At 39.7% G+C, this 72,089-nt stretch overlaps 1 protein-coding gene across 1 annotated transcript; it reads left to right on the top strand.

The window, feature by feature from the left end:
- The first annotated feature begins 43,265 nt into the window (after positions 1 to 43,265).
- TBX19 (T-box transcription factor 19) lies at positions 43,266 to 69,980 on the top strand. The gene is made up of 8 exons (XM_040229926.1): positions 43,266 to 43,462; positions 51,969 to 52,233; positions 54,036 to 54,170; positions 57,195 to 57,256; positions 58,613 to 58,674; positions 63,985 to 64,176; positions 66,425 to 66,560; positions 69,695 to 69,980. The coding sequence occupies exons 1-8, from the start codon at positions 43,266 to 43,268 to the stop codon at positions 69,978 to 69,980; spliced, it is 1,335 nt and encodes a 444-aa protein (XP_040085860.1).
- Positions 69,981 to 72,089: the final 2,109 nt, after the last annotated feature.

Raw genomic sequence — 72,089 nt, 5'->3', positions numbered from 1 at the left:
TCTGCTATGAGTATAGCCATTCCTGCTTTCTTATTACCATTTGCATGAAATATCATTTTTCATCTTTTTACTTTTGACTTGTTTGTGACTTTGGCTTTCAGGTGAGTCTCTTGTAGACAGCATGTAGTTGAATCATGCTTTTTTTTTTAATCCATTTTACCAAATTTTGTCTTTTGATTGGAAAGTTTAGTAGATTTACATGTAAAGTATTCATAATTGTTTATCAGGGAAGACTTACATCTGTCATTGTACTATTTCTTATCTATATGCTCTATAGCTTTATTGTCCCTCATTTTCTGCATGTTCATCTTCTTTTGTGTCTAACTGATATTTTTTGGAGTGAAATATTAAATATCTTCTTAATTTCCTTTGGTACTTATTCTGGGCACTTTTATTTGTGGTTACCCATGGAAATTATGTTTAACATCCTAAAGGTATAAATTTGAATATATTCTAATTTGATTGTGTAGCAGTTTACCTTCAATAACAAATAAAAACTGTATTTCTTTATAGTTCTTATCCACACTTCTTTTGGTTGTCAGTGTCATAAAATTACACCTTGATTATTGTGTGCCTGAAAACATAAACTAATAATTTTTAAAAATGTATTACTGCCCTAAATTTTGTAGAAAACAAAATTTGGAGTTACAAGCCAAAGTCATACTAATATAGTCTTTTATACTTTCTTGATAATTGCTTTTCTACTTTAAATGAATTAGTCTCTAAAGTCGTGTAGAAAATAAGTACAATTACAGACTGTTATTACAATAAAACTATCTTTTATGGTTGCCTAGGTCTTTGCATTTATTGAGGTCTTTATTTTGCCATACGGCTTTGAGGTGTTGTCTGCTATCTTTTCAGGCCTCCTTGCAGGACTCCTTTGAGAACTTTTTGTAGGCAGGTCTAATAGTTATGAACTCTCTCGGGTTTTGTTTATCTGTGGGTGTTTAGATTTCTTCCTCACTTTTGAAGGACAATTTTGCTGAACATGATTCTTAGATGGCAGTTTTTTTTAGTACTTTAACTGTCTTGGCCTACTGTCTTCTGGTCTTCCAAGTTTCAGATGAGAAATCTCATTGAGGATCTTACTTATTGAGAATCCCTTGGGATGATTAGCTTCTCTCTTGCTGCTGTCAATATTTGCTCTTTGTTGGCTTTTGAAAGTTTGATTATCCTGTGTCTTGGTATGGGTTTCTTTGAATTCACTTTACTTGGAGTTTTTGGGCTTGGATGTTTCATGTATTTCATGAAATTTGGGAAGTGTTCAGCCTTTATTTTTTCAAATATTTTCTCTTTCCCTTTCTCTGTCTTTTTTCCTTCTGAGAAACCCACAATGCATATGTTGGCCCGCTTGCTGGTATCCCAAATGTTCCTTAGACTCTGGTCACTTTTCTTCAATCTTTTTTCTTCCTGTCCCAGCCTTGATAGTTTCCATTGTCCTACATTCAATTCACTGATTCTTCTGTCTGCTCAAATCCACATTTAAGTCCGTTTTACTACCCTAGCTCCCATAAGCTGTGTGCAAACTGTTTCAGGAACACTGCATGGCTGCCTTCCAGTTGGGTGGGGATGGGTGATGGGTAGGTGCTACTGTGCTTAGAGCTGAAATTGACCACAATTGATTGTCCAAGCCTTCTCCTCAAAGTTGCAAGCCTTCAGCAGACCCCAGAATTCCAAAATAGTTATATCAGACACATTCTGCCAATGTGTTTTCTAGGTGGGGAGGCAGATTCCTGGTGCTTTCTACTCTGCCAACCTTCTTAGAATTTTTATTGTCTGTTACTTTCATTGTGTCCATTAAGAAGTCAGTTTTATGATAATCAGTACATCTTTGAAGGCAATCTATTTTTTCCATCTGCTCTCTGTACTCAGTGTTTTACTATGACATTCTTAGATGTTCATTTCTTTTTATGTTTTTAGAATTTTTAGGGCTTCATGAACTGTTAGCTCAATGTCTTTCATTAGTTTTGGAAAAATATTAGCTTTTATCTCTTCCATTGTTTTTCTCCTTTCCTTCTGGGACTGTAATCAATGTGATAGTTTCACTTTATGTCTCTTACCCTGTTTTCTGTGTGCTTTTAGTTCTTTTGTTTCTTCATATTTAATTCTAGATATTATCTTATGACTTCTTCCAGTTCATTTGCTCTTCAGCTCTCTCTTCTATGTTGAACTTATCCACACTGAATTCTTAATTTCAGTTGTATTTTTAGTTTTAGAATGTCTCTTTAGTATTTAAGTAGTTTCCAGTTTTCTGCTGAAAAATCCCCATACTATCTTTTATCTCCCTGAAAATGGTCAGCATGTATCTGTTGAATCCATGCATCTATTATCTGAAGGCCCCGATAGTTCCCTTTCTAGTGTCTTGGGTTTTATGGGTTTTGTTCATGTTGTCGCATTTCCCTTATTTGCCTGACTATTGCGTGCTAGGAAAAGCTTTACAGAAAGCTCTGTGGACATAATTTGAAGCCTATATCTTCCAGAGATAATTTATATTAGCTTCTGTCGAGTAGCTGGGAATACTATCACTCAGGGTAATTTCAAGCTGATTGATAGATAAGTTACTCCTGGTTTACTCTGTTTCCCAGTGCACAGATCTTCAAGGCCAAACCCAAGAAAAGGAGAATCTCCTCCCTGTGTCCTAGTCTCCCTGCCCTGAACTAGATTCAGGAAGCATTCAGAAGTGTTTGCTAGACCCTTTTGGATTCAGCAAAACCTTCCTAGAAGAAGCACTCCAAATAGTTATATCACTTTTCCAGTCTCTGTCTTCTTTCCTATCTTGACTTTATAAATCCTTACCATTTTGTTGGCTCTCTAATGCTTTCAAGTACATAATTACATTTTGTTCAGATTTTCTGTTTGTCCTCAGGATGAAGGCTAGTTCAGATTATTTGGTTTGCTATGAATGGAAGCAAAAATCCCTTCCTATTAACTATGTGATTCTATCATAGTCACAAATGACCTTTTTATGCTTTTTTATGGTGCTTAAGCTTTTGCTAATAAAAATAATGACCTTATTTAGCCTCCTTCCCTGTGTTTTTTTGTTGTTGTTGACTTTTTTGCTCACCTTCAACGTTTATTTTTTATTTCACATCTTTTCTCCAGTTATATCAAAGCTGCATGTAACAGAGGAAAAACTTGTGTGTTGTGAATATATCTATATATGCAAGGTAGAATTTGTTTTCATTCTTCCTCATAAAAAGAGTAGTTGTTGGGCCTTAGAATTCTTTTGCTTGGGAATTTAGTATTAGAAGATACTATAATACTTAGTAACTTAGATAAGATGCTTGAGCTGTATATTTTAAAAACATCTTTTAGTTATATACATACATATAATTTTAAAATTCTCATTCAGTTCAGTTCAGTTCAGTCGCTCAGTCACGTCCGACTCTTTGCGACTCCATGAATCGCAGCACGCCAGGCCTCCCTGTCCATCACCAACTCCAGGAGTTCACTCAGAGTCGCATCCATTGAGTCAGTGATGCCATCCAGCCATCTCATCCTTGGTCGACCCCTTCTCCTCCTGCCCCCAATCCCTCCCAGCATCAAAGTCTTTTCCAATGAGTCAACTCTTCTTATGAGGTGGCCAAAGTACTGGAGTTTCAGCTTTAGCATCATTCCTTCCTAAGAAATCCCAGGGCTGATCTCCTTCAGAATGGACTGGTTAGATCTCCTTGCAGTCCAAGAGACTCTCAAGAGGCTTCTCCAACACCACAGTTCAAAAGCATCAATTCTTCGGTGCTCAGCCTTCTTCACAGTCCAACACTCACATCCATACATGACCACAGGAAAAACCATAGCCTTGACTAGGCGGACCTGAGTTGGCAAAGTAATGTCTCTGCTTTTGAATATGCTATCTAGGTTGCTCATAATTTTTCTTCTAAGGAGTAAGTGTCTTCTAATTTCATGACTGCAGTCACCATCTGCAGTGATTTGGGAGCCCCAAAAAATAAAGTCTGACACTGTTTCCACTGTTTCCCCATCTATTTCCCATGAAGTGATGGGACCGGATGCTATGATCTTCGTTTTCTGAATGTTGAGCTTTAAGCCAAAATTTTCACTCTCTTCTTTTACTTTCATTAAGAGGCTTTTTAGTTCCTCTTCACTTTCTGCCATAAGGGTGGTGTCATCTGCATATCTGAGGTTATTGATATTTCTCATTAGACGTATATATATACACATAAGTGGGTTATTAATAAAAACCTACTTTTAATTTATTTTCTTCTGAACAATTTCATGGAAGTCATACTTCTGTTTTATGGACTTACACTTATCCTAAACCTAATTTAGGAAAAAGGGAGAGAATGTTGGCCTCTAGATAGAACATCTAAGAACTTGATTTAGGGGGTAGATAAGCTAACCAACTGATGGAGGATACTTCCAAAAACCACTCATAAGTTTCTATATAGAAATGTTTTATTTTTCAAACAAGCAAGTAAAACTCTTCAGTTATAAATTATCATTGTATTTTGGGAATTAAAGTAAGAAATAAGGGAATATGCCAAATAATGAGGTCCATTGAGGATCAAAGTTAAGGTTGCTTCTATTTTAGTATTCTCTTAAATATTCCTCAAGAGTGATTACATATAAAATTAAGAAATTTTGTAGATGAGGTAAAGTTCACCTAAAAAGTAAAAGTTCTGAGCTGATGTAAAAGTGCAGGAAAATTCAACCAGATCTTAAAAATGGTCAGAAAAGTGGTAGAGGACCAAGCACAGAGTGTAAAGCAACCCAAATTGTGTTTATGATCATGGGCTTCAGCTTGCCTATTGCAACCTTGAGAGGAACTTTGGAGTCCTTATAGGTATTGGTGGGAAGGTATTATAAATGAAACAGAGAAAATCTTCCCATGGATTTTTTTTTTGTACCAAAACACTGGATACAGTTCTGTCAGCACACACGTCACAAAAGCTGTGATACAGCTGGAAATGGTTCACAAAATCCTGGGTTTCTGAATAAGGTGAGAATAAAAACACATGAGGTCCTTAGGATAGAAAAATGAAGCCAGCTAACTGGCTATAAATGGAGATTCTATAATTATAGAAAGAATGGTAGTCATTGAAAAAAACACAGGTTGGTGTCACAAATCCTTGAGTCCCAGAACTGGAGGTACTCCTTGAAAATTAAAGGAGACCATTTTAGATTCAAAACACCACTATATAGCAGGGGAGTGAGAGCTGGATGGTAAAAAAGGCTGAGCACTGAAGAAGTGATGTCTTTGAACTGTAGTGCTGGAGAAGACACTTCAGGGTCCCTTGGACAGCAAGGAGATAAAACCAGTCAATCCTAAAGGAAATCAACCCTGAATATTCATTGGAAAGACTGATGCTGAAGCTGAAGCTCCAATACTTTGGCCACCTGATGCAAAGAGCTGACTCATTGGAAAAGACTTGTTCTGGGAAAGTTTGAAGGCAGGAGGAGAAGGGGACAACAGAGGATGAGATGATTGAATGGCATCACCAACTCAATGGACATGAGTTTGAGCAAAGTCTGGGAGATGGTGAAGGACAGGGAGGCCTGGTGTGTTGCAGTCCATGGGGTCACAGTCGGAAACGACTGTGGCAGGGGAGTTAATGTGATGTTTGTGATTCTGAGAAATAATACACATAGTCCAAGTTAGTGGTAGTTTAGTTGCTAAGTTGTATCAACTCTTGTGACCAACTCGTGGACTGTAGCCTGCCAGGCTCCTCTGTCCATGGGATTCTCCAGGCAAGAATACCAGAGTGGGTTGCCATGCCCTCCTCCAGGGGATCTTCCCAACCCAGGAATTGAACCCGGGTCTCCTGCATTGCAGGCAGATTCTTTACCGACTGAGCTGTCTACTAATGAAGATTAATGAAGCTTTCTACTAATTTGTCTATTCACAGCTATTCTAGCATTCTTCTAATAGTCTCTTTACTGTAACCAGAGTGATCTTTTTTTTAAAAAAAATTTTATTGGGATATAGTTGTTTTACAATGTTATGTTAGTTTCTACTGTACAACAGAGTAAATCAGCTATACATATATTCTTTCTGATTTAGACTTCCTTCCCATTCAGGTCACCATGGTGCATTAAAGAATTTCCTGTGCTATACAGTATGTTCTTATTAGTTATCTATTTTATACATAGTTTCAATAGTGCAGAATGATCTTTCAAAAGGGCGTTTTCCAATTATTTTTAGGATTATTGAATACTTCATATTTTGACCTATAAGACTGTAGATTGTCCTGTATGGTCTGGCTTCTACCTACCATTTCATCTTCATTTTGCCTCCATTTATTTCTCTTTTCGTCATGTTCTCTCATCATGTGGTCTTTGCACATGCTGTTTCAGCGGCCTGTGTTCCTCCTGTTAGCCAACTTATTGCTTCCTTACCTTCTATATATCAGAGCAAGCTTTGCTTTCCAAGGGTGCTCTGCCCTGGCCTCCTTTACTCAGTGCCATTGTCCTTAGCAGGCTGTAACAGTTCCACAAGAGCATGGGCTGTGTTTCTTTTAGCTGCCCTTTCTGTAGCACTTAGCATACCACCTAACAGAGAATAGACACTTAAGAAACATTTGCTGAAGTAATGAAAGTATAAGTAGGCATATAAGGTCACAAGTGGGTCACTTTGGCTTACAGACATATTTTATTTATTCCCACACAATGTTTAAATGTCTTTTGATGCCTCTGGATTGACATGTACATTTCCATTTCCCTAGTCTCTGATGTGCCTGTCCTTCATTCATGTTAGAGTGTTTATGTTCCTTGGTTTGGCTGCATGAGGGCATGGCAGATGCACAGTGGGTATCTATGAGGAAGTCAAGGGTCTTTTTACTTTGTCCACATGGAGAACAGTCATATTCCTATCCCAGTGCTGTTCCTTCTCATTATTGTTAGAAACTCGATTGAGAATTTAGAATGACATTCTCATGGACACCTAAAAACTCAGGACCCAATTAATTTTTGAGTGAAGTTTTCAGTGAAAAATCATATTTAGGGTTCTGACAAATAGGTTGTTAGTGACTTTATAAAATCTAACCTTTCACACATGGAAAAGGATGAGCTGTTGTTATGGAAAGCTATCTTAAAAGGCTCTTATGATTGATTTGGAAATGACTCCAGACACTAATGAAAGAGTAATCTTCCTTAAATCACCCAAAAGCTAGTAATCCCTAGGGCTGCATGTTGGTGATTAAAAAAGAAAAGTAGGAGCAGCTGTCTTTTTGTTCAGTTTAATTATGACCCAATACCTGGGGGAGTGTTAATTTCCTGGTGGCACTGGAGGTGGGTGGAGAAAGGTGTTAGGTTTCTGCACGCTGCAGGGACTGAATGTACAGACATGGATTCTACCTGGTTTGGGCCCAGGGATGTGGACGATGTTCAGAGGAGCTCATCCTCATGTGCTCAGATTGCATGGCATTCAATTTCTGCCCTTTATGTCCGAGACATGAACTTCTGTGTGCCAGAGGACACAGGAGTGCTATCAGATGTCAGTTAGACTACACACCTTAATTAATAGCCCCTCACCTCCAGCAAGCCATCTGCTGGGCCTGTGAGATAGAACTCCATTACGTCATCAGGAAGAAGAGGAACATTTAGCCCTCTTAATTCCTTCGGCAGCATTTAAGGCTGGAAGTCACTGAACTGGGCATCTGCTTTCCCAAGTTCTGAGTTTTGAATATTCAAATTGGTGTCTGAGTGTGTATTCACAAACAGTCTGTGAACTGCTGGCTGTTCTTGAAAATTAACACCCTGCTGGTGGTGAACATGGAACACCATTCCTCCCAACTTTTCTCCTTTTGTATTTGGTATATTGAGAATGGCCCTGTCATCTGCCCAGTCATCCAGCCAGATGCTTGGTATCACATGCCTTCTAAATAGCTGTCACATCTACTGTATCCTCTCCTCCATGGCACCTACCCTGTTCTCCTTCACCGCCCCACTTGAGATTTCTGCAGCATTCTCCCTGCCTGCCTGAAATCCCATCACTTTCCTGTCCAGCTTCCACATGACTACTAAAGCACTCTTCCTGAAGTGTCAATCTCAGGTTGTGTACCTGCTTAAAGTTACAGAGTGGCTCCTAGTCACATGTAGCAGCTTTTGCTAATCTTCAATCTTCTTACCACCTTTGTAATGTTTAAGTTTTACCTTCACTATTTCTTTATTAGTATTTTAGTTTAAACCACACCATTCCTTTTAGTTTTACTTGTCCTGGGAATGGCCTGGGTTTCACATGCTAGTTAAAGTTCTTTGCTGTAACTAATATAATAATTGATGTTAGTCCATTTGCCACCTAAAATTGTTTCCTTGTGGGAAATACTTAACTTCCAAAACCCTTTATCATTTCCTCTCTAGTCTAATGTTCCACAGGCTTGACTCCTTGATATTACTTGAGTATACAACCTGCCAAGACTGAGCCAAGAAGAAACAATTTGAACAGACTGATCACTATTAGTAGAATTGAATTTGTAATAAAAACTCTAAGGAAACAAAAGTCCAGGGCTGGATGGTTTCATTGGGGAATAATACCAAACATATAAAGAACTAACGCCTATTCTCAAACTATTCCAAAAATTTGAAGAGAAGGGAACACTCCCAAATTCATTCTATGAGAACACCATTACTATAATATCAAAACCAGACAAACACCCTACAAAAACAATTATAGGTCAATATCTTTGATAAATATAGATGCAAAAATTCTCAAGATATTAGTAGGGACTTCCCTGGTGGCTCAGGGGTAGGAATCCAGCTGCCAGTGAAGGGGACAACGGGTTTGATCCCTGGTGTGGGAAGATTCCACATGCTATGGAGTGACTAAGCCCCTCTACCACAACTACTGAGCTTGTGCTCTAGAGCCTGCAAGCCACAACTGCTGAAGCCTGTGTTCCGGAATAAGAAGCCACCGCAGTGAGAAGCCCAGGTACCACAATGGAGAGTAACCCTGGCTAGTCACAGCTGATGTAAGCCGTGCAAAAGCAACGAAGACCCAGCACAACTCTCCCCTACCCCCTCCTCCCCCAAAAGATATTAACAAACCAAATTCAACAATATATAAAAACAGTCATACAACATGATCAAATAGGGTCTATTTCAGGGATACAAGGATGTTTCAACACTCACAAATCAATGTTATGCACTAATTGGGCTTTCCAGGTGGCTCAGTGATAAAGAATCTGCCTGCCAGTGCAGGAGACACAGGAGATGTGGGTTCGATCCCTGGGTTGGGAAGATGCCTTAGAGGAGGAAATGGCAACCCACTCCAGTATTCTCACCTAGAAATTTTGATGAACAGAGGAACCTGGTGGGCTATATAGTCCATGGGGCTGCAAGGAGTTGAATACAACTGAACTACTAAGCACACACACATGTACCGCATTAACAAAAGGAAGACTAAAAATCACATGATCATTTCAATAGACACAGTAAGCATTTGACAAGATTCAACATCCATGATAAAAACTCTCCAGAAAGTGAATATAAAAGGAAAATTGTTGTTGTTTAGTCACTGAGTTGTGTCTGACTTTTTGTATTCCCATGGACTGTAAGCCTCCAGGCTCATCTGTCCAGGCAGAAATATTGGAGTGGGTTGCCATATCTTAATATAGGCCATTTTTGACAAACCCCCAGCTAATCATGTTCAATGGTGAAAATTAAGGAACAAGGCAAGAATGCCTACTCTCACCAATTCTATTTAATATAGTATTGGAAGTCCTAGTTATGGTACTAAAGACAAGAAAAAGAAAGAAAAGACATCCAAATTAAAAAGGAAGAAGTAAAACTGTTGCTTTTGCAGTAGACTTGATACTTTATATAGAAAATCCCAAAATCTATACCCCAAAACTATTAGAACTAATAAACTAATTCAGCAAAATTGCAGAATACTGGATTTATATACAGAAATCTACTGCTTTTCTATACACTGATGATGAACCATCAGAGAATAGATTTTTAAATCTCATTTAAAATCACATCAGACAGACTAAAATACCCAGGAATAAACTTAACCAGGGACTTCCTTAGCTCAGATGGTAAAGAATCTGACTGCAATGCAGGAGACCTGGGTTTGATCCCTGGGTCAGGAAGATCCCCTGGAGAAGGAAATGGCAATCCACTCCAGTATTCTTGCCTGAAGAATCCCATGGACAGAGGAGCCTGGTGGGCTATAGTCCATGGGATCACAAAAAATCAAACACAACTAAGCGACTAACACACAAACTTAACCAAAGAAGTAAAAGACCTATATTCTAAAACCCATAAACAATTGATGAAAGAAAGTGAAGATGATACAAATTAATGAAAAAATACCTCATGCTCTTGCATTGGAAGAATTAATATTGTTAAGAAACCTGTGGTGGATTCATGTTGATGTATGGCAAAACCAATACAATATTGTAAAGTAATTAACCTCCAATTAAAATAAATAAATTTATGTTAAAAAAAGGATGGCCATACTTACCCAAAGCAATCAATCCCTATCAAAGTACCCCATGACATTTTTCATAGAAGTAGAACAAATAATCCTAAAATTCTGTGGAACCCTAAACTGAAAAAGATTCTAAATTGTCCAAGGAATTTTGAGAAAAAAAGAACAAAGCTGGAGGTATAAGCCTCCCAGGCTTCAGATTATACCACAAAGTTATGGTAATCTTTGGAGATTACCATACACCATGGTACTGGAGCAAAAACAGATACATATATCAATGGAACAGAATAGAGAACCCAGGAACAAACCCATGTACCTAAGGGAGCAAGAATATACAATGGAAAAAAGACAGTCTCTTCAATAAGTGGTGCTAGGTAAATTAGAGAGCAACATCTAAAACAATGAGTTTATAATGTTTCCTTATGTGCTGTGACCCCATGGACTTTGTGACCCCATGGACTGTAGCCCACCAGTCTCCTTTCTCCATGGGGATTCTCCAGGCAAGAATACTGGAGTGGGTTGCCATGCCCTCCTCCAGGGGGTCTTCCCAACCCAGGGATTGAACTGGGGTCTCCTGCATTGCAGGTGGATTCTTTACCAGCTGAGGTACCAGGGAAGCCCAGTATTTCCTTATATAATATTAAAAAAAAAACTCAAAGTGGATTAAAGATGTAAATATAAGACCTTAAACCATAAAACTCAAAGAAAAGAACAAAGAACACTCTTCAACATAAATTGTAGCAATATTTTGGGGGAGCTGTCTTCAAGGAAAAGTAAACAAATGTGACTTAATTAAACATAAAAGCTTCTGCACAGCAAAAGAAGCCATCAACAAAATAAGAAAACCTACAGAATGGGAAAAAATATTTGCAAAATATATAAACAGCTCATATAACTCCACATCAAAAAGATTACCGCCCCCCGCCTCCAAAATGGCAGAAGGCCTGAGCAGACATTTTTCTAAAGAAGACATGACCAATAGGCACATGAAAAGATCATCAACATTGTGAATCATCAGAGAAAAGCAAATCAAAACAAGATACCACCTCACACCTGTCAGAATGTCTGTTATAAAAAAGTCTATAAATAAATGTTGACAAGGATGTGGACCAAAGGGGACAATTGTATACTATTAGTGAGACTTAAACTGGTGCAGCATTATGGAAAAAAGTATGAGAGTTTCTAAAAAACTGAAAATTGAATTACCATATGATCCAGCAATTCCATACTGGTTATATATACAGAAAAAAAAGGAAACACTAATTTGAAAGGATATATGCACCTCAATATTCATAGCATCTCTGTTTACTATCACCAAGATATAGAAGCAAACCAACTGTCCATCAACAGATGAATGGATAGAGATATTAATATATAAAGATAACACACACACATATATATACATACATATGTACACATAATGGAATATTACTCATCCATAAAAAGAATGAAATCCTACCATTTGCAGTACTGTGGATGGAGCCAGAGAATATTATGTTGCTATTATTGTTTAGTCGCTAAGTTGTGTCTAACTCTTTGCAACCCCATGGGCTCTAGCCTGCCTGGCTCCTCTTCCCGTGGGATTTCCCAGACAAGAATACTGAAGTGGGTTGTCATTCCTTCTCTAGGGGATTTTCCTGACTCAGGGATCAAAGCTGTGTCTATTGCACTGCAGGTGGATTCTTTACTGCTGAGCTACCAGAGAAGCCCAGAGAATATTATACTAGTGAAATAAATCAGAGAAAGACACATATTGCAGGATATCATTTATATATGGAACCTAAAAAATAATAGAAATGAATGTATAGAAAAACAGAAATAAAACAGATATAAAAAACAAACTAGTGATGAGAACAAGATGGTGGAGGTGTAGGTGGACATGGAGTACATGTCCATGGATAATCAGGAATACACCTTCAGAAACAAAACAGTTTGCAGAATACCTGCTGAGAGCAGGCAGGAGTACCTGATCCATGGAAAAGAATATATAGAACCACACAAAACTTGGTAGGATGAAGGAAGTAGCGGGACAAAGAGGAGAGTTAGTAGGACTGGACCTGCCCTTGGCGGATAGGGGAACTGAAGCAGAGGTCTGATGCTCCCATCGGGGCAATTGTTTGGGACAGAGGAGAAACATTTGAGGCTGAGTGAAGCAGGTGAGCTGCAACAATCCTAATGGAATGAGAATCACACAGACAATCCTTGCCACCACCAGACATACCATGGACAGGGACACGGGTCTCCTAGAAGGTGCAGTGGCTGGGAGCTGGAGTGTAGGGATTGTGGAACAATCCCAGGATGAGGTCTGCTATTGACTGTGAGGGGAGGGCCCGAGGGACTATGAGAGAGAGGACTGGGGTGGGCAATGCCTGTGGAGGAAAACCAGGCAGCCACGGAAGCAAGGCGATACTGCTGAGTCATGTGTAGGGGATGGAGTCATCACTGTAGCCTCTCTCCCCCCACATGCCAGCACTGACAGCTGAACAATAGAGAGGCTGGCCCTTTCAGCACCTGACCTCCAAGCAACAGAGTAGGACCCCAGCCAGGGGCCTCTTTAAGTGCCTGATGTATTGAGCAACAGAGAAGGACCAGCCAAAGAGGGCTTCTGATCTCCAGCTGCCAGAGGCTAGAAAGATTCTGTTAGGGCTATAGCTCCTGCAGCTGAGGTGGTTGGTGTCCCTGCACATTTGGCACTGCCATGGTCCCCACGACCCAAGCAGCTGCACCACCTTCATGTTTAATCCTCACTGGGGCAGAGCTGCCACAGGCTAGAAAAAGCCCTAATAGCACCATATACCCTGTGACAATAGTCGCTGGCACCCCTGTGTAGCTGGTGTTGCCAGAGTCTGTGATCCAAGCAACCACGCCACCTCTATGCATGATCCCCAGTGGGACAGACCTGCCAGAGGCTAGAAAAAATCCTGTACTTGTGCATGCGGTGTTGCTTCGGGCATTTCTGACCCTTTGTGACCCTGTGGCCTGCCAGGCTTCTCTGTCCATGAGATTCTCCAGGCAAGAATAGTGGGGTGGGTTGCTGTACCCTTCTAGAGCACCATATTTCCTGCTGCCCTGGCCACCAGCTCCCCTGAATCCCTGTGCTGCCAGGGCTCCTGCAACCCAAGCAGCTGTGGCACCTCCACACCTGGCCCTCACTGGGGCACACCCAAGGCCTCCAGGGTATCCTCAGGAGCAAACCCCTGTGGATGACTCACAGAAGAGGAGATAAAACCACAGTTGAAACCTAGGGGCAGTGTGCTTAAGGAAGAGAACCCAAAACCTTCCCGACCAGCTGTACAAGCTACAGATTAAATCCATATGATCAATTAGGCAGACTCTGTGTCTACGGAATATATTAAAGGACAATGAGAGTTCTCACAAAAGAAAATGCACTAGTTCTGACAGTGTGGACCTTGGAGGCAAGAACACACAAGAGTAGGACCAGAGTAGAGTCTGAGCTGCCCCCACAGCAGGTCCAGAGAGCAGCCCAGTGTTGGAGGGCATCCTAGGAAAATGAGGGGGACTGCGACTCTCAGTAAGGAAAGGACACTGACAGCAGAGACTCAAGAAAGACATTTATTATTCTTATATTTTGACATGTTCTATAGTTGCCTCTGGATTTTTTCTTTTTCTTTCCCTCCTCCCTCTTTTTCCTTCCCTCCTCCCTCTTTTTCCTCTATGTTGTTGCAGTTGTTGATTTTATTAGTACTATTAAATCTATTTAAGTTTTTGAGTTTTTTAAAAAATCACACTTTCTATTTCTTTTATATACTTCTGTCTCTATGTTGGGCCTTTTGTGGTTCTGTGGGGTTTTCCTTTTTCTTTTTTAAAAAATTTTAATTTTTGCATTTAAAAATTCTATCACTTTTTCTACATTTATTTTTTGTTTGCTTTTCCTACTGCTCTTTTTCCATTGTAATTAATCTTTAATATATGTAAATCTTCTTTATATACCTCTATTTAACTTTGTGTTTCTATTCTTTTTTCTCTTTTCCTCACCATGTTTATTAGTTTGTTTATTTTCATTGCTTTATCCCCCAGGTTGCATCTTGCTTTAGTTTTGTTTTCCAATTTGTGCTCTCGTTAGTTTTGTTTTTAACTAGTGGACATAATTTTTGGTTTCCTTTGTTCACCAGGTCAATCTATTGTATGTTATTATTATTTTTTTGTCTGTTTTGGTTTGGTTTATGGGTGTATATGTATATGTGTATAGTCCATTATTCTAGTTATTATTTGCCTGATTCTGTAATTGCCATTTGTCTGGGAGTGCATCATTTGTTTCTCATATTTGTGTTTGTTTTAATCCCATAAAAAACCACCTGTGGAATCTCCATTCCCTGGCCAGAGAGCAATCCTTGAGGCTTTGGTGTGGGAGCCCTGACTCCAAGACCCTAGGCTACCAGAGAACTCCTAACCCTAGTGAGAATCAATTAGTGAGAATTCCCATAAAGACAACCACTTGTACACAAGACCTGGAATCACCCAACTGCCAGCAGCACCGTGTGCAAGACACCTCATCCAAACAACAAACAAGACAAAATAACAAACCCAATTATCAGAAGACAGGATTACCACCCCACAGAGCCCTGCCCATCAGAGGAAAAAAGAAAAAAATGAAAACCAAAAACAACCTCACCTTTTCCCATCAGATCTAAAGCACAAGTCATACCTATACAGCTTACACAATACACTGGACCAAACTTATGAGGGCAGAAGCCAAAAGGAAGAAATAATTCAACCTCAAAGTCTTAGAATGAAGTGAAAAGTGAAGTGAAATTTGCTCAGTCATGTCCGACTCTTTGTGACCCAATGGACTATACAGTCCATGGAATTCTCTAGGTCAGAATACTGGAGTTGTTAGCCATTCCCTTCTCCAGGGGATCTCCCCAACCAGACCAGGGATTCAACCTAGGTCTTTCACATTGCAGATGGATTCTTTACCAACTGAGCTATCAGGGAAGCCCTGGAATAGAAGACCTCAAACACAATAAGTTAAAAAAAGAAAATGAAAAGTCAGGGAAATACTGCAAAAGTGAAGGAACAATCTAGAAACAGACAAGTCCAAATAAATGAACATGACATAAGCAAACTACCTGAAAAAGAATTCAGAATAATGATAATAAAGGTGATCTAAAACTTCAAAACTAGAATGGAGAAAATGCAAGAGTCAATTAACAAAGACCTACAAGACATAAAGAATAAACAAACAGAGACCAGGCAATTACTGACATTAAAAATACTCTAGAAGGAATCAATAGCAGAATTTGAGGCAGAAGAATGGATAAGTGAGCTGGAAGCTAGAATGGTGGAAATAACTTCTAAAGAGCAGAATAAAAGAAAAAGAATGAAAAGAACTGAGGATAGTCTCAAGGACCTCTGGGACAGTATTAAACACAACAACATCCAAATTATAGGGATCCCAGAAGAAGAAGAGAAAAAAAAAAAGGTGTGAGAAAAATTTTGAAGAGATTACTGTTGAAAATTTCCCCTACTTGGGAAAAGAAATAGTCAATCAACCCTAAAAGCACAGAGTCCTATAAAGGATCAACCCAATGAGAAATATGCCAAGACACATGCTAAGCAAACTAACAAAGATTCAGTTCAGTTCAGTCTCTCAGTCGTGTCTGATCTTTGCGACCCCATGAACTGCAGCACCCCAGGCCTCCCTGTCCATCACCAATGCCCGGAGTTCACTCAAACTCATGTCCATCGAGTCGGTGATGCCATCCAGCCATCTCATCCTCTGTCGTCCCCTTCTCCTGCTCCCAATCCCTCCCAGCATCAGAGTCTTTTCCAATGAGTCAACTCTTTGCATGAGGTGGCCAAAGTACTGGAGTTTCAGCTTTAGCATCATTCCTTCCAAAGAACACCCAGGACTGATCTCCTTTAGAATGGACTGGTTGGATCTCCTTGCAGTCCAAGGGACTCTCAAGAGTCTTCTCCAACACCACACTTCAAAAGCATCAATTCTTCAGTTCGGCGCTCAGCTTTCTTCACAGTCCAACTCTCTCATCCATACATGACCACTGGAAAAACCATAGCCTTAACTAGACAGACCTTTGTTGGCAAAGTAATGTCTCTGCTATTGAATATTCCATCTAGGTTGGTCATAACTTTCCCTCCAAGGAGTAAGCTTACTTTAATTTCATGGCTGCAATCACCATCTACAGTGATTTTGGAGCCCCCCCAAATAAAATCTGACACTGTTTCTACCATTTCCCCATCTATTTCCCATGAAGATGGGACCAGATGCCATGATCTTCGTTTTCTGAATGTTGAGCTTTAAGCCAACTTTTTCACTCTCCTCTTTCACTTTCATCAAGAGGCTCTTTAGTTCTTCTTCACTTCCTGCCATAAGGGTGGTGTCATCTGCATATCTGTGGTTATTGATATTTCTCCCAGCAATCTTGATTCCAGCTTGGGCTTCTTCCAGCCCAGCATTTCTCATGATGTACTCTGCATAGAAGTTAAATAAGTAGGGTGACAATATACAGCCTTGACATACTCCTTTTCCTATTTGGAACCAGTCTGTTGTTCCATGTCCAGTTCTAACTATTGCCTCCTGACCTGCATATACATTTCTCAAGAGGCAGGTCAGGTGGTCTGGTATTCCCGTCTCTTTCAGAATTTTCCACATTTTATTGTGATCCACACAGTCAAAGGCTTTGGCATAGTCAATAAAACAGAAATAGATGTTTTTCTGGAACTCTCTTGCTTTTTCCATGATCCAGCAGATGTTGGCAATGTGATCTCTGGTTCCTGTGCCTTTTCTAAAACCAGCTTGAACAAAGATTAAACACAAGGAAGGAATATTAAAAGCAGGAAGGGAAAAGCAACAAGTTACATACAAGGAAAACCCCATATGTTTAACAGCTGATCTTTCAGCAGAAACTCTGCAGGCCAGAAGCAAATGACAGGATATGTTTAAAGTACTGAAAGGGAACAATCTACAACCAAGATTACTATACCCAGCAAAGATCTCATTCAAAATTGATGGAGAAATCAAAAGCTTTACAGAGAAGCAAAAGTTAAGAGAATTTAGTACCACCAAACCAGCTTTACAACAAATGTTAAAGAGACTTATATAGTTAGGAAATGCAAGAGGAGAAAAAGCCTACAGAAACAAACCCCAAACAATTAAGAAAATGGCAATAGGAACATTTATATCAATCATTACATTAAATGTAAATAGATTAAATGCTCCAATAGACTGGCTAAATGGATTAAAAAAAAAAAGACCCATATATATGCTGTCTATATACTGAAGAAACCCACTTCGGGGGAAGGGAAGATGGCAGAGAATTAGCACATGGAGACCACTTTCTCCCCCACAAATTCATTGAAAGAACATTTGAATGCTGAGCAAACTCCACCAAACAACTTCTGAACGCTGGCAGAGGACATCAGGCACCGAGAAAAGCAGCCCTTTGTCTTCGAAAGGAGGTCACCTCTATCTCCTCCCTCCCCCTTCTCTTCTCAACCCAACTCTGTGAATCTCTGTGGGTGTTCTGGGCTGCAGAGAGCACTTGGGAAACAGAGCACTGCCTAGATCTATCTCTCCCCTTTTGATTCCCCCTCTTCTCCTCCTGGTCACCTCTATCTCCGTCCTCCCTCTTCTCTTCTCCATGTAGAACATTTTCTCTGTGAACCTCTCAGGGTGTCCCTCACTGTGGAGAATCTTTTCACCATTAACCTAGAAGTTTTATTATCGGTGTTGTATGGACGGAGAAACCTTGAGGCTACTGTAAGAATGAGACTGAAAAACAGAGGCAGGAGGCTTAAGCCCAAAACCTGAGAACACCAGAGAACTCCTGACTCCAGGGAACATTAATTGATAAGAGATCATCCAAAAGCCTCCATACCTACAATGAAACCAAGCACCACCCAAGAGCCAATAAGTTCCAGAACAAGACATACCACTCAAATTCTCCAGCAACGCAGGTACATAGCCCTGAGCTTCAATATACAGGCTGCCCTTCAATATACAGGCTGTCTATATATAGACATCTCAAAATTCACTACTGGACACTTCATTGCACTCCAGAGAGAAGAAATCCAGCTCCACCCACCAGAACACCAACACAATCTTCCCTAACCAGGAAACCTTGACAAGCCACTCATCCCACCCCACCCACGGGGAGGAACCTCCACAATAAAGAGGAAGCACAAACTGCCAGAATACAGAAAGGCCACCCCAAACACAGCAATCTAAACAAGATGAAAAGGGAGAGAAATACTCAGCAGGTAAAGGAACAAGATAAATGCCCACCAAATCAAACAAAAGAGGAGGAGATAGGGAATCTATCTGAAAATTAATTTAGAATAATGATAATAAAAATGATCCAAAATCTTGAAAACAAATGGAGTTACAGACAAATAGCCTGGAGACAAGGATTGAAAAGATGCAAGAAATGCTTAACAAGGACCTAGAAGAAATGAAAAAGAGTCAATATATAATGAATAATGCAATAAATGAGATAAAAAACACTCTGGAGGGAACCAACAGTAGAATAACAGAGGCAGAAGATAGGTTAAGTGAGGTAGAAGATAGAATGGTAGAATTAAATGAAGCAGACAGCAAAAAAAGAAAAAAGAATTAAAAGAAATGAGGACAACCTCAGGAACCTCTGGGACAATGTGAAATGCCCCAACGTTCAAATCATAGGAGTCTCAGAAGAAGAAGACAAAAAGAAAGGCCATGAGAAAATACTCGATGAGATAATGGTTGAAAACGTCCCTAAAATGGGGAAGGAAATAATCACACAAGTCCAAGAAACCCAGAATCCCAAACAGGATAAACCCAAGGTGAAACACCCCAAGACACATCTTAATCAAATTAACAAAGATCAAACACAAAAGAACAAATATTAAAAGCAGCAAGGGAAAAACAACAAATAACCCACAAGGTGATCCTCATAAGGATAACAGGTGATCTTTCAATAGAAACTCTTCATGCCAGAAGGGAATGGCAGGACGTGCTTAAAGTGATGAAAGAGAAAAACCTACAACCCAGATTACTGTACCAAGCAAGGATCTCATTCAGATATGAAGGAGAAATCAAAAGCTTTACAGACAAGTAAAAGCTGAGAGAATTCAGCACCACTAAACCAGCTCTTCAAAAAATACTGAAGGATCTTCTCTAGACAGGAAACACAGAAAGGGTGTATAAACTCGAACTCAAAACAACAAAGTGGATGGCGACGGGACCATACTTATCAACAATTACTTTAAATGTAAATAGGTTAAATGCCCCAACCAAAAGACAAAGACTGGCTGAAGGGATACAAAAACAAGACCCCTATATATGCTGCCTACAAGAGACTCACCTCAAATCAAGGGATACATACAGACTGAAAGTGAAGGGCTGGAAAAAGGTATTTCATGCAAATGGAGACCAGAAAAAAAAAAGCAGGAGTAGCAGTACTCATATCAGATAAAATAAACTTTAAAATAAAGTCTGTGAAAAGAGACAAAGAAGGATTCTACATAATGATCAAAGGATCAATCCAAGAAGAAGATATAACAATTATAAATATATATGCACCCAACATAGGAGCACCACAATATGTAAGGCAAATGCTAACAAGTATGAAAGGGGAAATTAACAATAACACAACAATAGTGGTAAAAAATAAATAAATAAATAAATAAATAAATAAAAATAAAAGTTGCAAAAAAAAAATAATAAAATAGAAAAAAAAAAAAACAACAATAGTGGGAGACTTTAATACTCCACTCACACCTATGGGTAGATCAACTAAACAGAAAATTAACAAAGAAACACAAACTTTAAATGACACAATGGACCAGCTAGACCTAAGTGATACCTATAGGACATTTCACCCCCAAACAATGAATTTCACCTTTTTCTCAAGCACACACAGAACCTTCTCCAGGATAAATCACATCCTGGGCCATAAATTTAGCCTTGGTAAACTAAAAAATATTGAAATTATTCCAATAATCTTTTCTGACCACAATACAGTAAGATTACATCTCAGTTACAGGAAAAAAAATTATTTAAAATTCCAACATATACAGGCTAAACAACATGCTTCTGAATAACCAACAAATCACAGAAGAAATCAAAAAAGAAATCAAAATATGCATAGAAATGAATGAAAATGAAAACAAAACAACCCAAAACCCATGGGACACTGTAAAAGCAGTGCTAAGGGGAAGGTTCATAGCAATACAGGCTTACCCCAAGAAACAAGAAAAAAGTCAAATAAATAACCTAACTCTACACCTAAAGCAACTGGAAAAGGAAGAAATGAAGAACCCCAGGGTTAGTAGAAGGAAAGAAATCTTAAAAATTAGGGCAGAAATAAATACAAAGGAAACAAAAGAGACCATAGAAAAATCAACAAAGCCAAAAGCTGGTTCTTTGAGAAGATAAATAAAATTGAAAAACCATTGGCCAGACTCATCAAAAAACAAAAGGAAAAGAATCAAATCAACAAAATTAGAAATGAAAATGGAGAAATCACAACAGATAACACAGAAATACAAAGGATCATAAGAGACTACTATCAGCAACTATATGCCAATAAAATGGACAACTTGGAAGAAACAGACAAATTCTTAGAACAGTATAACTTTCCAAAACTGAACCAGGAAGAAACAGAAAATCTTAACAGACCCATCACAAGCACAAAAATTGAAACTGTAATCAGAAATCTTCCAGCAAACAAAAGTCAAGGACCAGATGGCTTACAGCCGAATTCTACCAAAAATTTCGAGAAGAGCTAACACCTATCCTACTCAAACTCTTCCAGAAAATTGCAGAGGAAGGTAAACTTCCAAACTCATTCTATGAGGCCACCATCACCCTCATACCAAAACCAGACAAAGATGCCATAAAAAAAGAAAACTACAGGCCAATATCACTGATGAACAGAGATGCAAAGATCCTTAACAAAATTCTAGCAAACAGAATCAAACAACATATTAAAAAGATCATACATCATGACCAAGTGGGCTTTATCCCAGGGATGCAAGGATCTTCAATATCCACAAATCAATCAATATAATACACCATATTAACAAATTGAAAGATAAAAAACATATGATTATCTCAATAGATGCAGAGAAAGCCTGACAAAATTCAACATCCATTTATGATAAAAACCCTCCAGAAAGCAGGAATAGAAGGAACATACCTCAACATAATAAAAGCTATATATGACAAACCCACAGCAAACATTATCCTCAATGGTGAAAAACTGAAAGCATTTCCCCCAAAGTCAGGAACAAGACAAGGGTGCCCACTCTCACCACTACTATTCAACATAGTTTTGGAAGTTTGGCCACAGCAATCAGAGCAAAAGAAGAAATAAAAGTAATCCAGATTGGAAGAGAAGAAGTAAAACTCTCACTCTGCAGATATGATCTTCTACATAGAAAACCCTAAAGACTCCACCAGAAAATTACTAGAGCTAATCAATGAATATAGTAAAGTTGCAGGACATAAAATTAACACACAAAATCCCTTGCATTCCTATACACTAACAATGAGAAAACAGAAAGAGAAATTAAGGAAACAATTCCATTCATCATTGCAACAAAAAGAAGAAAATACTTAGGAATATATCTACCTAAAGAAACAAAAGACCTATATATAGAAAACTATAAAACACCGATGAAAGAAATTGAAGAGGACACAAATAGATGGAGAAATATACCATGATCATGGATTGGAAGAATCAATATAGTGAAAATGAGTATACTACTCAAAGCAATCTATAGACTCAATGTAGTCCCTATCAAGTTACCAATGGTATTTTTCACAGAGCTAGAACAAATAATTTCACAATTTGTATGGAAATACAAAAAACCTCGAATAGCCAAAGCAATCTTGAGAAAGAAGAATGGAACTGGAGAAATCAACCTGCCTGACTTCAGGCTCTACTACAAAGCCACAGTCATCAAGTATGGTACTGGCACAATGGAACAAAATAGAATGCCCAGATATAAATCCACACACCTATGGACACCTTATCTTTGACAATGAGGCAAGAATATACAATGGAGAAAAGACAATCTCTTTAACAAGTGATGCTGGGAAAACTGGTCAGTTCAGTTCAGTTCAGTCACTCAGTCGTGTCTGACTCTTTGTGACCCCATGAATCACAGAGCACCAGGCCTCCCTGTCCATCACCAACTCCTGGAGTTCGCTCAAACTCATGTCCATCGAATCGGTGATGCCATCCAGCCATCTCATCCTCTGTTGTCCCCTTCTCCTCCTGCCCCCAATCCCTCCAAGCATCAGGGTCTTTTTCAATGAGTCAACTCTTTGCATGAGGTGGCCAAAGTATTGGGAGTTTCAGCTTCAGCATCAGTCCTTCCAATGAACACCCAGGACTAATCTCCTTTAGGACGGACTGGTTGGATCTCCTTGCAGTCCAAGGGATTCTCAAGAGTCTTCTCCAACACCACACTTCAAAAGCATCAATTCTTCGGCACTCAGCTTTCTTCACAGTTCAATTCTCCCATTCATACATGACCACTGGAAAAACCATAGCCTTGACTAGATGGACCTTAGTCAGCAAAGTAATGTCTCTGCTTTTCAATATGCTATCTAGGTTGCTCATAACTTTTCTTCCAAGGAGTGAGCATCTTTTATTTCATGGCTGCAATCACCATCTGCAGTGATTTTGGAGCCCCCCAAATAAAATCTGACACTGTTTCCACTATTTCCCCATCGATTTGCCATGAAGTGATGGGACCAGATGCCATGATCTTCGTTTTCTGAATGTTGAGCTTTAAGCCAACTTTTTCACTCTCCTCTTTCACTTTCATCAAGAAGATTTTTAGTTCCTCTTCACTTTCTGCCATAAAAGTGGTGTCATCTGCATATCTGAGGTTATTGATATTTCTCCTGGCAATCTTGATTCCCACTTGTGCTTCTTCCAGCCCAGTGTTTCTCATGATGTACTCTGCATAGAAGTTAAATAAGCAGGGTGACAATATACAGCCTTGACGTACTCCTTTTCTTATTTGGAACCAGTCTGTTGTTCCATGTCCAGTTCTAGCTGTTGCCTCCTGACCTGCACATAGGTTTCTCAAGAGGCAGATCAGGTGGTCTGATATTCCTATCTCTTTCAGAATTTTCCACATTTTATTGTGATCCACACAGTCAAAGGCTTTGGCATAGTCAAGAAAGCAGAAATAGATGTTTTTCTGGAACTCTCTTGCTTTTTCCATGATCCAGCAGATGTTGGCAATTTGATCTCTGTTTCCTCTACCTTTTCTAAAACCAGCTTGAACATCTGGAAGTTCATGGTTCACATACTGCTGAAGACTGGCTTGGAGAATTTTGAGCATTACTTTACTAGCATGTGAGGGTGGCTGCTGAGAGGAGTTACCCCATGTCCAAGGAGAGGCGCTGTGTGGGCGCAGAAGGGCCGAGAGGAACTACTCCACCTTCAAGGTCAGGAGGGGCGGCTGTGAGGAGATACCCATCATATTGTGGCTATGCTTTGCTGGAGCAGCCATGAGGAGATACCCCACGTTCAAGGTAAGAGAAACCCAAGTAAGATGGTAGGTGTTGCAAGAGGTCATCGGGGGCAGACACATGGAAACCATAATCACAGGAAACTAACCAATCTGATCACAAGACCACAGCCTTGTTTAACTCAGTGAAACTAAGCCATGCCATGTGGGGCCACTCAAGATGGCAGGGTCATGGTGGAGAGGTCTGACAGAATGTGGTCCACTGGAGAAGGGAATGGCCAACCACTTCAGTATTCTTGCCTTGAGAACCCCATGAACAGTATGAAAAGGCAAAATGATAGGATACTGAAAGGGGAACTCCCCAGGTCAGTAGGTGCCCAATATGCTACTGGAGATCAGTGGAGAAATTACTCCAGAAAGAATGAAGGGATGGAGCCAAAGCAAAAACAATACCCAGTTGTGGATGTGATGGGTGATAGAAGCAAGGTTCGATGCTGTAAAGAGCAATATTGCATAGGAACCTGGAATGTCAGGTCCATGAATCAAGGGAAATTGGAAGTGGTCAAACAGGAGATGGCAAGAGTGAACATCAGCATTCTAGGAATCAGTGAACTAAAATGGACTGGAATGGGTGAATTTAACTCAGATGACCATTATATCTACTACTGTGGGCAGGAATCCCTTAGAAGAAATGGAGTAGCCATCATGATCAACAACAGAGTCCGAAATGCAGTACTTGGGAAAACTGGTCAACCACTTGTAAAAGAATGAAACTAGAACACTTTCTAACACCATACACAAAAATAAACTCAAAATGGATTAAAGATCTAAACCTAAGACCAGAAACTATAAAACTCCTAGAGGAAAACATAGGCAAAACACTCTCCAACATAAATCAAAGCAGGATCCTCTATGACCCACCTCCCAGTGTATTGGAAACAAAAGCAAAAATAAACAAATGGGACCTAAAGTTAAAAGCTTTTGCACAACAAGGGAAACTATAAGCAAGGTGAAAAGACAGCCTTTAGAAATGGAGAAAATAATAGCAAATGAAGCAATGGACAAAGAATTAATCTCAAAAATATACAAGCAACTCCTGCAGCTCAATTCCAGAAAAACAAATGACCCAATCAAAAAATGGGCCAAAGAACTAAACAGACAGTTCTCCAAAGAAGACATACAGATGGCTAAAAACATGAAAAATTGCTCAACATCACTCATTATCAGAGAAATGCAAATCAAAACCACAATGAGGTTCCATCTCACACAGTAAAAATGGCTGCTATCCAAATATCTACAAAAAATAAATGCTAGAGAGGGTGTGGAGAAAAGAGAACTCTCTTATACTGTTGGTGGCAATGCAAACTAGTACAGCCACTATGGAGAACAATGTGGAGATTCCTTAAAAAACTGGAAATAGAACTGCCATCAGTTCAGTTCAGTTCAGTTCAGTTCAGTTCAGTTCAGTTCAGTCGCTCAGTCGTGTCCGACTCTTTGCAACCCCACAAATCGCAGCACGCCAGGCTTCCCTGTCCATCACCAACTCCCGGAGTTCACTCAGACTCATGTCCATCGAGTCAGTGATGCCATCCAGCCATCTCATCCTCGGTCATCCCCTTCTCCTCCTGCCCCCAATCCCTTCCAGCATCAGTCTTTTCCAATGAGTCAACTCTTCGCATGAGGTGGCCAAAGTACTGGAGTTTCATATGACCCAGCAATCCCACTGCTGGGCATGCACACCAAGGAAACCAGAATTGAAAGAGGCACATGTACCCCGATGTTCATCACAGAACTGTTTATAATAGCCAGGAAATGGAGGCAACCTAGATGTCCATTGGCAGATGAATGGATAAGAAAGCTATGGTACATATACACAATGGGATATTACTCAGTCATTAAAAAGAACACATTTGAATCAGTTCTAATAAGGTGGATGAAATGAGCCTATTATACAGAGTGAAGTAAGCCAGAAAGAAAAATACCAATACCATATACTAATGGATATATGTGGAAAGATGGTAATGACAACCCTATATGCGAGACAGCAAAAGTGACACAGATGTATAGAACAGTCTTTTGGACTCTGTGGGAGAAGGTGAGGGTGGGATGATCTGAGAGAATAGCATTGAATCATGTATATTATCATATATGAAATAGATCACCAGTCCATGTTTGATCATGGGACAGGGTGCTCAGGGCTGGTGCATTGGGTTGACCCAGAGGGATGAGATGGGGAGGGAGGTGGGAGCAGTTTCAGGATGGAGACACATGTACACCCATGGCTGATTCATGTCAATGTATGGCAAAACCACTACAATATTGTAAAGTAATTAGCCTCCAACAAAAATTAAAAAAAAAAAAAAAAGGAATCCACTTCAGACCTAAAGACATGTATAAGCTGAAAGTGAGAGGATGGAAATATATATTCCATGCAAATTGAAAACAAAAGAAAGCTGGATTATCAATTTTCAAATCAGACAAAATAGGCCTTAAAGAATATTACAAGAGATAATGAAGGACACTACATAATGATCAAGGGGATCAATCCAAGGGGAAGACATAGCAATTGTAAATATTTATGCATCCAACATAGAAGCACCTGAGCACATAAGACAAGCACTAACAGACATTAAAAGGAGAAACTGACAACACAATAATAGTAGAGGACTTTTAACACCCCACTTACACCAATGGACAGATCATTAAAACAGAAAATTAATAAGGAAACACAAGCTTTAAATGACACAGACCAGATGAATCTCATTGATATTTTCAGGACACTCCACCCAAGTGCAGAAGAATACACGTTTTTCTCAAGTGCATATGGAACATTCTCCAGGATAGAGCACATCTTGGGTCACAAATCAAATTTCAGTAAATTTAAGAAAATTGAAATTGTATCAAGCATCTTTTCTGACTGAAACACTAAAAGACTAGATACCAATTACAAGGAAAAAAAACTGTAAAAACACAAACACATGGATATTAAACAATCCATTTCTAAATAATGAACAGATTACTGAAGAAATCAAAAGGGAAAAAAAAAATCCTAGAAACGAATGACCATGAAAACATGATAACTCAAAATCTATGGAATGCAGCAAAAGCTGTTCTAAGAGGGAATTATATAGCAATACAATCCTACCTCAAGAAACAAGAAAAACATTGAATAAATAGTCTAAGTTTACACCTACTATGACTGGAAAAAGAAGAACAAAAACCCCCCAAAGTTAGCAGAAGGAAAGAATCATAAAAATAAGAGCAGAAATAAATGAAAAAGAAACGAAAGAAACAATAATAAAGGTTAATAAAATGAAAAGCAAGTTCTTTGAAAAGATAAAATTGGCAAACTTTTAGCCAGACTCATCTAGAAAAAAAGAGAGAAGAGTCAAATTATCAAAAATTAGAAATGAAAAAAGGAGAGGCTACAACAGACAATGCAGAAATACAAGGGATTGTGTACGTGTGTGTGTGTGCGTGCTTAATTGCTCAGTCGTGTGTGACTCTTGTGACCCCATAGACTGTAGCCTGCCAGGCTTCTCTGTCCATGAGATTCTCCAGGCAAGAATACTGGAGTGGGTTGCCATTTCCTTCTCTAGGGGATCTTCCCAAACCCAAGAGTCAAACCGAGGTCTCCTGCATTGCAGACAGATTCTTTACTGAGTGAGCTATGAGGGAAGCCGCAAGGGTTATAAGAGACTATTTTGAGCAACTATATGGGAATAATCTGGACAACCTGGAAGAAATTAACAGATTCTTAGAAAAGTTCAACCTCCCAAGACTGAACCGTGAAGAAATAGAAATTATGAACAACCCAATTAAAAGCAATGAAATTGAAGCTGTGATAAAAAAAAAAAAATCTCCTCTAAAAACAAAAGCCCAGTTCACAGAGGAATTCTATTAAAGTTAGTGAAGAGCTAATGCCTATCCTTCTAAAACTCTTTCAAAAAATTGCAGAAGAAGGAATGCTTCCAAACTCATTCTATGAGGCCACCATCATCCTGATACTAAAACCAGGCAAAGACAACATACACAAAAAGGAAAATTACAGACCAATATCACTGATGAAGGCAGTTGCAAAAATCCTCAACAAAATTCTAACAAACAGAATTCAACAACACATTAAAAAAAGCTCATACACCATGATTAAGTTGGGTTTATCCCAGAGAAGCAAGGATTCTTCAATATATGCAAATCAATCAGCGTGATACACCATATTAACAAATTGAAAACTAAAAACCATATGGTAATCTTTACACATGCAGAAAAAGCCTTTGACAAAATTCAGCATCCATTTATGACAAAAACTCTTCAAAAAATGGACATAGAAGGAACCTACCTTAACATAGTAAAGGCCATGTAAGATAAACCCACAGCAAACCTTAGTCTCAATGGTGGAAAACTGAAAGCATTACCTCCTAGATCAGGAACAAGACAAGAGTGCCTACTCTTATCACTGTTACTCAGCACAGTTTTGGAAGCCCTAGCTATAGTAGTCAGAGAAGAAAAAGAAATAAAAGGAATCCAGTTTGGAAAAGAAGTAAAGCTCTCACTGTTTGCAGATGACATGATACTATATATCAGTTCAGTTCAGTTCAGTCGCTCAGTCGTGTCTGACTCTTTGCAACCCCATGAATCGCAGCACACCAGGCCTCCCTGTCCATCACCAATGCCTGGAGTTCACTCAGACTCACGTCCATTGAGTCAGTGATGCCATCCAGCCATCTCATCCTCTGTCGTCCCCTTCTCCTCCTGCCCCCAATCTCTCCCAGCATCAGAGTCTTTTCCAATGAGTCAACTCTTCGTATGAGGCGGCCAAAGTACTGGAGTTTCAGCTTTAGCATTATTCCTTCCAAAGAAATCCCAGGGCTGATCTCCTTTAGAATGGACTGTTTGGATCTCCTTGCAGTCCAAGGGACTCTCAAGAGTCTTCTCCAACACCACAGTTCAAAAGCATCAATTCTTTGATGCTCAGCTTTCTTCACAGTCCAACTCTCACATCCATACATGACTACTGGAAAAACCATAGCCTTGACTAGATGGACCTTTGTCGGCAAAGTGATGTCTCTGCTTTTCAATATGCTATCTAGGTTGCTCATAACTTTTCTTCCAAGGAGTAAGCCTCTTCCAATTTCATGGCTGCTGTCACCATCCACAGCGATTTTGGAGCCCCCCCCCAAAAAAAAAACCAAAGTCTGACACTTTCCACTGTTTCCCCATCCACTTCCCATGAAGTGATGGGACCAGATGCCATGATCTTCGTTTTCTGAATGTTGAGCTTTAAGCCAACTTTTTCACTCTCTACTTTCTCCAGCCATGAAGAGATACCCCACGTCCAAGGTAAGAGAAACCCAAGAAAGACGGTAGGTGTTGCAAGAGGGCATCAGAGGGCAGACACACTGAAACCATAATCACAGAAAACTAGTCAATCTAATCACACTAGGACCACAGCCTTGTCTAACTCAATGAAACTAAGCCATGCCCGTGGGGCCACCCAAGATGGGTGGGTCATGTTGGAGAGGTCTGACAGAATGTGGTCCATTGGAGAAGGGAATGGCAAACCACTTCAGTATTCTTGCCTTGAGAACCCCATGAACAGTATGAAAAGGCAAAATGATAGGATACTGAAAGGGGAACTCCCCAGGTCAGTAGGTGCCCAATATGCTACTGGAGATCAGTGGAGAGATAACTCCAGAAAGAATGAAGGGATGGAGCCAAAGCAAAAACAATACCCAGTTGTGGATGCTATACATAGAAAACCCTAAAGATACTATCAGAAAATTACTAGAGCTAATCATTGAATTTAGCTAAGTTGCATAATACAAAATCAATACACAGACGTCACTTGCATTCCTATATACTAACAATGAAACATGAGAAAGAGAAATTAAGGAATCAATCCCATTCACCATTGCAACAAAAAGAATAAAATATCTAGGAATAAACCTATCTAAGGAGACAAAAGAACTGTATGCAGAAAATTATGACACTGATGAAAGAAATTAAAGATGACACAAACAGATGGAGAAATATTCTATGTTCCTGGGTTGGAAGAATCAATACTGTGAAAATGACTATACTACCAAATGCAATCTACAGGTTCAATGTGATCCCTATCAAACTACCAGTGGCATTTTTCAACAGGACTATAATGAAAATTTCACAATTCATATGGAAACACAAAAGACCCCAAGTAACCAAAGGAATCTTGAGAAAAAAAGAATGAAGCTGGAAGAATCAATCTTTTTGACTTCAAACTATACTACAGAGCTACAGTCATCAAGACAGCATGGAACTGGCACAAAAACAGAAATATAGGCCATTAGAACAAGATAGCCCAGAGATAAACCCACACAGCTATAGGTAACTTATTTTTTACAAAGGAGGCAAGAATACACATTGGGGTAAAAATAGCCTCTTCAATGTAAGTGGTGCTAGGAAAACTGGACAGCTACATGTAAAAGAATGAAATTGGAACACTTTCTAAAACCACACACAATGATAAACTCAAAATTGATTAAAGACCTAAATGTAAGACCCGGAACTATAAAACTTTAGAGGCAAACATAAGCAGAACACTTGACGGGATAAATTAAATCAAGATCCTCTATGACCCACCTCCTAGGGTTATGGAAATAAAAACAAAAATATACAAGTGGGACCTAATTAAACTTAAAAGTTTTTACACATCAAAGGAAACTATAAACAAGGTGAAAAGACAACCCTCATAATAGCAAATGAAACAACTGACAAAGGATTAATTTCCAAAATATTCAAGCAGCTCATGCAAATCAAACCAGAAAAACAAACAATCCAATAAAAAAATGGGGAAAAGACCTATACAGCCATTTTTCCAAAGAAGACATACAGATGGCTAACAAACATATGAAAAGAAACTCAACATTGTTCATTATTAGAGAAATGCAAATCAAAACTATGAGATAACACCTCACACCAGACAGAATGGCCATCATAAAAAAGTCTACAAACAAATGCTGGAGAGGGTGTGGAGAAAAGGGAACACTCTTGCACTGTTGGTGGGAAGATAAATTCATATAGCCACTATGGAAGATGATATGGAGTTTCCTTAAAAAACTAGGAATAAAGACCCCATTTGACCCAGCAATTCCACTAGACATATACCCTGAGGAAACCAAAATTGAAAGAGACACATGTACCCCAATGTTCATTGCAGCATTATTTACAATAGCTAGAACATGGAAGAAATCTAGATGTCCATTGACAGATGAGTGGATAAAGAGGCTGTGGTACATATTTACATGAAATATTACTCAGCCATAAAAAGGAATGCATTTGAGTTAGTTCTAATGAGGTGGATGAACCTAGAGCCTGTTATATCATGTGAAGTAAGTCAGAAAGAGAAAGATAAATATCATATGCTAATACATATATATGGAACCTAGAAAGATGGTACTAATGAAATTATTTGCAGGGCATCAGTGGAGACATAGACATAGAGAACAGACTTATGGACATGGGATGGCGGGAGGAAGGAGAGGGTGAAATGCATGGAGAGAGTAACATGGAAACTTACATTACCATGTGTAAAATTGCCAACCGGTGGGAATTTGCTGTATGACTCAGGAACACAAAGTGGCTCTGTAACAACTTAGAGGGGTGGGATGGGGCAGGTGATGGGAGGGAGGTTTAAGTAGGAGGAGACATAGGTAAACACATGACTGATTCAAGTCGATGTTTTGTAGGAACCAACACAATACTGTAAAGCAATTATCTTTCAATTTAAAAATAGATAAATTAAAAAAACAAAAAGGTGGTTTTCATTGGGGTGGGAGAGGGGGAGAGGCATGTTATGGGGATGGGATTAAGAAATACAGACTGTGCTGCGTGTGCTGTGCTAAGTTGCTTCAGTAGTGTCGAGCTTTTGGTGACCCTTTGGACTGTACCCCGCCAGGCTCTTCTGCCCATGGGATTCTCTAGGCAAGGATACTGGAGTGGGTTACCATGTCCTCCTCCAGAAGACCTCCTCGATGCAGGGATCAAACCTGTATCTCTTATGTCTCTTGCATTAGCAGGCAGATTATTTACCACTAGCACCACAAAGATATATTGCATAAAATTGGGAAGTATAGCTATTATCTTGCAATAACTCTTAATGGAGTACAGTCTATAAAAATACTGAATCACTATGCTGTTCACTTGAAATTAATAAAATATTTAAAATCAACTATATTTTAATAAAATATCTATTTCTGCTTTATTGACTATGCCAAAGCTTTTGACGGTGTGGATCACAATAAACTGGAAAATTATGAAAGAAATGGGAATACCAGACCACCTGACCTGCCTCTTGAGAAACCTGTATGCAGGTCAGGAAGCAACAGTTAGAACTTGACCTGGAACAACAGACTAGTTCCAAATAGGAAAAGGAGTACTTCACCTTGCTTATATTGTCACCCTGCTTATTTAACTTCTATGCAGAGTACATCATGCAAAATGCTGGGCTGGATGAAGCACAAGCTGGAATCAAGATTGCTCGGAAAAGTAGCAATAACCTCAGATATGCAGATGACACCACTTTTATGGCAGAAAGGGAAGACAAACTAAAGAACCTCTTGATGAAAGTGAAAGAGGAGAGTGAAAAAGTTGGCTTAAAGCTCAACATTCAGAAAATGAAGATCATGGCATCCAGTCCCATCAATTCATGGCAAATAGATGGGGAAACAGTGAAAATAATGTCAGACTTTATTTTCTTGGGCTCCAGAATCACTGCAGATGGTGATTGCAGCCATGAAATTAAAAGACACTTACTCCTTGGAAGGAAAGTTATGACCAAATTAGACAGCATATTAAAAAGCAGAGACATTTCTTTGCCAACAAATGTCCGTCTAGTCAAAGCTATGGTTTTTCCAGTGGTCATGTATGGATGTGAGAGTTGGACTATAAAGAAAGCTGAGTACCAAAGAATTGATGCTTTTGAACTGTGGTATTGGAGAAGACTCTTGAGAGTCCCTTGGACTGCAAGGAGATCCAACCAGTCCCTCCTAGAGGAAGTCAGTTCTGAGTGTTCATTGGAAGGACTGATGTTGAAGCTGAAACTCCAATACTTTGGCTACCTCATGTGAAGACCTGACTCATTTGAAAAGATCCCGAGGCTGCGAAAATTTGAAGGTGGGAAGAGAAGAGGATTATAGAGGATGAGATGGCTGGATGGCATCACCGACTCAGTGGACATGGGTTTGGGTAAACTCTGGGAATTGGTGATGGACAGGGAGGCCTGGCGTGCTGCAGTCCATGGGGTCACAAAGAGTCGGACATGACTGAGTGACTGAATTGAACTGATACTTTAAGAAAAATATATTGTGATTCCCCTTAAAGTTTGTTATTAAATAAACAGAATGATTTTTCTTAATAAATATGAATTTTTACCTTATTGCATCCTGACCTTAAGCAATAAATCAAACAGTAAGTATAGAGGATCTACTATGTGCTGGCTACTAACTTTATGGATAAAGGCAGTAAGGACATGATATTGGAGGCAAAACAATTAGTAATTTAATCCTAAAATGTAGATATGAAGCTCTATTTTGAACTATCGAAGATTTGATACTGAATTACATAAGAACATAAGTAGCAGGGTGACAATATAATTTCTACAATAAGGACCTACATAAGAAATATGCATTCTGTGTACTCTGGGGAATGTTGCTGACCTCTCTGCTCTGTGTGCTCACTGCCTTTCATAACTGTTAGGCAAACAAACTTTGATTTACCCAAATGTTCTCAGTTTCTGATCTCTTCATAAAGCCTAGCCTATCACTGACATTTGTCTGTAACAGTGTCATTTGTCTATACACTTATCATTCCAGGGGCTTTCCTTTGTTTTTATCTTGTGTTGGGTCTCCTGTTTCCCAGGTCTTGTATTTTGCTTTCTTTTCTTATTTTCCTCTTCTATTTCGCTTAAGGACATTCTCTAGCAACTTCTGAGCAAAAATGCATGGTAGGTAAATTTTTAAATACCTTGTAGATCTGAAAATGTCTTTAGTCTCAAACCACATATTTATTTTGAATGGGTATAGAATTCTGAATGAATAGTAATTTTCCATCACAGTTCTGAGAGCATTGTTTAATTTTCTTGTAGCTTTCAGGTTGTTATTGAGAAGGTTGATAGCATTATAATTTATGATTTATTGTAACAAATTGCTTTTTCTTTAAAATATTTCATGATGATGTATGTGTCTTGGAGCAGATAAATATTTTTTTATGCATTATTCTGTGCCCTTCATGGAGTTTCCAATATGGAAACTTATGTTCTTCAATTCTGAGAACATCTCCTGTATTCTTTCTTGAACAATTTCTGCACTTTTATCTTCACGGTTCTTTCTTTTTGGAATTCATTGTCACTCTTTTACTTTCTTAGAAATTTCACAAACTCTGACTTCCAAGCTCTTATTGAATTTTAAATGTACATTTTGATGTCTTTAATTTCCAAGAGTGCTATTTTGTCCTCCAGTTCTTCCTTCTCTTCCCTTCTGCATCCCCTTTCTCTTCATTCCTTTGTTTCCTCCTCCCCTCCTCTCTTATTGTGCTTCCTATCTCCTTCTTTTCTTCCTTCCATTTCCTTGTCTTATTTTATGAATGCAATATTTTCTCTTATGTTTAGGTGGAAAATAGTTTTCTTTTGTTATATTTTGCTCCCTACATGGTCATTGTTTACTCAGAATTCCTTTTTAAATTTATTTTTTGCTTTGGTCTCTGACTTCCATGTCTGATGTCTGATAATCTCTTATTTTGAGGCACATACAGGCACTTAATTTTATTGTGCTTCACAGATATAGTGTTTTCTACAAATTGAAGGTTTGTGGCAAATCAGCATTGAGGAACATTATCAGTGCCATTTTTCCAACAGCATTTGCTCACTTTATGTCTCTGAATTACATTTTGATCATTCTCACAATATTTCAAGCTTCTAAAGCTTGAAATTATTATATTTTTAATGGTGACCTCTGATCAGTGATCTTTGATGCTGTAACTATCGTAATAAGATTATAACTTTCTGAAGGTCCAGATGATGATTAGCATTTTCAGTAATAAAATATCTTTCAGTTCAGTTCAGTTCAGTCACTCAGTCGTGTCTGACTCTTTGTGACCCCATGAACTGCAGCATGCCAGGGCAGGCCTCCCTGTCCATCACCAACTCCTGGAGCCCACCCAAACCCATGTCCATCTAGTCAGTGATGCCATCCAACCATCTCATCCTCTGTCGTCCCCTTCTCCTCCTGCCCTCAATCTTTCCCAGCATCAGGGTCTTTTCCAATGAGTCAGCTCTTCACATCAGGTGGCCAAAGTATTGGAGTTTCAGCTTCAACGTCAGTCCTTCCAATGAACATCCAGGACTGATCTCCTCTAGGATGGACTGGTTGGATCTCCTTGCAGTCCAAGGGATTCTCAAGAGTCTTCTCCAACACCACAGTTCAAAAGCATCAATTCTTTGGTACTCAGCTTTCTTTATAGTCCAACTCTCACATCCATACATGACCACTGGAAAAACCATAGCCTTGACTAGATGGACCTTTGTTGGCAAAGTAATGTCTCTGCTTTTGAATATGCTATCTAGGTTGGTCATAACTTTCCTTCCAAGGAGTAAGCGTCTTTTAATTTCATGGGTTCAGTCACCAGCTGCAGTGATTTTGGAGCCCAGAAAAATAAAGTCAGCCACTGTTTCCCCATTGATTTGACATGAAGTGATGAGACCAGATGCCATTATCTTTGTTTTCTGAATGTTAAGCTTTAAATCAACTTTTTCACTCTCCTCTTTCACTTTCATCAAGAGACTCTTTAGTTCTTCTTCCCTTTCTGCCATAAGGGTGGTGTCATCTGCATATCTCAAGTTATTGATATTTCTCCCGGCAATCATGATTCCAGTTTGTGCTTCCTCAGCCCAGCGTTTCTCATGATGTACTCTGCATATAAGCTAATTAAGGTATGTACATTATGTTTCTAGACACAATGCTGTTGCACACTTAGTAGGCTATACTATAGCATAATGATAATTTTCATATGCTCTGAGAAACAAAAAAACATTTACATGACTCATTTTATCACAATATTCATTCTGTTTGGGAGGTTTAGAACTGAACCACTTGAAGTATGCCTGTCAATGCTGATGCAATTCCTATGTTCATGGGCAGTTTTACAAAGTTTGGCTTTCCTGTTTGATTGAGGTTAGTGATAATTGAGGATGGGTCATTTCACTGAGGAATCACCAAGTTTATTACCTAAGGAGTGTGTCATAACACTCTGTTTTCAGAATGTTCCTCACCCCTGCCTCCACCAGCAATTGTCTCTGAGTACAAATCCTTCCAAATCCCCTCTCTTCTGAAAGTCTTTCTTTTGTTTTCTCCTGCAATGGGGAGGTACAATTGCCTGGCTGAGAAGTGAAGATCTCAAAAGTTAATGGTTTTTTTTTTTTTACCACAGATTTCACGTCAACTTACTTCTCACAGGCCCTTTGCTGCCTTTCATGTTGGTCATTTCTTCATCAAACTTGGGATTGTTGAGCAAATTGTGTACTCCAAGAACAGCTGAAAAACAATAATAATCTGTAAATAAAACTTCAGTTTGAGAAAGCCAAAAAGAAAAGTTAATGGTTTTTTTAAATAAAATTTCAAGATATTTTCCTATTTGATCCTAGCCAGAAACAAGTTGGGCCATAAACAAGGCTGAGTGCGTTGATGCTTTTGAAATGTGGTGCTGGAGAAGACTCTTGAGAGTCCCTTGGACTGCAAGGAGATTAAATCAGTCAATCCTAGAGGAAATCAACCCTGAATATTCATTGGAGGGACTGATGGTAAAGCTGAAGCTCTAATACTTTGGCCACCTGATGTGAAGAGCTGACACATTGGAAAAGATGCTGGGAAAGATTGACAGAGGATGAGTTGGTTGGATGGCATAACTGATTCAATGGACATGAGCTTGAGCAAACTCTGGGAGATAGTGAAGGACAGGTAAGCCTGGCTTGCTGTGGTCCGTGGGATCACAAAATGTTGGACATGACCAAACAACTGAACAACTTCCTTTCAGAGGTGTATGGTGCATCAAATCCCTGAGGCATTTCAGGGTTCTGTGGTACAACTGGCTTGCTTCTTATTCGTCTCTTCCCCTGAAGCTTATATTTCAACTTTCTCTGATCTGCCTCATCAGTAACTCAGCCATTTGTTTTGGCAGTTCCCAAAATCTTGGTGACATCTCTTTTCTGCTGTTGTTTGCTCTGCTGCACTCCTCAACTTTGTGGGTTTACATTTCATATTACCTTAGTGCCATTTTAGAGCTGTTTGAGGAGCATATATAAAAGAATGTGTTTAATCTGCCATGCTTAATCAAGAGCCTTTAAAAACTCTATTTTAAAAGAAGTATGCATGTATTATAAATAAAAGTGTCTTCATCAAACTTGTTAGCAGAGGTCATCACTTGGTGCTGCAATTACAGATAGTTTTTCTTTACTTAATTTTTCAAAATTATCTATAGCAAGATACTTAGTAACTAGAGAAAGATCAATCAAGTAAAATGATATCATTGGGTTGGCCAAAAAGTTCATTTGGAATTTTTCTATAAGATGGCATGGGAAAACCCAAACAAACTTTTTGGACAGCCCAATATATAGCTGTTTCAGTGAAAGCATTTATATTAGTTTCCAATCTAATAATTAGTTGAACTATATTAAATTGCTTTTTTTTTTCAAATAAAACAAAGGTTGAATAGCAGCACTTTCATGGGGTTCAATCTAAACTATCTAATATAACACAGACCTTAGAGGTGATAGTCTGGAAAATAAAAGTCAAGAGAGTGTACACCATTTTTGATTGCTAGTTTCACCCCATAACCACTGCATGTACTGTTTTCCAAGGATCATTCTTTACTGGGCATACTGGTGGAAGATATTTGTGTGTTAACCTAGTTTTTAGGAGCACACTGATTTGGATGTAATGGATAAGAAAAATAACACTATTTATTTCTTTTCATTTTGTGGGTACACTTCACACATCTTTGTATTGTAATTCCCAGGGCATATGACTGCAGTCATGAAATTAAACGATGTTTGCTCCTTGGAAGAAAAGCTATGACAAACATAGACAGCATATTAAAAAGCAGAGACACATTACTTTGGCAACAAAGGTCTGTAATAGTCAAAGCTATGGTTTTTCCAGTAGTCATGTATGGATGTGAAAGTTGGATCATAAAGAAGACCAAGCATCAAAGAATTGATACTTTCGAACTGTGGTGTTGGAGAAGACTCTTGAGAGTCCCTTGGATGGCAAGGAGATCCAACCAGTCCATCCTAGAGGAGATCAGTCCTGGGTGTTCATTGGAAGGACTGATGTTGAAGCTGAGACTCCAATACTTTGGCCACCTGATGTTAGAGCTGACTCATTGGAAAAGACCCTGATGCTGGAAAAGATTGAAGGCAGGAGGAGAAGGGGACGACAGAGGATGAGATGGTTGGATGGCATCACCGACTCAATGCAAGTGAGTTTGGGCAAGCTCCGGGAGATGGTGAAGGACAGGGAAGACTCTATGCTGCAGTCCATGGGGTCAAAAAGAGTTGGACACGATGGGGTGACAGAACAACACGCCTTTTTCTCTCTTTTAGATTGTTACATACTTTGATGATAGGGATCCTCATCCTACTGGTATTTATGGACCATTTGAGGAAACATTATTCAGCATATCACACAGTGTTTTCCTCTAAAGACTCATAGGAGAAGTTTCCCTTGGGCAAATGGCCTGTTTTTTATTTTAGGAACACAGTGTAAGGTATGTCAGATTGTATTTCCCTCTGCTTGTACTGGCTGCTAGGAAGATCAGAGCCACACTTGTGCCATAGTTTTAAGTAGTTTCTTCTTGAAATCTTTGCTTAGAAGTCTCGTCGTCTTTATAACAGTTACCATATACTTAATGACTTAAAGCAACACAAATTTATTATCTTACAGTTCTGGAGGTCAGGAGTCTTAAAGTAGCTTCACTAGACTAAAATCCAGGTATTGGTGAGAGTTATTTCTGGAGGCTGTTGGGGAAAATCCATTTCCTTATCTTTTTACAACTTGCTTGGCTTGTGACCCCATCCTTCATTTTCAAAGCCAGCAGCACAGTAAGATACCCTTCTCTCTGACCTCTGCTTCTGTGCCTACATCTTTTTTCTCTGACTCTGATCCTTTTGTCTCCTTTTTATGAAGACCCTTGTGATTACCTTGAACCTACCTAGATAATCCAGGATAATCTCCCCATCTCAAATTTTTAACCGAGTCATATCTGCAAAGCCTCCTCCCCCCACCAATTAGTTTTAGTTTTTAGAACAGTTTTAGGCTTATAGGAATACTGAGCACATAAAAAGTACTGAGATTTCCCATATACTTTCTAACTTTATACATGCATAGCCTCCCCAGCTGTCAACATTCTGGGCCAGAGTCACACTGATGAACCTAGGCTGACAAATCGTTATCATCCAAAGTCCATCATTTACAGTCTGGTATTGTACCCTTTTGGTGATGTACGTCCTATGGGTTTGGATAAGTTTATAACGACAGGTGTTCACTACTATGAAATCATACAGAGTGTTTTCACTGCTTTAAAATTCTTCTATGAGATGGTAACAATAACCCTGTATGCGAGACAGCAAAAGAGACACAGATGTATAGAACAGTCTTTTGGACTCTGTGGGAGAGGGCAAGGGTGGGATGATTTGGAAGAATGGAATTGAAACATGTATATTATGTGAAATGAATCACCAGTTCAGATTTGATGCATGATACAGGATGCTCGGGGCTGGTGCACTGGGATGACCCAGAGGGATGGGATGGGGAGGGAGGTGGGAGGGGGGTTCAGGATGGGGAACACATGTACACCCGTGGAGGATTCATGACAATGTATGGCAAAATCAATACGATATTGTAAAGTTAAAAAAAAAAGAACTTAAAAAAAATTTCTCTATGTTCTACCTGTTCATCCCTCTTTCTTCCAGTCTATGGCAACAACTGTTCTTTTTTTTTTTTTTTAAACTGTTCTTTTTATTGTCTCCATAGTTTTGTGTTTTTCAGAATGTCATATAGTTGGAACTACACAATATGTAGCCTTTGGGGATTGGCTTTTTTCACTTAACAATATACATTTAAATTTCCTCCATGTATTTTCATGGCTTGATAGCTCATTTGTTTTTAGCACTGAATAATCACTGTTGGGTGTACCATTTATTAACCTTTCAACTATAGAACAACTTCTTGGTTGCTTCCAAGTTTTGTCAATTATAAACAAAGCTGCTGTTAACATCTGTGTGCAGGTTTTTTTTTGTGGACATAAGTTTTCAACTTATTTGAGTAGTACCATGGCTTGTTAGATCATGTGGTAAGAGTATGTCCAGTTTTGTAAGCAACCATCAAACTGTCTTCTGAAGCGGCTGTATCATTTTGCATACCCGCTAGCAATGAATGAGAACTCCTATTGCTCAGCCACCTCATTAGACTTTGATGTTGTCAGTGTTTTGTTCATGCTAATGGGCATAAAATGGTAACTTGTTATTGGTTTAACCTGCTTTTCTGTGATGACATACAATGTTGAGCAGCAAAGTTCTTTTTCATCATATGTGAGGTACCATATTCACAGGTCCTGGGAGTTAGGGCATGGGCATATTATTCAGACTTATTCACAATTATTATTCACAATTTTGTCAATATTAATTACATGAAAATGAAAATTTTGTTTCCTCAAACTAAAGCCGTACCTCTGCAGACTCCTCTCCCTGCATCCTTCCCCATCTCAGTAAATGGCCCTCTTACCTACTAACCATTCACCACAGACACTTGATTCCTCACTCTCTCCCTCACCCACATCCTGTCCCTCTGAGGTTCTGCCATATCTACTTCTAAAACGAATCTGGAGTCCAACCACCTGCCTTTGTGGCCACTGCCACCACCCTAGGATAAGCCATCTCTTGCCTGAAACACTATAACAACCCTCTAATTTTTCTCTTTTTTTCAATTCTTGACTTTTACTACTCTATTCTCTATAATTTGTCCAGATTTTTAAAAAGCACAAAGCAAAACATGCTCTCTTCCTGCTTTAATACACACTGATAGTTTTGTATCTCATGTGGAATAAAATCCAAATTCCTTTTTAAGATTTATAAGGCCCTTCTTAAAGCACATCCCACTCTGATCTCTGTACCACCATGTTCTAGCCTCACTGGCCTCCTCATGGTTCTTTAACTGGCCCAAGCTCTACTTCTCATGTATGCCTCCTCTGCCTGAAACTCTTCCTCCAACTCCTCTCTAACTAAATCCTTGTCATCTTTTTTGTTCTCACCTGAAATATCTCCTCCTCAGAGGAGACTCCCCATACAACCCCACCTAATTAGGATCCTCCCCACCCTGCCTTACACACATTTTTCTCGACCATCTCACCCCTTTACATAGTTTTCATATACTTATCACTATTGGTAATTACTCAGTTCAGTTCAGTTCAGTTGCTCAGTCATGTCTGACTCTTTGTGACCCCACAGATTGCAGCACACCAGGCCTCCCTGTCCAATACCAACTCCCAGAGTTTACTCAAACTCATGTCCATTGAGTTGGTGATGCCATCCAACCATGTCATCCTCTGTCATCCCCTTCTCTTCCTGTCTTCAATCTTTCCCAGCCTCAGGGTCTTTTCAAATGAGTCAGTTCTTCACATGAGGTAGCCAAAGTATTGGAGTTTCAGCTTCAGCATCAGTCCTTCCAATGAACACCCAGGACTGATCTCCTTTAGGATGGACTGGTTGGATCTCCTTGCAGTCCAAGGGACTCTCAAGAGTCTTCTCCAATGCCACAGTTCAAAACCATCAATTCTTTGGAGCTCAGCTTTCTTTATAGTCCAACTCTCACATCCATACATGACTACTGGAAAAACCACAGCCTTGACTAGATGGACCTTTGTTGGCAAAGTAATATCTCTGCTTTTTAATAAGCTGTCTGGGTTGGTCATAACTTTTCTGCCAAGGAACAAATGTCTCAGTTGTTTATATTATTCATCTCTGTCAGATTTTTAATTCCATGAAGGCAGGGCCATTTCTGTTTCATTCATTGCTGGATGTAAGGCTTCATCAGTATCTGGCACTTAGTAGGCACAGCATACTGTTTGTATACCATCCTTACTCTGACTTTATCTTATGTTTTTGCTTTTATTTTTCTTTTGTTTTCATTTTCTACAACTTTCTGTTGTAGCAAGAGGAAAACTCACAAGTCCCAGGATCTACTCACAGTTGGGGAGGTGGAGCTGTCTCTGCCCTCCCCATGTATACCGTGCATATTGTGTGTCATGGGTAAAAGAAATGTTTTCTGCTAGTAGTATCTCCTCAGGGAGGGTGGGGATTCACCTCAGAATGCCAGATAGGCCACAAACCATTGAAGGGGAAAGCCAGAATGCCTTTCCGGATTTAAGATTACAATTGCATAATAAGGTAGAAAGCTTATTTTTCAATCACTGGGGACAGAGTGTTTCCTTAGATTAATATGGTGCTAGAAGGATTTTTTCTCCTTCTGGCTAGAATTGGAAATGAGAAATATTTGGGCTGTGGATACTACGGAGGAGGAGCAAGGTTCAGTGCTCTTCTGCTTGTGGGAGGCAATGAGGGATCTTGAGAGGAGCAGGAGACTACACCTTGAGAGGTCTGTAGGATCCTTCAGGAGAGAGATGGCCAGTAAGGGGTATCCTGGGAGAATGAAGTCCTTAGCTCTTTCCTCCTGATTTCTGACCCTTGATGATGGCACACAGAGCATCTTCCTTTTGTGGTACAGTTGTCATATTCCTTGGCACAATGCCCTTGGCCTTCCATATATTCTATTCTATTCAGAGCTAGTGGTTCGGTTCTCAACTGTGTCAGGAAATCCTGTATTGGCATCAAGGTTTCCGATCCTTCTTTTTCCCTATAGATACCACAAGCCATGATTTAGACACAAATGTGATTTGCCTGATTGTTACAGTCTGGGCCCACAACAATTTTAATTAACTGGAAAATGGTCCTCAATACACCGATTAGACCTCTTCAGGTACAGCAAGATAAAAGCCTGATAATTTGGATGGAGTACCCTTCTTAAATATCTACTCTATACACAGCAGCCAATGGGAAAGCCAGGCTTTCTCCCACCTGATCCAGTGAGTAATTAAGAGAGGGCTTTTTCTTCCCCACCTCTCCTTTCCACCCACCCCCAACTAAAGCTTAACAGGTTGGTGGTATAATTTGTAGACTTTCAGGGTGTCATGCTAGGAGCTTAGGCAAGAGACTAGGCATCTCTTCCCCAGCTTCCCAGGCACTGTCCAGCTGGATTTGAAAAGCAGGCAAGTGACAGGGGGAAAGAGGTGGAAGCCGGCAAAGTAACTACCATTTCTCAGCAAAGTTTGAGAGGGGCCTGTGGCCATGAGTGAGTTGGACACTCAGAAGACCTGTGATGGAACTGTTTCTCGTCTGCTCAATGTGGTGGAAAGTGAGCTTCAGGCAGGGAGGGAAAAAGGAGACCCTACAGAGAAGCAACTTCAGATCATTCTGGAGGATGCCCCTCTCTGGCAGAGGTTCAAGGAAGTCACTAACGAAATGATCGTGACCAAGAACGGCAGGTGAGATTATCTGTGGCTCTACTTGGGCTGGCGGGGCTTGGCAAGGGAGGCAAGGCCCCTCGAACATAGAAAAGGCTGCAGCTCTTCACTCAGAGGTAGCGGGGTCTGATTAAACACTCCCGAGGACAGTCTCCTACGGCTTTCCTCCAGCCAACTTAATTAATTTCTCTGAGATCGTCAGAGAAGTGGAGGATGAAGCCACCTGTTTTGCCTGCATTTTAAATGAAGAAATACTTTGAAATTACTGTAAAGGGGGGCATGTCCTGTGGGTTTGGGAAATGACCTCAAATGTCAGAAAATAATGTTAATTTTTGACTGACTGTACATCCTGGGGGCTTCCCTGGTGGCTCAGATGGTAGCAGATTACTGTTCTTTGAACCCCAATTCCATTCAGATAAGATAAAAATAAAAGGCAACTTTATCTGGAAGCTGGGTGATTTTGTCTGAAGTATAGCAAACTTGTGAGACATTACTGACAAGCTGAAGATTCAGAGGCTAAAAGGCAAATTTAATCTCATTTCCTATTACTACACTTGCTTCTTCTTGTGTGTTTGTGGTGAGTGTTCATTTGAAACTGTGTGTGTTTGTGACAGTATGAAAGCCATTGGAGTAATAGTTAATGAACCCATAATATACTGACTGAGAAAAGAGAAGATGCCTTCTGTTTTTTCATTGCAACAAATTAGGGATTAACAGAAATGGAGTCTCTGTTGGCATTTCTTGGATTATATTAAATCTATTTCTGCCAAGTGACTGTCTAAGGTAATATTAGAGGTTTCTGTTTAGTAAAGGGGATAAAAATATTTAGAAAGAAAGTATTGTTCCCAAGCTTGGCCAAACAGCTCTCAATATTAATGTGATACTGATCTTTCTGTTCACATGGTCAAAAAAGTACATTGAAAGGTATTTTCAATATGGTTAGTTTCAGCACAATCTCAAAGATTGTGACTTTTGAGAGAAATTTTGCTTTCCAATGAGAGAAAAGTCCAAGCTAGCTGAAATTCTGGCAGGCTTTTGTCCTTGTGAAAAGCACTTTCATTTCTGACTTCTCACTTTTCCATTTCTGAATAAAATGCATGGCATAGAGAATGAACCATTCTATCTGGGAAAATTATGAACTTGAGTGTTGTGTGACATTACAGTGCTTCGTAAATAAAAATTGTTCTAGAGATAATGGCCTTTCAATAAATTGTGATTACTAATAGTAGCAAGAATATCAATCTTGCTTGATGCTTATATTTTCTCTCTCTAAATGGGTCCCATATTTATTTCATATATAGAATTTGTTATTTTTAATAATTTTAATTGTAATTTCACCTCTTCTTACTCTTGATCTGTATTGACGCATTATATTCTGTAAAAAGAAATAGAAAACATGTTTGTAGTTTCAAAGAATTATCCCCAATTCCTAAAACTGGATATACTTTCTTTCCTTTTAAAGATGAGTGATGATACAATTTAAAAAGTTTTATGATGTCTGATGACAGGTAGACCTTTCTGTTTATTATTCTTTTAGTTTCACTAATACTTAGCCTCATACTATTTATTTGGCTGTCAAAGTGGTCATATATGATATTAAAATAAGTATAATCATCAAGTGAAAATGTAGTCCATATATTTGAATGAGGAATAAATAAAAAATTTGAAAACCATTATAAGATTCAACTTAATAATATGTCATATTGGTATGTTCTTTTACAATTTTAGAAGAGCATTCTCTTGCCTTTCTGCACCTATATAATTTTCTCCATATTTAAAGTTGAGAAGTCTTCACATGTTTAAAGTCATTAACTATGTGAAAATTATTCTCTGAAGAAAAAGTCTAATTATGATTAATGTGATTATTCTTATTTTCTGTGGAGGTCCTGCTGACATTTTACCTCCTCAGTGAATTAAATCTTTTCTTAGGATCTCTGAACCCCTCCTGGTCAAGATTTTGCCAGGAGATAGTTCCCTTTGTATTTCAGATAAAGAAGGGAAGACAAATCTCTAAGAAATGAATGCAGTTGGTAATGAATGAGTGCGATCTGGAATTACTCTCAGTCTGTTTAGTTTCTCAGAATAAACTGTTAACAACACTTTCCTGCTCTTGATATAGGCACATCTTTCTTGTTTTGCTGTCCTTTTTATTCTCCTCTTCGTCTCTCTTTTCCCTCTTTTTTTCTCCTTGTATCACTCCTTTTGACCCATTTTCCTCTGTCAGTAGACCCACAATGTCTCCTCCAGATGCCCCAACCTTACCTTTCATACCAACTCCTGAGCCTAAGGCAGATGGAACTGTGGCCCTTCTCTGGAAAGAAGAACATTCTTGGTAGTTAATACCCAGTCTTGGCCCTTTTCCTTCATGTTACCCTCCTGCGCCTGTAGTCAGTTAACTTTCTGACTTTTCTAAATCTTTAATGGGGTTAATCAGATATCTCCTGTACTCTTGAGCATAATTGTCCTCTGTAATAGCAAATTTTAAAATAGCATAGATAGGATGATGAATGAAAAGACTCATTTTCAAATGAGCATCTATTTATATGCATAAATAGGAGGCTTGCTTCTGACATTGATCAGAAGTGATAGAGATTTTCCCTGAAAAACAGTGAATTATCCTCAGAAACTGGGATTATGATGGTTCTTCATTCCTTCCTCTCTTGTCCCTTCCTCGTGCTGTTTTACTGTTTCTTTTCTCTCTCCTCTCTTTTCTTCCCCTCCTTTTTTATTGAAAATGCTTAGTTATCGATATTCAATAGCCTTTCAGACATAACAATAACAATTATAATACCTCCTTAGAGCTAATTTGAATCATCTCTAGTGCATCAGCTTGTAAATACTTCCTTTCATTTCCATCCTTTAAGCTAGGAACTTGTATTTTAGGTTGCACAAAAAGATTTATTTCAGATTTCAGTGGCAAATAAGTGAAATCTCTTGTAACTTTTGTTTTCTCTACAGTAACATATTTGCCTTAGAGGGGAAAGCTATATTCCATGTGTGTTTCCATGCAGTTGAATAATTTGATTTCATTCAGATTAAATTTGCCTTGAGAAGATTTTAATAAATCGGAAGAATTTCTGATGTAATTGGTGTATCCATTTGTTATCATAAAATGTTAGGATCACTAAGTTGAACTTCCCAGTGATTTAGAGATGTTGGTTCGGTGAGCTAATGCTCATAGTGGGAGGCAACGAGGGCCCTGAAGGTATAGTGGTGCAAGAGGAGAGAAAACCAATGTTGCACATCAGGAAAAAATTTTCCATGTCCCTGTAGTCTATGGAGATTTTTCTCTGAAGTTTACAATTGCAGTTTATGAGGATCATATGTTTTTGTGTGATCTGCTTCTAACCAGGCTACTTTGGTTACTTGCTCCTTATCTCATCTTCACATAAGTCTAAACATCTATGCCCCATGTGTCTGCATAAACACACACTCCAAAACCCTGATGAATGCTTTATGATTATTAAAATTCTGTGGGGGGAAAGAGAGAGAGTTTACTTCCTGAATTTTGCCTTTAACCATCTCTGCTGTTTCCCCACCTAGAAAATCTGCCTTGTCTGCTCTCTTTCTTCCTATAGATCTCAGTCCTCACAGCCTCTTTCAGCAGTGCTGGCTCTCAAGATCCCCTGTAAGATAAATAAAAACTGAGAAACTAGCCTCATAGCTAAACAATACAGAGTTCATGGCCAATCCTAAGCATGTATGGTTCCTCAAGCATGGTTTTGGGCAGTGCTTATATTCCCTACTACATTTGCTTCTCTCTCTCTGATATAGGGATTGGTTTTGGGAAGATTCCTTGGGGAAGGAAATGGCAATCCACTCCAGTGCTATTGCCTGGAAAATCCTATGGACAGAGGAGCCTGGTAGGCTACAGTCCATGGGGTCGCAAAGAGTCGGACACGACTGAGCGACTTCACGTTTACATATTTCTCAGCTTCTCAAAGATTCTTGGCCATCTCTGTGGTTAGCCATAGAGATGGAAGAAAAGGGAGAAAAAGTTTCCCTTGGAAGAAAAGGGAGAAAAGATCAAAGAAGTGCAGCTCATCCCTGAAAACAGCTTGGTCATGAGTGTTGCCCACAAGTAGAGAGATATCACATCCCAGTCCTTGTGAGGCTAGAGAAAGAGGCAGAGGAAAGCAGGAGGTGCTGAACTTGGTTTGCAGTCAGGGTGGCTTCAAGTGCTAGTTATAAGACTTTGGGCAAGTTGACATTTATTTACATTGGTGACATTTATGACATTATTGATATAAAGCAGATAAAAATACATGGCATATCAGTTCATTTCTGTAGTGATAAGAAAGAAAAATAATGATAAAATTCTCAGCAAATGAAGTATTAGAGATTAAAGCAACAAATGGTCCTACCATGTTTTACATGTGTTCTTCTAAGAACCAGGATGCTTCTTTACTTTTTTACTTTTTCATTTACTTTTTTTGTTAACAGCTTTATTGTGATAATTTACATACTATACAATCCAAAAAACTTGTTTAAAGTATACCATAATGTCTTCATGGTTCATCTGTGTTGTAGCATTTTTATTGACAAATAACATTTCACTGTATAAAATATACTTCATTTTATTTATTCACTCATCAGTGGACATGTGGGTTGTTTCCAATTTTCAACTGTAATGAATAATGCCACTATGAATGTCTGTATATAAGTTTTTATGTGGGTGTATGTTATGTTTTCATTCAGTTCAGTTCAGTTCATTTCAGTCGCTCAGTTGTGTCTGACTCTTTGCGACCCCGTGAATCGCAGCATGCCAGGCTTCCCTGTCCATCACCAACTCCCAGAGTTCACTCAGACTCGCATCCATCGAGTCAGTGATGCCATCCAGCCATCTCATTCTCTGTCCTCCCCCTCAACATTCAGAAGATGAAGATCATGGCATCTGGTCCCATCACTTCATGGGAAATAGATGGGGAAACAGTGGAAACAGTGTCAGACTTTATTTTGGGGGGCTCCAAAATCACTGCAGATGGTGATTGCACCCATGAAATTAAAAGATGTTTACTCCTTGGAAGAAAAGTTATGACAAACCTAGATAGCATATTGAAAAGCAGAGACCTTACTTTGCCAACAAAGGTCCGTCTTGTCAAGTCTATGGTTTTTCCAGTGGTCATTATGGATGGGAAAGTTGGACTGTGAAGAAAGCTGAGTGCTGAAGAATTGATGCTTTTGAACTGTGGTATTGGAGAAGACTCTTGAGAGTCCCTTGGACTGCAAGGAGATCCAACCAGTCCATTCTGAAGGAGATCAGTCCTGGGTGTTTTTTGGAAGGACTGATGTTGAAGCTGTAACTCCAGTACTTTGGCCACCTCATGCGAAGAGTTGACTCATTGGAAAAGACTTTGATGTTGGGAGGGATTGGGGGCAGGAGGAGAAGGGGACGACAGAGGATGAGATGGCTGGATGGCATCACTGACTTGAAAATTCTGAAAGAGATGGAAATACCAGACCACCTGACCTGCCTCTTGAGAAACCTATATGCAGGTCAGGAAGCAACAGTTAGAACTGGACATGGAACAACAGACTGGTTCCAAATAGGAAAAGGAGTACGTCAAGGCTGTATATTGTCACCCTGCTTATTTAACTTATATGGAGAAATGCTGGGCTGGGAGAAGCACAAGCTGGAATCAAGATTGTCAGGAGAAATATCAATAACCTCAGATATGCAGATGACACTACCCTTATGGCAGAAAGTGAAGAAGAACTTAAAAGCCTCTTGATGAAAGTGAAAGTGGAGAGTGGAAAAGTTGGCTTACTCATGCACGTAACACTTAGGCATGGAATTGCAGGGTCATATGGTAACTCTGTATTTTAACTTGTTAGAGGAATTGCAAGACTCACTTTCTTTCCAGAGTGGCTGGTCCATTGTATATTCCACCAGCAATGTATGAGTGTTCCAATTTCTCCACATCCTCACCTATGCTTGTTGTTATTCACCTTTATTATTATTATTATTATTATTATTATTATTATTATTATAGCCATCTAGTGAGTATGAGGAATGATTTCAAATGTAGGTTATAGTTCAGTTTGTTAGGTGTCAGCTCCCACTCTTCCTGAATACATGGACTTAAGTTCGTTTACTTAAACTCACCAAGCTTCATTTTCATTATCTTACTTACCCAGCCTCTAGTACTCAAAGGTACTATCTATTTACTATCTATTAAATGCTTGCTAGGAGCCATACCGGGGTATAAACCTTGGTTGGTGTAAACTCCCCCAGGTTCTTTGTATTTTGCCATGAGTTTTGAAGTGGTCTCTAAAGCAGGGCATTTAGAAAAGAGGGGCTGCTGAAAACAGATCCCCGTTATTCATACACAGCTGGAGGACTAAGTTGGAAGAGAACCCAGCAAAGGAGTTGGAAGGAAGTATTGATGAGGTGATGAGCCAAGTGGAAAAATATCCTGTCTGTCCAGAGTATTCAGGGAGCCCATGTAATTTAAGCTCAAAAGACTGAGGAGCCTGGATGGCTTGAGTCCATCTCTAGATCCAGCCCTTGTTATCTGTTGGTCAATTTCACTTTCCATATGTGACAGTTCTTATTGTACCTCATTTCAAAACTAGGCACTACTGGGCACAGGAGGATTCTCTTGGTGACCCTCCAGTCCCTCATCTATACCCATTATGCTTTTAATATTTCCATACCTGGCATCCTTGGACTCCTTCTTTTAGCAATGGACATACTCAGTTTCCCTCTTTTTATTCTCTTCCCAACCTTAGTAGAAGCACAAATCCTCCAAGTGACTCCCCTTACTCCCTTGGATGTCTCCTTAGTTGCTATCTTAAAAGCTAAAGATACCCTAGACCAGGACATTTTAAGCTTTAAAGTTCTGGTGACTTAACTGGAGATTTTGAAAAGCACAGATTTTGATTGTATATGTCTGGAGTTTGATCTGAGCTGCTGCATTTCTGATTACTGCTGCTGCTGAGTCATGAACCCACTCTGAGTAGCAAGTATTTGGACCCTAGTTTGTTAGCTTCTCAACTTGGGGATTCAGATTTTCAAAGATGTATTGACAAATAAGATAGCTTCTGGGGCAATCGGGAGGTGGTAAGGGTGTCTGTATGGCAACTAGGTCTTTTGAGGAGATTGGAGCAACTTAGAGAGCTTGGTGAAGGAGAAATAAGCTAAAGAGAACCGAAGCCAGGTGAGATGGCTTCTCCAAATATTTGTGAGAGTAAGCTTGCTGGTATTTTCTTGGAGCTTAGGAGCTGCTGCTGCAGCTGTTTAGGCTCTAACTCATGTCCAGCTCTTTCAGGGCCCTGTGGACTGTAGCCAACTAGGCTCCTCTGGCCGTGGGATTTCCCAGGCAAGAATATTGGAGTGGGTTGCCATTTTCTTCTCCAGGGGATCTTCCCAACCCAGGGATCAAACCCATGTCTCCTGCATTGGCAGGCAGATTCTTTACCACCGAGCCACCTGGGAATCCCCCAGAGGGAGAAGGACCAACAAACCCAGATCATCATGTCTCAAAGTATACATCTTCCTTTAAAAAAAATTGTATTTATTTTTGGCAGCACTGGGTCTTTGTTGCTGCGTGCAGGTTTTCTCTTGTGGTGAGTTGGAGCTTCTCTCTAGTTGTGGTTTGAGGGCTCTATAGCATGCAGGCTTCAGTAGCTGGGGCTCATGGGCCTAGTTGCCCTATAGCATGTGGAATCTTCCAAGACCAGGGATTGAACCCATGTCCCCTGCATTGGCAGGCAGATTCTTAGCCACTGGACCACCAGGGAAGTCCTCAAAGTGTATTTCTTGAACACGAATTCCCACAAGATGCTCAGTGAGGAGATGGTTGCACTGGTACACAAGTGCAGAATGCAGAACCCCTCTTCCCTTCTCAAAGTGCACACAGGGGAATTAAAGCCTCTGACAACTCCTGCAGGGAAGGAACTGGTCTAAATATGTGGAGTCAAGGGTCCCCTTCACTGCCTTTACCACAAACCATGTTTTCTGTATTAACACTGTTACTATTATTTAGAACTGTTTGGTGATACAGAGAAGGCCTGCTCTGTGGCAATAGTGTGAAAACCTGATGTATGCTGAGAGAAAACCTTTGAAGGAAGCTCTGTGAAGACGTGGTACCTGCCTGTCTATAATACCTCAAGTTTCAGGAGGAATTTCATTCTAGTCAAATGGCTAGATCATTGATTTTCAGACTTTAAAACAGAACACAACATTTAAAAGTAAAACCTCAATATACACGTGTTCCCCATCCTGAAACCTCCTCCCTCCTCCCTCCCCGTACCATCCCTCTGGGTCATCTTACCTCCAGTTAAAATAAACAAACTTATATTAAAAAAACCCTCAATATAAAATGCATTGGTAAAGAGAGGCTTGGCTGACTTCGAGGCTGCTGGCCTGGCCCCTCTTTATTTGGCTTCCCCCTGTGCATTTTCTGCACCACCAGAGCCCTCCAAGGACAGTCTTCTCTGAGCAGAAAGAGGACTGGACAACTAGAGAGATGTTCCTAACATTCTAATATCCTTCTTGTGGCTCAATTTCTGCCTTTTCTTTTAGACGGATGTTCCCAGTCCTAAAGATTAGCATCACAGGGCTGGACCCCAATGCCATGTACTCACTCCTTCTGGACTTTGTCCCAACGGACAGTCATCGCTGGAAGTACGTCAATGGAGAATGGGTGCCTGCAGGCAAGCCAGAGGTCTCCAGCCACAGCTGTGTCTACATCCACCCAGACTCCCCCAACTTCGGTGCCCATTGGATGAAGGCACCCATCTCCTTCAGCAAAGTGAAGCTGACCAATAAGCTCAACGGAGGTGGGCAGGTATGCTCAGTAGCATGGCCACCCGGCTGCCCCCCAACACCCATCAAGAAATATCAAGGGTGCATTTAGGCAATTAGGGGGTCCTCACCGACCTCTTCTCTCACAGAAGCCAATTATTCCCTGGAGTCCAAATGTGAACAGGAATAAACAGCTCTTAATTGGTGCTTTCAGTTTTTAATGGACTTCCTGATGTTAAGAGAGAGTGAGAGAGTGCAGTAGTTTACTTAATCATCAGGGGCCTTTCAGAGTTTTGCCTTGTGTGAGGTGCTTTTTACCAAGCCTGGGAGGAGGGAGATGTTTGTGGGTACCAGGGTTTTATTATTCCCTCTCCTTTTTTTTTTTTTTTTGGCATCTTAATAAAAAGCTGCTCCTAAATGAAATAATTGCTCCCTTTACTTGGGCATTATGATAATTATCAATAGAATATTGAATCAGCTTTGGGTTTTCAGAAAAAGAATCCAAACAAACCTTAAATAAAGAGGGTTTTATTTAAGGTCTCCAATTAGAGTAAACAAGATTTTGAGGCTTTTTACTCTTTTGTTTTCTCTGGTAGGATTGTGCATACTAGTGTGCTGTTCAAGGTTGTTATTTGCTTTATACAATGTAGACTGTTTGGGGGGATTAGACCCAGTTGGGGAAAGAGGTCTTATTCCCCCAGATTTCACTTTGGTCAGTCTCATAAGCCCTTAGACGTTTCACCCCTTCTCTGATCTCTGTGCTTATCCAGCTGGGATGTAGGGGTTCTTGTTTTAAGAATGGTAAGTCATTTTCCTAAGTCTCTGCAATATTCAGAAGTTTCCAGTTCTTTATTGAATCAGGAAATTGAAAAGTAAACTATTATTCTCTCCCAGTTTTCACAACAGGAGACTTTCAATAAACCTTTGATTTGAATCACAAAGAGTGGATGTTATATAACCAGCAGATGTCAGCTATCATTACTTTTTAGGTAATTCAGCCCTTTGTCAGGATTTTGAGACAATTAGGAATTCTTACTAGGGGGCTTCCATGGTGGCTCAGATGGTAAAGAATCTTCCTGCGATTCAGAAGACCCAGGTTTGATCCCTGGATCAGGAAGATCCCCTGGAGAAGGGAATGGCAACCTTTCCAGTATTATTGCCTGGAGAATTCCATGGACAGAGGAGCTTGGTGGGCTAGATTGGTTGCAAAGATTCAGACATGACTGAGCTACTAACACACTTTTTTTTTTAATTTTAATTTTTACTTTATTTTACTTTACAATACTGTATTGGTTTTGCCATACATTGACATGAATCCACCACGGGTGTACATGAGTTCCCAAACATGAACCCCCCTCCCACCTCCCACCCTATATCATCTCTCTGGATCATTCCCGTGCACCAGCCCCAAGCATCCTGTATCCTGCATCGAACATAGACTGGCACTTTCTCATAGGAAGAAAAATAGTATGTTTTAACAGACCAAAATTCATATCGTTGTGCTGAAAACAGGAGGCAAAAAAAAGGAAGCCAGGATTTTGGCAGAACACCGAACACCCTTTAGACCAGCTCTTCTCTGGCAACCCACCCTTCACCCTCTTATGTGTGTATGTGCCTAGTCACCCTCATAAGCAGCTCCAAAGTTATTCTCCTTAAGAGTTTCTAAAAAAGTCTCCCTTCAATGATTTCTCAGAGAGACAGTGGCAGCTCAGACAACTGGGGATCGATGTGTGTAGGCCTAAATGAGGTGGGTGTTAACCTCAGGGCTAATTAGAGCTGCTGGCTCATCTGTAACCTGTGATACCCCAGGCTTTGTGTGTTCTCTCTCTTCTTCCACCTAAACAGATAATGTTGAATTCTCTGCATAAATATGAACCCCAGGTTCACATAGTGCGTGTTGGAGACGCCCATCGCATGGTGATGAACTGCTCCTTCCCTGAAACCCAGTTCATAGCTGTGACTGCCTATCAGAACGAGGAGGTGAGCGTGTGTGTGTATGTGTGTGTGAATGTCACCTGGGGGAGTGTAGTGGGACTAGGGGGTGGTGCTTTTATTGCTATGACCAAACTTGGATCAAAGGTAGGTTTTCTAACATTCAGATACACTCAGATAGACTTGGTAGAGACAAAGTTAAACAGTGTGGTAATCACTTTCCACCTCCTTCTCCCTGCTTGCCAAAGCTCCACCAGTGTTTCTTCTCCTGGTGCCAATAAGGCACAGTGGTGTATTGTAATACAACCAGCAGAAGTGCAGCAGTCTTTGTTTCCAGGCCCTGGACCTGACAAAGCTAGGCGTCTCTCCTGCTCTAGAGCAAGTCTGTGGGAATTGATCCAACCGTGCACCCTCTTTGGGTTTGCGTTATACTATCTGTCCCACTTGTTAGCTCTTTTGGGGCCATATGTAGAGCTTTTCCTGCCTAACTTGGGCCACTCTAATGGTTACAGCTGAGGAGCCAGCATCTGGCCTCTGTAAACTCTGTGGGAGCAACATTTTTTTTTGGTTCATCCACATACTATAGGAGTTTCCAGGACTGCTGGTCTCCAGGATACCTGATCGGTTGGATTCTTTTTTGCTTAAACTTTAAAAGATTATTAAAAATTGAAGTATAGTTGCTTTACAATGTTTTTATTTTCTGCTGTACAGTAAAGTGATTCAGTTATACATAGATATATACATATTCTCTTTTTATGTTCTTTTTTTATGGTTTATCTCAGAATATTGAATATAGTTCCCCATTCTGTACAGAAGGATCTTGCTGCTTTTCCATTCTGTGTATTTAATAGTTTGCATTTAAGCCTAAACTCCCAGTTCATCTCCCCTCCACCCTTAAAAATTTTTAAATGGTAATAATACATGTTTATTAAAAAAACTTCACATGATAAACAAATAGTATGGAAGTATATACAATGAAATGAAAAGTTAGAGGCAAATTTTTACTCTTTCCCTATTTTGTGAATCCTACACCCCAGGGACACTACAAATAATAGCGTAGAGTGTGCTTTTTTCCCACGCATATTCTGTTCATTTATAAATATGCACAGTGTATAGATTTCCTTACACAAATTGGCTCATGTTCATAATAGTATGCAATTTCTCCCCACCCCCTATATTTAAGAGTACATTATGAGTATCTTTCTATGTAAATTGGATTAGGATTTATCTCCTTTTCTGAAATTATTGCAGAGGATACACTATATTTCAGGCAATCAGTTTCCCACCTAAATGACGTTTAGGCCATTTCCAGTTGTTTTATTTTCTATGATAAATAATACTGCAAAGAATATTCAGCACTCAGAAATGGAATTGTTCTGTCAAGGAGAGTGTATGTTTAGAACTGTGATAGACAAAGCCCCGTTGCCTCCCTCCAAAGAGCGTATCCATTTGTAATTCCCACACCAGTCTCAACACTGGTGATTACGTACATTTTCAGCTTTGATAATTCAATAGGGTAGGAAAAATGGTATCTTACTGTTGCTTTAATTTGCATTTCTTTATTTGGAAGCTTTATAAGATTTTTAGGCTCCCATCCAGCTAACTGAGTCAGAATCTCCAGGGAGAATACCCAGAATCCAGTTTTAATAGTCTTATTAAAGGATTCCGATGATCATCCAGGTTTGGAAACTACTGCCTTAGTGCCTACAGATGATGTGCAGGGAAATGTAATTTCTTTTATTTTTTATTTTTTTTTATTTTTTTATTTTTGTGTAATTTCTTTTCTATAGCTAATCTGGCCTCTCAGCTGAACCCTTTAGCAGGTCAGTGGAAAGAAAAATTAACCAAATATCTGAAAATTTAAACAGGCCCTCAAATACTGTTCGGTTTTTATAGGCTGACACATTTTGTTTCTCAGATTGCCTTTCATCCCCTTTGTAGGGGATGGCCTGTAGGATGGCCTCTGGGTTTATGAAGGGAGAGTGGGCTTTTGCAACTTTGGAAAGTGAGGGGGAGTTGGGGGCCACATCCTGGCCTCCTCTGTTCTCTGGATAATGTCCCTTATTCACTGACATGCTGCCTGCTCTCTTAGTCCATGGCAGGTAGAACCTGTCATCTCGTTGCCCTCTGGCTAAGTGCTCAGATTTTCCTGGACACATGCTGGAGGTTTCCCTCTGAACTAGCAGCAAGGCTAAGGCTATGTTTTCAACAGGCTACTAGCCTGATGCTGTAATTCTGGTCTTGGACATGCCCCAAGGGAATCAAACCTGGGAAACTCTAACCTCGGAGCCTCTGTCTCCTGACAAGGTGTCTCTGCCAATGTAAATGCACCCTGAGAGTGGGTACAGGGGTGGATGAGGGAGCCAAAAATCTTCTTTTATTCAGCAAATATTTGTTGGGTATTACTACAGGCTGGATGTTTTCCTACATGCTGGTAATGCTGCACTGTACTCAAGGCACTTGCATCCCGGTGAGAAGAGATGAAAATGATAAATATATATTTGGCCAGATGGCTCTGAAGGAAAATGAAGTAGGCTAAGCCTAGGGGAGATAAAGGGTGAAAGTAGGTGGAATTGATAGTTTGTGTGTGTGTGTGTGTGTAAACATGGCCCAAAGGGTAAGTGATTATTTAAGAGGTCAGGGAGTTGATTCTAGTCTGTACTTGAGAGTCTAGAGACAGGTGTTCATCAGTATACTCTCCTTTGTGTCCCAGTGACTAGAAAAGTAACTGACAGATGGTGGGTGTTCAATTACTGTTGAAAAAAATGAATGAATAATAGAATAAATGCTAGATTTAGCACATCAGGTTTGTGCAATTTTGTTGCTTTATCGTTTCTTTGCTCACTTTATACTGCATTTGCCATTTTCACCATATGTGACAATAAAGTGTTTCTTGTTGGACAGTGCAATAGTGATTTTGTGCAGAAGGAAGCAAAGAAACATGGAGAGGGAGAAAAAAAAGAGAGAGGAGAATTATTCTGATTTCACAGAAATTCACAGGTGAAGATAAAGTGTTCTGTTCCCCACGCATATTCTACTTTCACTAACACTTCTTATCTTTGTAAATACAAGATAACAGCTCTCAAAATCAAGTACAACCCTTTTGCCAAAGCCTTCTTGGATGCTAAGGAAAGGTGAGTAGAGAAATTTCAGGGAAATCTTATGATCTTTGCAAATATGAAGTTTATAATAATCTTGGAAGGAACCATTTGCATTACCTTTGATAGAAACATGTTTTTAATATTTAATTCAGTGTCCCACAAAATCAGCAAGATAAAACAAATGTATAATTACTTGTCATTTATAATGGGGGTCCAGGAGAACCTGGGGCTTCCCAGGTGGCTCAGTGTTAAATAATTCGCCTGCCAATGCAGGAAGTGTGATTTGATCCCTGAGTCAGGAAGACTCCCTGGAGAAGGAAATGACAACCGACTCCAGCATTCTTGCATGGGAAATCCCATGTGCAGAGGAGCCTCGTGGGCTACAGTCCATGGGGTCACGAGGAGTTGGACATAGCAGCTAAACAACAGGAGGACCTGGAACTGGCCATGTTTTATCTGCCCTGTCTTATGATAGATTCTTAAAAGTAATATAATAACAGTAAAAAAAAAAAACTAAGTGATTTAAATTTTAAATAATTCAATCTTCCTTTACCGCAGTTGTCTGAGTAGTACGATTTCAATAAATTTTTTAAAGCTAGATTTCACCTAGGAAAGGTGAGTAATTCATAAACGTGAGAGGCTCATGTCTTTCAGAAGTTGGAGACTTCTGGGGGTTGTGAATGATTTCCTTTGAAGTGTTGGGATTTTGTTGTTTCTGTTTCAAATCTTTACACTAATTCCTATAACTTTCTAATCTTTCTTTTTCATCATAAAGGCTCTATACTAATGGACAGGTATTTATAATAATGTGTCACAGGGGTCTGCCCTGTCAATATTTGACTTAATTTTGATGATGTAGAAGAAATACCTTTTTTCAGATAAGAAAAGTCATATAATAAAAATATTTAGGACTTAGAGAGAGAGAGATCCTGGCTTTGAGTCCTGGCTTTACCATTTCCTGACTTGCATAAGTCAATTTGCTTTTCTGGGACCCACTTTCTAAATCTGTGAAAGCATGTAGAAATATTCTAGCATAGGATAATTGGTGGACTGCGCCCTGAAGTTCTATGCAAATCTTAGCTGCTGTAATCATTGCTTGAATTTTGGCAAGCAGAAACACTAACCACAAATCAGTAAGATCAAGCTACACAGTGATAGGTGTAGATAAGGTAAATTGGATTGACTATAAAGTTGCAATTCAAAGAGCAATTGCACAAAAACATAAAGTAGGAGGAGAATGGGGGAAAGATAGTAGTTTGAGGGGAAAAAAGTGTTTGATTTTCTTAGTTGAAGAAATTTATTGCTCTCCAAAGACAATCTTGGGTGTACTTGATGCTGGATGTGAATGGTAAGCTGGACAGCTATGGTGCACTTTCATTGCTCTTTCAGGAACCACCTCAAGGATATTCCAGAAGCTATGTCTGAAAGCCAGCATGTGACCTATTCTCACTGTGAGTTGGGTGAACCCTGGATAGGAGGGGCCTGGGGCTACACTAGGAGCATCTCCACCATGCTCAGACTTTTTACCTGTCATGACTGCTACAGGCTTGTTTCCAATATTCTATCAAGACTCAACAGTTATTTCTTCCACTCAAGACAAGTATATGCCCTTTTAAGAATTCCCAGAGAGAACCACTGCTCCTGGGGGAGTGTACACAAATCCAAGGCAGGAGAGAAAAATGGAAATAGTGGATTTCTTTGACTCCCATTTTTGTGTCAGGGAAGCTAAAGAGCTCATAAAAGTGCATTCTGGTTATAGGTTCTACCCTGATACTCCACTCCTGCTTCGGGGTTTCCTTGTTCTTAGTACTTTCTGGTTTTTAAGTTTATCACCATTGCCACGCCTCAGAAAGGCCACAGCTTTGCACGTGAAGAAACTTCTGTATTTGTTGACTGGAAAACTACAGTATTAGTGGAGTCATATACCTGGAATTCTGCAGGTAGACTGGATGTACCTGATAGGGTGCCACCCTCTCCATGTCTCAGAACAGAGAGGAGGCTCCACAGTGGAGTAAGTCCTCTAAAGCTGCGGCAGTAATCCAGGGTCAGGAGTATCAGTGTCTGAGATACCCTTTCATTTAGAGAATAATGGTTTGCTAAGATCCCTTCTGCAGTTTTCCAGCTATGAAATTCTTTACTCCCTCCTTCCCCTAAAGTTCGATGCATTTTTCATTGCAGAAGTGGCAGTATAACCACATAAAGAGAAACAACTCTCAGAAAATAACTTTAAAAAAACCTTTCCTTAGAAGTCTTTTTTTCCCCTTTGTCTAGTTACCATCTGTCACCATACAAAGTTATTACAATATTATTGACTATATTCCCCATACTGCACATTTCATCCTCATGACTCATTTGTGACTGGAATTTCGTACTTCTTAATCTCCCTCACCTATTTATTTCCTCCTCACCATCTGTTAACTACTTCTTTGTTCTCTTTGTCTATGAGTCTGTTCTGTTTTGTTATATTCGTTCATGCGGCTTGTTTTTAGATTCCATGTATAAGTGAAATCATATGGTATTTATCTTTTTTTACCTGACTTATTTCACTTAGTATACTTAGTATAATATACCCTCTAAGTCCATCCATGATTTTGAAAATGGCGTGATTATTTTTTATGGCTGAATAATATTCCATTGTATGTGTGTGTATATATATACCTTCTTTATTCATTTATCTCTTGGTGGTCACTTGATTTGCTTCATTTCCTTGGCTATTGTAAGTAGTGCTGCAATGTTACTTTTTGTTTTGCTTTGTAACTTTCTTTTTGTGGTGTTGTTGTCTGGTTTTGGTATCATGGTGATGCTGGCCTCATAGAATGCATTCAGAAGCATTCCTTCCTCTTCAGTTTTTGGGATAGTTTGAGAGGATAGATGTTTACTTCTTAAAACATTTGGTAGAATTCAACTTTTGTTTGTTGGGAGTTTTTTGATTACTGATTAAATTTCATTATTGGTAATCAATTTGTTCATATTTTCTATTTTTTTCCTGATTCAGTTGTGGGAGATGGTACATTTCTAACAATTTATCCGGGAAAAGCACTTTTTAACTGACCTGGAATGAAAAGCTATTTTGTACAGGATAGCATTACATGTGGAAGCACACCATTTCAAGTTCATGTGTTGCAACCTTCTCAGTAAACATCCTTATATGTGGCAAACTTCATGAATAAAAGTCTGGTTCTGCCTGGCTTTGCTTACTGAGCACCTGAATCTTGAGTCTGTCATTCAGATATCGATCCCTTGTACCACATGTCTATATAACAAAGAGAAAATGAAGATAACAGAATGATTTATTGAGAATGACTGACCTACATTTTGTAATATGAATTCTGTACAATTTGTTTTGCTTAATACTTAAAAAGTATTAAGCAAATGATTTTAATAAAAGTTCTATTTCCATATCACAAAAGCCTTGGTGACAATCCCTAGTCAATATTCTTAAGGAACATTTCTGGTTCTGTCTGAATCTTTATCTGTGGGCCCCTCAGTTGAGAGATGGTTGGCCAAAGGATGTGCTTCTTTTTCTAGGGCCTCTCTGTCCTTTCCCGTGAATTCACTTGAAGTAAAGCCTTTTCCTCATAATACTTACTACATTTTTTATTGTGGCTTAAAACCACAATATAAAATGCACCTTCACAAGAATTGTATGTATAGTACAATATTGTCAATCACATGCACATTTTGGTGCAAAAGATTCCCAGAACCACCTGCTTGCCCCCTCCACCCCAATTCTTGCATGTTAAAACTACATATACTCACCAAACTTCATCTCTTCACATCTCCCTCTCCACAAAGCCGTTGGTCACCACTGTTCTACTCTATACCTCTATATCCATAGCCTTTAGATACCTAGTATGAGGAATCATGCTAGGTATATATATTTTATGACTGGATGCTTCTGCTTATCCTAAGGTTCCTCAAGGCTCACCCATATAGTACCATACGACAGGATTTCCTTCTTTTTCAGGATGAAATAATATTCACTTGCATGTATATACCAAATTTGTCTATCCCATAATCTGTTGATGGTCATTTAGATTGCTTACACCTCTTGGCAACTGTGAATAATGCTGCAGTGAACATAAATGTGCAAATGTCTTTAATTCTCCTGGATATACAGCCAGAAATGGAATTGGTGGATTATGAAGTACTTCTTTTCTAATTTTTTAAGGAAACTCCATAGTGTTTTCCATGCCAGTTGCACCATTTTACATCCCCATGAACAATTCACAAGCGTTCCAATTTCTCCACATTCTCACCAACACTTATTATATCCTAATCTTTTTTGGATAATGGCCATCCTAATAGTATGAGGTGATATCTTGTTTTGATTTGTGTTTTGCTAATGAATAGTGATGTTGAACATCTTTTCATATACATATTGGCTTTTTGTATATCTTTGAAGAAATGTCTGTTCAAGTCCTTTGCTTGTTTTAATTAGGATTTTTGTTGTTTTATTATTGAGTTATAAGAGATCTTTACATATTCTAGATGCTAATCCCTTTTATAGTTTTATAGTTTGCCAATATTCTCTTCCATCCTATAGATTTCCCTTTCACTCTGTTGATTGTTTCTTTTGCTGTGTAGAAGTTTTAAAATTTGAAGTAGTTTGCCTATTTTTTGCTTTTGTTGTCTGTGCTTTTGGTGTCATATCTAAGAAATCTTCACCAAATCCAATTTCATGAAGTTTTCCCCTGCATTTCTTATAGGAGTTTTATAGGTCTTACATTTATTTATTTATTTAAAGTTAAAAATTTTATATGGTGTAATACGAGTTTTATTCTTTTGCATGTGGATATCCAGTTTTCCTAATACTGTTCGCTGAAGAGACTATCCTTACCCCATTGTGTAGTCATGGCACGCTTGTTGAAGATTATTTGACCATATAAGTGGAGTTTGTCTACAGGCTGTCTTTTCTTCCATTGGTCTATATGTCTTTATGCCAGCACCATACTAATTAGGGGGCTTCCGAGGTGGTTCAGCGGTAAACTATCTGCCTGCCAGTGCAGGAGACACAGGAGATTGAGTTTGATCCGTGGTCAGGAAGATCCCCTGAAATCGAAAATGGCAACCCACTCCAGTATTCTTGCCTGGAAAATTCCATGGACAGAGGAGCCTGGCAGGCTACAGTCCATGGGGTTGCAAAGAGTCAGACACAAATGGGCAACTGAGTACCTACTATTTACTGTATTGTAGCTTTATAATGCGTTTGAAATCAGGAACTATGAGGCCTCCAGCTTTATTTTTGTTTCTCAGGATTGTTCTATTTGGAATTCTTTGAGAATCTATATGAATTTTAGTATTGCTTTACGTTTCTGACAAAAGTGTCTTATGGATTTTTGATAGAGATTTCTTTGGAGAGTATGAACATTTTAATAATATTAAGCCTTTCAATCCATGAACATAGGATGTCTTTCCATTTATTTATATCTTCTTTAATTTCTTTCATCTATATTTTATAGTTTTCAGTGTACAAGTCTTTGCCATGTACGTATATTTTGTTCCAAGGTGCTTTATTAATTGTGGTGCTATTCTAAATTGGATTGTTTTCTTAGTTACTTTTTGGATTGTTCATTGTTAGTGTATAGAAATGCAACTGATTTTTGTGTGTTGATTTTGTATCCTACAACTGCTGAATTTGTTTATTATAAAAGTTTTTTGGAATATTTAGAGTTTTCTAGATATAAGATTGTGCCATCTATGAACAGAGATTTTATTTCTTCATTTCTAATTTGGATGCCTTTTCTTTCTTTCTTTTTCTTTATTCCTAATTTCTCTGACTAGGGCTTCTAGTACGATGCTGAATGGAAGTGGTAAGAGTGGATATTCTTGTCCTGCTCATGATCTTGGAGGAAAAGCTTTCAGTTTTTTACCATAGAGTATGGTGGTGAAATGGCAACCCACTCCAGTGTTCTTGCCTGGAGAATCCCAGGGATGGGGCAGCCTGGTGGGGTGCCATCTATGAGGTCACACAGAGTCAGACATGACTGAAGTGACTTAGCAGCAGCAGCGTGGTGTTAACTATGGGCTTGTCCTATATGGCCTTTATTATGTTGAGACAATTTTCTTGTATTTTTTGTTGAATGTTTTTATTATGATAGGGTATTAAATTTTGTCATATACTTTTCCCGCATCAGTTGAGATGGTCTTTCACAAACACATTTCTGTGAAATATTTTGCAGTTTTCCAAAATGTTTTGCAAGATTCTTATCAAGTTGTGCTAGCCATCTCTCTCTCTTTTTCCCTTCAAAATCCTCTTTGTTGGGTGGTGATGGGAGGCATCATGTCTCCTCTTGCTTGGAGTGAGAACTAAAGATATTTTCTCACTTGGCATAAACAGGGAGGGCTCTATTCTTTCTGGGTAACCAAATTAAACATTCTCTAGTAGCTATTAATCAATGATTAACATATCATCTGACATCTCCTTCTTGGACTGACTTTTAATCCAATTAAGTCAGAAGCAACTTAACTTTTGTATTTTCTATTAACTTATACATTCAAATAATATTTTATATAGCTGTGATTCCAGCATTTCTTAAGAGATTTTCCAAACTTGATAGGACCTGTCATCCACCTCCAAAGAAGCCAACTTTGCTGCTAATGTGGAAGGGGAGTAGCAGCAGAGGTGGTAGTATCTAACTCCACACAGGTAGACATTGTCATTCACACAGAAATATAACTATGCAAAGTGGCGGGTAACCTGATTTTTGGTGTGGAAGTTCACAGAGTCTTCCTCTGTGTCTTCCTCTTATCTCTTCCAGTGGGAGGCTGGATCTTTTCCAATCCGGATGGAGTGTGCTCTGCAGGAAACACCAATTACCAGTATACTACTCCTTTGCCTCTGTCTGCTCCCCACACCCACCATGGCTGTGAGCACTATCCTGGCATCCGAGGACACCACCGGCAGGCTCCCTACCCTTCTGTGTACATGCATAGAAATCATTCTCCCTCAGGTGTGTGATTCTGCTAACAATACCCTTGGGGGGTGTGGATGGTGGTAAGAAGTAGATAAACAACTAGTAGAAGTAAATATCTGAAGATAGAATCCATCTTATCTAATATATGTAATATTATTATATAGTAAAATTTTGATGTTTTATATACTAATAGTTGACTCTATCATTATAGCATTATTAATGTTTTATAATTATTTCAAATAATTACAAAAGCTGAGAGACAACCAGTCTCCCAATTTCTAATGGGTGTGAAAGTCCTCCTCCCAGGGCACTGGTGTACTAAGCAGTTTCAGGCTGCATCTCTAAAAGTCAAGTTAAGTCATGGAGTTCTGAGACCCTCAGCTCATTGCCCTCACATGACTGTTTTCTACAGTTGTAATACATGGCTCAGTCCAGAAAATATTGGGCCCAGTATTGAAGAGCCATTAGGAAGTTTTGAGAAGCTAGCTCACTCTACATCCAGGCTTTGGTCTGATTCAGCAAATATTTATCAAGGGTTGACTTTGTGCCAGGTTTTGTCCATGAACAAAACAGATTACAGCACCAATCATCTCACAGAGATTCTATTCTCATATGGGGACACTAACACTAAATGAAACAAGTAAAGTTCATGGTATGGGAGATAGAGGAGTGTGTTAGGATACCAGCCTCAGGGACATCCCGAGCTTTGTACCTGCAGATGACTTTGCCGGTCATCAGCTACCTGTCCCTGTGCTCCATCGCTGGCTACTCCCAGCAACCTTGAAGCAAGCTGCTTCCAGGAAGGGAGAAAATGGAGCTTAATGATATCAGAAACTGAGCAGGGTTCTCATTTACTTCTTGATTCTTTCCTGGGGTCAGCACACAAAACACATCTGAGCATTTGCTATGCACCAGGCACTCTCCTAGGCAGGGGGGTAAGGAAGGTGATTAAGGTTTAATTTATTCCCTGGAGGATCTCAGGGTTATGCAAATACATATAATTAATCCTAATACAGTACAGTGAGAGCTCTAATGTGGTCCTCAGACCTGTAGCATTCCCCGGGAACTTGTTAGAAATGTAGACGCTCAGGTTCTCCTTCTGAAAGAGTTTGCAGTTTAACAAAATCCCCAGGCGATTCTTATGCACATTAAAGTTAGAGAAACAAACAAACAAAAACAAAACAAAACAAAACAAAAAAACAAACAAAAAAATAAAGTTAGAGAAACATTCTATAAAGCACACAAGCCGTGGTGCTATGGGAATGAAAGAAAAGGGCAGCTAGGCTTAATGCTTAAGTTGAGATTTGAAGAATGAATAGAAAAGGATAAAGGTTGGAGGGGGCAGGGGTGAAAGATGGATGACATGGGACACAGGCAGAAGTGAAGGGCATTCCATGTGAGAGAGTGGTATGACCAAAGGTAAAGAAGGAGGAGAGAACCTAGGTTATCTGGGAATGGTTTGGGAAAAGAGAGGAGAAGGAGGGAGGCAATGTGGTGGATGCAGGAGTTGAGGCTGAGGGCCACACCATGAAAAGGAGTGACTTGGCCAGGGATGCACATGAAATCCTCTTCCTATCTTTCCCCTCCTTCCTTCCCTTCTTCCTCTCTATTATTTATGCACTATTTGTGCAAATGAAGATTCAAATACATAGAAGACACTATTCCTGAAATGTTTAAATCTCCCTGGGGTTGCTGAGAAAAATAGGTCCTGATCCTCAGAAATTTCATCTGAAGCACCGGTGGCCTTAGGCTTGTTTTGAGGGGATGATGACATGGCCCATTTCAAAGGTGATGTAAGCATGGTGACCTGAGTTAGATCTGTGTCAAAAAGGGAAAATCATCCCACCTGTCTGAGCCTCATCTATAAAATGGAGATGAGAAGTTGTTATAAAGATTAAAAGATGAACAGTACATGACCCAGCTGGTAAAGAATCTGCCTGCAATGCAGGAGACCTGGGTTGGGAAGATCCTCTGGAGAAGGGAAACACTACCCACTCCAATATTCTGGCCTGGAGAATTCCATGGACTGTATAGTTCATTGGATTGCAAAGAGTTGGACATGACTGAGAAACTTTCACTTTCAGTATGTGGTTGACATATGGTTGACATTCAATAAACTTCAATAACCTAAGTTCCTCCCTCCTGTTTCCTTCAGAAAGTATCAACACACGGTTGGCACGTGTGGCACAAGCTGTGGTTGTATTTTGACCTAGGATAATGTCATTGGTCACTGTCTTTATAGTTTCTATGCTTCATAAATTGAACTATTGTTATTTCCCCAAAGTGAATTTGATAGAAAACTCCAGCAATAATCTGCAAGTTTTCTCTGGAACTGACAATTGGACTTCCTTATCCTCCACACCCCACGCCAGCATCCTGTCTGTACCCCACACCAGCGGACCAGTCAATCCAGGGCCTAGGTAAGACCAACACAAGCAACTTGCTCATTATTCTTGGAGGTTTACTTTTTAGCATGGGGCCTCAAATTCATATTTTTTTCCTGGGGTGCCTTGGTCTAAGCTTTTGTCCTGAATTCTAAACCACTCTGCCTCCAATGCGGGAAACCTGGGTTCGATCCCTGGGTCGGGAAGATCCCCTGGAGAAGGAAATGGCAACCCACTCCAGTATTCTTGCCTGGAGAATCCCATGGACAGAGGAGCTTGGTAGGCTACAGTCCATGGGGTCACAAAGAGTCAGATGAGTGACTTCACTCAAGAAGTGAAAATAACAAGGTCAACTCTTCACCCCTGGAAAAAGTGGTGAGAAAGCTCTACTCAGTCATGTACTCTTTTCATTTGTAACTTTGGTATCTTTTTAAGAGGGAAAAGATATTGTGGCCTGAGATTGTTTATCTCAAGTCAGGAAGAAATTCTGTGAACAATGGTGGTAGCAAATAAATATTGAACATCAGGGAATTAAAAGGGAAAAGTGTAAATATGCACTGAACCCTCAAGACCCTTGATTGTCTATATCCTCACAAGCTATTCATTCTAACAGGTGGACAGATTTTGGGCCCCTGGGCCTCAACCCAGGCAATAGGGCTGAGAGGATCTTGTAGGACCCATGGCATGACTCTTATACCAGAGACCAGCATTCAGTTCTGACTTTTGGAAATCAGTGTGACGAGTAGAAAGGAAAGGGGCCTGGAATCTGCCAAATGTGGCCTTCAGTCCCAGTTTCACTTCTTATTGACTCTGTGACTTTTAGGAAATTTTCTTAGCCTCACTAAGCTTAAACTTTCTTATCTGTAACATGGCAATAATATGAGCCACTCTGTAGAGTTATGGGGAACACCAAAATTAAAAAGAGCATAATATGTACTATAAGCAATAACATTGTATCAATGTATACATGTCCTGTTAAGTTCAACTTAATTAGGCAGAGTTTTGAGAAGGTCCAAAAAGCAATTCAAGATTAAAAGATGTCCTATCTTTTTTGGGGGGAGATGTTAGATGACTTATGACTTGCAGGTCTAAAAACGTTTGAGGGTCATAGAACTGTGATTCACATCAATGCTCCTCACTCTTTAATGTGCATTAGAATCACCTTGGATGTTGTTCAACTGCACAATCTGATTAATAGGTCTGGGTTAAGGCCCAAGATTCTGCATTTTTAACAAGCTTCCAGGTCTTGCTGTAAACTATGATCTTGATTTTGATGTTGATGTTGCTATGGCCCTTGAGCAATCTAGTGCTGTGCTGTTAAGGCAACAGCTCCCAACTGCCTTTGGCTCCTGGACTCTTGTAATGCAACTGGTCCAAACTGAGATGGGCTGTAACACACAGAATGTTAAAGACAGTAGATAATAAAGAATAAATTCTTAATAATTGTTTATACTGATGCATGTCAAAATGATAATATTTTAAATATTTTCAGTTACATAAAATATTATGAATAATAAGTTCATTTGTTTCTTTTTATTCTTTTCTCAAGTGTGGTGTCTCGAAAATTTAGCCTCATATTTGTGGCTCACATTTTATTTCTGTTGGACAGTGCTTGACTAGAAGACCTCAGGGAAATGCATTTATTTGTGCTGTGTGGGAAGTGAGGGAAAGAGTGTCCTTGAAGCTATTAGATAAATAACTATGTGCCAAGTTCTATACTAGATCCTTTATGTAAGTCATTTATAGGATTCAAAGACATCCATGAGGCTGCTTTTGAAATTCCTATTTTCCTGATGGAGAAACTAAATCTCAGAGGCACTAAAAACTACCTGAATCTAAGACAGTAAATAAAGTAACTCAGAGCCCATGGTTTTTGAATCAGTCCAGGAAGCATCAGAAAGGGGCTCTGACTGTTATTGTAGAAGAATTTCTTTTGAAAACTGGGGAATTGGGGACAGAATCCCAGCAAGCTGAGCTGGCTAAAAAGCCCAACAACCCCCCATGGCCTATCTAGGTTTCTGCAGGTTTCATATGGTCCAATGAGGTCTGTGAATCTGAAATATGGCAGAGTGCAGGGTGGCATTTCTACCTCTGGTTTCATCAGTGGCATGTTTAACCCATTGCTGACTCTAAATATTTTTCTAGAGAAAAGCAAAATGTGTTCAGTACTGTCATTGGGTAATGAGCCTATTATCAAGCAAAGTAGGGACTCTGAAAAGTGATGATGAAAATACTGGAAGTTATTTGGCCTGTGTTGACTGCAGTCATTTTAATCCAGGTTCTATGTTAAGGTGCAAAATTGGCTGTACATCACAGTCCACAGGAAAGCTTTAAAAAATTCTGATACTACATGCCAGACTAATTAGATCAGAATCTCTGGGGGTAGAAGCCATGTGTCAGTAGTGTTTTTAATTTGCTAAATGATTTCAATGTACCAGTCAAGTTCGTGACCCAGTGATGTAGGATAGAAAAGTCTAAGAATGTGGTCCAGTTCACCGCCTTTCTGCCAGGGACCAGAACTGACAGGTAGAAACCTGGAATGAAAGAATTAATTATAACAATCACCATTTACTGAGTGCTGTGTTTTGGATTTCATGTACTCATTTTCTTATTCAATCCTCATAAAAATATTTAGTAAGATATGTTTAATTATCACTCCAAATCTTGAAGCTAAGGAAACTGAGGCTTATCTATTAAATAATTTGTACAAAGTCACAGAGCTAATAAGCTGTAATGCTAGGATTTAAACCTAGATTTTCTGTCCTGATTATCAGGCCACATCACCTCTCTTGGCCAGTGAGAGATCTTACTCACAGATTATACTACCCAATTAGCCTCCTTTCAACTCCCCTGCACATTTACTCAGGTAGCAAGGGAAGCCTAGAGAAATAAAATGCTGTGTTAAAACTAAACAACTTGCTAGAGGCAAGGGCCAGCATCAAAATGCATTTCTCAGGACACCTAATTGTATGCTTATTCTACTACATCTTGCTGCTTCTCTGCAGAAATGGGACCAGTGTGTGTCAGAGCTGGAAATAAAGCCATGACTAGATACTGTCTTTCTAACTTGTGTCTCTCTCAGCACTGTGTATGTGCTAATCAGAAGGCAATCCTGTCTGGGACTATCATCACCATTCTCTCTCTCTCTCTCTCTGTGTGTGTTTCTGCAGCCCATACCCATGCCTGTGGACCATCAACAACAGTGGCGGGGGCCCTGCTGGGTCGGGCTCAGAGGTGCATGCCAACTCCCCGGGAGCATTTCTCCTGGGTAACCCAGCTGTGACTTCACCTGTCTCCACCCAGACACCCACTTCGGTTAGTGTGGAGGTTCTGGGGGAGCCTTCGCTGACCAGCATCGCCATGTCCACCTGGACAGCAGTGGCTTCACATTCCTTTACAGGCTGGGGTAGCCCAGGTAGGGGTGGGCACCATTCTCCCTCCTCACTGCATAGTTAAGCAGGATCCTAGTGAAGGTGTCAGTAGAGAATCTGCTAGATGTAGAGCTCTTAGAAGAATCACCTACTGATCCCAGTGAGTCAGACTGCAGAGTCTCCCCACCCAATGAGGTGGATTGTAGCAGAAGCCTCCTAGGAAACGGTTTGGTTTAGATGACGCTAATTTTGTCACCTGCATCTCTCTACCATTTTCTCTTTGTGCTCCCATTTTTTTCTGCAGCTTATCCATGCCATGCTTAGGCAACAAAAGTTCGTTGAGTACCTTCCTTGTGCCCTGACCCTTACTCTCAAATGATTCTAGAAGGCTGCCCCTCCTGTTCTGTGGACATAGTGTAAAGCTGGTAAGTGAGCTCAAAATTTACCTAGCCTAAGGCTACTGCTTTATAACTTTGTACAGTCCTAAAGGTACGTGTAGCCACAGAGCTTCTGCTTTGAGACCAAGAGAGGGTGTAAGGCCATGGAGTGAACTTAACAGAAGTAGAGTTAATTATATGTTATAGCATTGAGAACTGAGGGAATGAAATCATGTTGCTCCTTGGCTCAGAAACTTTGGATGACTCACCATCACCTACAGATCAAAGTTGATCTCTGCCATCTGCCCTCAAAACATTTCTCCAGCTTTATCTCCCTGTTACCCCCTTAGCATCCTCTGTTTCAGTCAAGGCATACATTCTGCCTCTATCTTTTGAACATTCAGTGTTCTTTTCCACCTCTGTACCTTCTCTCCTGCCTGAAATTTCCTTCTCTGCTCAGTTCCACCTGTGCGAATCCTGCTTATCTCCCATGGACTGACCAGAGCATTACCTGCTGCACCAAGCATTTGATTTGCCTGGGCTCCCTGCCTTCCCACTGGTTTTGCCTCTGTTATAGAGCTCATCTCATGCTCCCTTGTATTTTTAGCACCTGTGTCTCTCTTCCACTAGATTGTGAGCCCCTTGAGGGAAAGGCCCAGCCTTCTCTTCTCTGTTCCCCACAGCAGCACCTGGTTCTGTTCCTTGCCTATAGGAGGTACCCAATAAACACCGGCTGAACTGAATGGATGTGAAGTGCATATGTGAAAAGGACAGCTATAGAGCTCACTGAGGGGCAGAGCTCAGAGATATATGTTTCAGAATGGGCAGCGGGTCAAAGTGGGAGATCGGGGACATTTGCAGTGCAGCCCTTTCTCAGTGATTGGTTGTATAAGGAGATGGTGTGGGCTAGGGTGATTGTCCCTCAACACTGGTCCTTGGATCCCCTCCTCTGAACCACATGGAACACTGAGAAATAAATTCTTTGGCACACTCCACAACTCTTGAATCAGAATCTTTGGAGGTGGAGTCCAGGAATCTGCATTTCATACAAGTGTTCCAGACAATGGTCTCAGAGCCAAATCTGAAAATGACTTGCCTGGAACAGAGAAACAGAATGATAAATACTCCTGGGATCTCCTCAGATAAGAGTTTCAATCTCTGCACCGTTCCAGGCCGTTGCTATAGCCAAGGAGCAGAATCACGTTTCATTGGTTTTCCTTTTCTACCCCCTACTGGATGTGCTGATGACTACAGGCGTGAGGTCTCCAGACCTGGATGATAGATGGCTCTCCCAGCATCAACAGCATGCTGCACTGACTGGGCAGCTTTCTTGGGTCATTCCTGAAGGTCTCTCAGAGTCCATTCGGAACCTGGCCATGGCTCAGCTGTTCCCACTGAGGCAGGAGACAGGCATTTATAACTGGTCTCCTGTTTACATTTCTTGAGGCAAGAAAAAGATGGGCTTCAGGCCAGACATTTACAGCTAGCCACCTGTTGGCACATCTTGAAATAGACGATAGGTAGGCTCCAGGTTAGATATCTACAACCAGCCTGCTGTTTGCTCTTCTAAATGGAACTAACAAAGGAAACAGGATAAATAGTCAAGTTTTGTCTCCTGTGGACACCCTAAGGTAACAGCCATGGCAGGAACATAGAGGAGCTAAACCTTGTTTGAGTAAAGAATCAAGAGGTTATATATTTGCCATCCTTGGGGGCAAGGGAGACATTTCACATGTGCAGAAAGGCTCCTTGGGGTCAAAAAGAACGGTGTACTGCCCCGTAATATGTGATGTTAATATGTCATAGGCCTCTCAACT

Source organism: Oryx dammah, unplaced genomic scaffold (genome assembly GCF_014754425.2).
Source record: "Oryx dammah isolate SB20612 unplaced genomic scaffold, SCBI_Odam_1.1 HiC_scaffold_28, whole genome shotgun sequence".
In the NCBI taxonomy this organism is placed as follows: domain Eukaryota; kingdom Metazoa; phylum Chordata; class Mammalia; order Artiodactyla; family Bovidae; genus Oryx; species Oryx dammah.
Note: the sequence above shows the minus strand (reverse complement) of the source record. Positions and strands in the feature narration are given on the sequence as shown.

Bases quoted from the DNA above. Each gene is read 5' to 3' on its own strand.
- TBX19 (XM_040229926.1), top strand. From the start codon at position 43,266: ATGAGTGAGTTGGACACTCAGAAGACCTGTGATGGAACTGTTTCTCGT. The intron at 52,234-54,035 runs GTATGCTCAGTA...CCACCTAAACAG, and splicing joins AGCTCAACGGAGGTGGGCAG to ATAATGTTGAATTCTCTGCA. The intron at 58,675-63,984 runs GTGAGTTGGGTG...TATCTCTTCCAG, and splicing joins GCATGTGACCTATTCTCACT to TGGGAGGCTGGATCTTTTCC.